The 72089-nt window shown below is 39.8% G+C and overlaps 2 pseudogenes; both read left to right on the forward strand.

The window, feature by feature from the left end:
- The first annotated feature begins 13377 nt into the window (after nt 1-13377).
- LOC112320442 (phosphatidylinositol N-acetylglucosaminyltransferase subunit P-like) lies at nt 13378-13786 on the forward strand (annotated as a pseudogene).
- An 8385-nt stretch (nt 13787-22171) lies between these two features.
- Nucleotides 22172-54080, forward strand: LOC112320443 (mitotic spindle assembly checkpoint protein MAD2A pseudogene; annotated as a pseudogene).
- Nucleotides 54081-72089: the final 18009 nt, after the last annotated feature.

Genomic DNA, 72089 nt, shown 5'->3' on the forward strand with positions numbered 1-72089 from the left:
GGCAGTGCTGATCATATCAGAATCCCGTAGAGAGATTGGTCAAATGACTTCCGCTCACGCCCACTCCCTGCACTCTGAAGTGCACTCATCCTCGCCCACCAGCACCCTTGTCAAGAACCTTTGCCGTCATAACTACAGCCTACCACGGACACCATCACAGGTGTGGTCAGCTTGCCGTTAGTTAACCTGCCCCTTTGAGTAATAGATATCAACATTTAAAATGTGCACCACCGGGTATCCAGCAAGCCCACTTGTAGGAATTGATCCTCGTGATGCTTGCACAAGACGGCAAAGGTACGCAAATGGCAATGTGAAATTTACCACTGCTTATAATAAATAATGAAAAGGAAACAAATGGAGTGAATTGTTTAAAGAAATTATGACATCAAAGCATTAAAATTCTATTAAGCTGTTAAAGATAAGTAAGTCTATATCTGTCAATATAATAGAGAAAAATAACTCACTTGCTCACTGATTTTGACTCTCTATGAACAGCCTCTTAGCCGTCATTATTACGTAGGAGCAGGGAAGTTTCTTGGTTCTTGGGGCTGGGCCCACCTAGTTAAGAACACTGGGAAGGTTTTGAGACCAGGTAAAGCTACAAGACTGGCAGGGGAATTTTCCCGCCTGCATGGCACAGTACACTGAATGATGTGCGTTTGTTACAGCTGTGCCAAGATATGGTTCCCCTCAAAGTGGCCAGGCAAGGCGCAGAGCTGCCCCGCCCCATTGCTGCCAGCAGAGGGCGGCCCTTTCTGTTCTCCAGAGTGCTGCAGCAATTTCCACAGCTGCATCTGTGCACAGGGGAGGGGCTTGGGAAGTCATGGATCTCAGTGACTGCCAAAGCTACCTGGTACTTGTATCACATTTGTCTCAAGACCGATTTCCAAAGGAAAGAAAACAAAATATTGACTGTTTACCTAGGGCACTCTATAAAGAAGAATAAAGATACTTGGGGCTCTCCGAACCCTTCCCTCATCTTTTACCTTAAGGTCACTTTGAAATGTTAAGTGAAAAAAGCCAGCCACAAAAGATCACATAATATATTATTCCATTTATGTGAAATGTCCAGAAAAGACGTCTATAGAAACAGAAAGTATGTGAGTGCTTGCCTGGGGTAGGGGTAGGAACAGATTCACAGCAATGAGTCATCTTTTGTGGACGATGGAAATGTTCTAGAACTGGACTGTGCTGATGGCGGCAAAACTCTGTACATTTACTAAAAATCATCGAATGGTGCATTTAAAATGAATACATTTCACAGTATGTAAATTATAGCTCGATATAATTAAAGTAATATTAAACAATTTATTGTTGTAGCCATATTACTTGGATTTCTAAACAACAGCAATGTTATAAAATGCAAGTTGCACATATGGATATTCTACTTTTTCATTAAATAAAGCTGCATTTTAAAGAACAAAAACTACATTTACTCCGGGTATGCACAGATATGACTAGGAGGAAATACAAGGAATGCCATTTTTTGTGAATGAGAATGCAATTTCATTGGAGTGAAATATTTACTCCTTACTTTATGCATTTTTCCACTATTAAATATTTTTATAGGCAAATATTTCCTTTATTTAAAACATATATTATCCTTAATGTCTATGTTTTGCTTTTGATTTCAAACAGTCTTGAAACCAAGGTTTTCAGTACATAAATTATTCATAATTGAATATTTCAATTCCAGAATAAAAAAAATTAAGTATTTGCTGGTTCTGAAAAAACGTGATTGAGGATTTCATGTCTCTTGACAAATGTACTATAGTGATGCTTTACAAAGTGTGCTGTGTGTTCTGTTAATGGTATGGAAGTAATTGTAGGTCAGAGGTAGGCAAACTCTTTCTTAAAGAGCCAAATTAATAAATATACTAGTCTTTGCGGGCCATTCTGTCTCTGCCTCAACTACTAAGCTGTTTTAAGTCAAAAGTAGGCACAGGTAATACATAAATGAGTAGACTTGTCTATGTTTGCTGATCCCTATGTTGGGTGGTAGAATGGATAATTTTTTATTTTACCACTTGCCTGAATATGCATTAGAAAAACAGAAATAACACATCAAGTCCATAGATTTATAAGTATTATTGCTTAGGATGAGATTAAGTTTACACAAGTCTTTTTAAAGATTAGAGAGTTAAAGAAAAATATTAAGTAAATAAGAGAACAGAAGGTACCTGGGTATGACAAAAATAACGAAAAATATTTGCAAATGGCAAACACTTGGGGAAACTGCATTTGAACACAAATAATAATTTCTTATTAACAAGAAAACGATGGGGTGAAGAAAATCTCCCCAAACTGAGTAACTCTTATCACACCCCAACCCAGTACTTGACTCAAAGCTCCTTGAAAGAAATATCAAAATGTAGACCAAAAATCCCCAAAAGCAGTGGTCCACAATATTTCCTAGATCATAGACATGATGGACGGGCTCCCTAGAATAAAGTGCATACTTAAAAACTGAGCTCCCCGAAGCACATCCACATTCAGAGACGTCAAAACAGAGAAAGAAAAGAGAACGCACAACAGCATCATTCCAAGGGTTTTTCCCAGGCACTGCCAGAAAGCCAGCAAATCAAACACGACAAAGGACAGCGCCCTTTGGGGAGCAGTGCCCTCCTCGCAGGCCACCTGCAATGACCAGGGAAAGCGCAGTGCCAGATGTGCCAGGACTGCCCCATCAACACGCTGCAGTCCAGGTCAGGAGAGAAAAAAGAAGAGTTTTAAACTCTTTGATTATTCTTCCACTTGCCTAAACACAGCCATAATTTACAAACTAAAAACTTAACAACCATCAATAGGGTAGATGGTGGGGAGAAGAAAGGAGCTAACATTTTGGAGCGCCTATGTGCTAGGTACTCCACATATGCTGTTTTCTTAGGTGGTTGCAACAAATCCGTGACATAGATATGATTACCTTCATTTTAGAGAAAAGAAAATGGAAACATTCGTCTAAATTTATCTCCTTTATCTCCTCAAGAAAAAACTGTCATGTCAGTGATAATGAACAGAAAATATCTCATTTTTTCTAATTTCTCTGTTAGCTTTGCTTAGGCTACTAGAATGTTCTTTCTATATCCATATTCCACTAAATTGGACTTGGCTTTAAGACTCAGCTGAAGTACGCCTTCCCCTGAGAGGCTTCCCTAGAGCCTTCCCCATCTCCCGCGCATGCCTGCCGTGGTTTTACATGGCTCCATGGCACACTACTGTAATTGCAGGTTTACTTGACAGTCTCTCTCTTTAGACTAAAATCTCTTAAAAATAGAGATCATTCCTATTTGATTTCTGTCCTCAGAGTTTTAATACTACGTCTGACACAAAGTAAGAACTCTGTAATCTGTTGAATGAATGAATGAATGGATGGATGGATGAACTGCATTGCCCAATGTCTAACAGCATGGAAATTATAGAACCAGGATTTGAACTGAGTCTCTCTTTCCATTATCCCAAAAAGAGCACAAAAAATCAGTTAATTACTACTTTAGCCTTCTTAGGATATTAAAGGACAATCAATCAATGGTTCAATTGTTCCTTGGAAATCTTTCAGGAAGTACCATAAACATATTTATAAAAGACAAAAAAATGTTAATATCTCGATGCAAAGAAAGTTAAAATTCTATTATGTAGAAAAACTGAGGGTTTTTTTTTTTCATAATTAAACAGCCAAAGCACTGGGGAGTGATTGTGTGGTGCTCAAAAATAGAATCATCAAAGTCAAATAAGTGTACCCCTGTTGTGCGGTCCCTCTAACTTCATAACAGGACAAGTATGACTGTTGTTCCATTTTTAACAAACGGTTAGACAGGTCCCAAGGTAGAAGCTGTCCATATCAAATGGCCTCTTTGAGATTTCCCTAGAGTAGGTCACAAGCCCTGAGTGCCCAGGAATCTATATATACCCCCTGTCAGACCAGGCAAGAAGCTGAGCTCACATTGAATACCAAGTTGTTATTCTTGCTCCTCTTAAGTTCTTTTCAGATGGTTCTGTGGTGTGAAGTGTGGTGGGAGGTAGAGGCCTTTGCTAGAATGAGTTTCCATCCTGCAGGGGCACAGGTACTCAGCTTCTGCTGTCACTACCACCACGCTAAGCTCTATGTCCCACACAAAAGTTTAGGTACTGACACTGGGCAACCAGGAACTATTACAAGGTTATTAACAAAAGAATGATTAGATTGATGTTTCAAATCCTCTAGTTCTATCGTTATTATTTTTACATCATCATTACTATTGTCGTTATTATTACCTTCATAATGTTGTATTCTCATGCTCATTTGCATATGCTTCCAGAATGGGAGAGACAGTGCCGTTACAGCTGGAATAACGAGACAACCTTGTGCAGCATGTAGAAATGTACTAGAAGATTAAAGCAACATCTATCGCATGTGTCATAAAAGGAAAGTGACTGACAAGGGTTCCTTGTATTCTATAGATCTAGCGAAATTCAAAAGTACTTGTTGCGTGTCTACTGCGCCCCAAGCATTGTGCCTGATGTCGCTGTGTTCTTGGCTTCTCAGGCAAGAACTCAGGGAAGTTTTTCAGGGATATCACCATTGTTTAAGTCAAGTCCTAAGCTTTTCTGCTTCAACTTTTGAAAACAAAATTAGCTAAAACTTGAAGGCAGCCTGAAAAACGTTAAACATGGTGAACAACAATAATAAAAGTCAAAATAACGATGATTTGTCCAAGAGAGAATGAGGACACAGTTTTGACTTGGAACAGAGTTTGTATAAGGAAGAAGTGAGAAGTAGGACCTGAAAAGTAAGCTGGTGGCAGATAACAAAAGGTCCTCAGTGCCAGCCAAACATGATGCTTTTGTTCAGTAGTTAAAATGGCCAAAGCAGTGCGATGCACAACAAATTGGGAGAGAAGTTAGACAACCCGGTCAGAATGTGATTGCAGTGGTCCTGCTGTGGGGACATACATTGGAGCAGGGATGAGAAAAAAAAGGAGACAGAGTATTTTAAAGGGTAAAGAAAAAAGACATATTTACCAACAAAGTATTGCTCACAATCCCAACCTAAAAAGTGTTGTCAGGCCACATTTTCCCGAGTACTTAAGTCTCTGAATTCAGTTGCCAGAGATATGTTGATTCTTCCAGATATTTTAGTGGCTGAGAAGGCTCCTTTGCTCACCGTGAGCATTAAATCAGTGTGGGTGCTCGTAATAATGTAAACTGTGTTTGTGCATCCATACTCCTTGCAACATTATTCACGCCAGCCAAAAGGTGGAAACAAGCCAAATGTCCACCCACAAACGAACAGATACACAAAATGTAATACATACACACAATGGAATATTTTTCAGCCTTAAAAGGAAATAAAATCCTGGTTCATGCTACAACGGAAGAGTTCTGAAGACATCGCGTTAAGTGAAACAAGCACGACACAGAAGGACGACTGTACTCTGACTGCACTCACACAAGGCACACAGGCAGGGACGTCCACAGAGATAGAAGGCAGAGTAATCGTTGCCTGGGGCTTGCAGAAAGGAAAACAGGAAGTTATTGTTTAATGGGTGTGGAGTTTCCCTTAGGAATGATAAAAAATTTCTAGAGACAGATAGTGGGGATGGTTGCACAATAATGTGAGTGTACTTAATGCCACTTCCCTGTACACTGATAATGGATAAATGTCTTATGTTATATGCGTTTTACAACCATGAAAACAATAGCATGGCTCTGATGCCCTGAGGGGAGGAAAAGGGAAAGGTCAGGCTTGCCAACCCATTTAGCCAAGCGGCTCATCCAAGAGGGAGCCCTTCCCCAGGTCACACACCATTCATTGACTTGTTCAACTGGAGAGACGAAAAGAAAAAGTGCCAACCACCATCTACATCAAAATGGTAATGGTAGCACAAGGGCACAAGCCTGTCTGCTTGTCATCTGCCCTGGCCGGACACTCACGGGAAAAGATAAGTCACTTTACTAGTCAAATCAACACCTTACCTTGGTACTTCCCCTTGATAACAAACTCCTCAAGGAAAGGAAAAGTAACTTGCCTATCTCCGTCTCCAGAAGCCCAGAGCCATGACAAATGCTTCATAGACACAGTCACTGAGCTTTAGGGAACTACAATTACTTAATATACTTCTCCCGGTTTAAATGTTCCCTGTGTTCAGCACTATGCCAGGTGGAATGCAAATATGGAAAAAGTATAAGACACGGTCCCTGCCTTTTAAGATCATATAATCTACTTGAGGGGACAAAAATCGTACAATGATACAATAATGAACATTATGAGGCAGAATATAATTAGGCGCTAAATTGTGTAGTGCAGATTATAAGTACTCTAGGAGGCCATAAAAATGTCCAACATCCTGTGGAAATGAATAATGGGTGGGGAAGTCTTTACTCAGTACCTGCTTGTAAGAGCAAGCAGAGAAAGCTATTAAATGGAATGAAGGCTTTTAAAAATATTCATTACATTTTAATTTTATGTGTTATACACCTCCTCTTCCAAACAATCCCTTTCTTAATGTTTTTTCAGATTTATTTTTTTTCCTTAGGCTATTTTACAAGTCATTAGAGAATGTCTCAAAGGAAAATAAATAAACGTGCCAACAACCATTTGAATGAATGTGTAAATCACCGTGAAACAGAGGTACTCAATGAAAAATTAGTAAATTCAGCCTTCATAAAAATAAACCTTTCATTCAAAGCTTAATTTGTTCACACAAAGCCAAGAAATAGTTATACGTTCTCCCCGCCTGCCCACATGAGTGCTAATGAGATCCAACGACAATTTTATTCATTTATCATCAGAATTCATACCATCTGCTTTAAACTGGGAATTTCACATTCCTCTGCATGGCATAGATCAAAACAGAGATTTTTGGTCCTACGAAGACTCAAACTGTGAGTGTGTATATCTTTTTCTTATGGCCAACCCCAAACATTAAAAATTGTATGGCTGTGTAGCTTAAGCAGTGAGCTGAAAAAGCAAGGCATTAAATTCTAGTTCCTGTACTCTGTCTCCATCACGTTCTTTATCCCTCTTCCCTAAGTAGCAATCAAACAGATTGTGCTCCATCAGAACTGAGTAAACACAGAGCCACCTGGTATTTCTCAGTCAACTGCTAGCCCCACTTAATACACTGCTACATAACAAAGTATCCCGATACTTCGTGACTTAAAACAAGCATTTTGTTTCACTCACAATTTTGTGGATCAGAAATTTAGGAGAGCTCAGCTTGGGCTTGGGGCTTCATCACATCCACCTGGAGCCACCTGATAGCTGAGCAGATAATCAATGTTCAAGATGGTTTCCTCCCTTAAATGTCTTGCACTTCTGTGGTACCACTCTCTCTCTCATCCTCTAGAAAGAGCCAGGACTAGGGCAAGGCAAAAAGAGGAGCTTTGGGCATAACATTTTTAAGTGAACTCACTTTCAAGTGCTGCCCTTGGACTGCCTCGGCCCTGAGACTGAGCACCTTCTTAAGAGTGAAGCTCCTGGAGTGCAGAATTTAAGGAGGTGCTGTGCTCAGTGTCAGGCAAGGGCCCCGGAGAATGAGTGCCTCCTTGAATCTTGCACCCTAGCCACCTCACTTGCCTTTCCCTAGCCCTGGCCCTGCCTCAGGGCCTCTCCACATGGCTTAGTAGTGTTGGGGCTTCTCACAGCATGGTGGGCTCAGGAACGTCACCCCTCCCACATGCTAGTTATCTCTAGCGGCTAGGTCAGGAAAGGTCTATGCATTTCACTAGTGTCACTTTGGCCCTGTTCTATTGGTCAAAGTAGTCACTAGCTCTGCCCAGATTCATGGGTAGAGAAACAAGCACCACCTGCTGAGCAGGGTCTAAGATGGTGTCACTGCAGAAAAGCAAGTGGTATGAGACCTTTGTGCAGCCATCTTTGCAAAATACCCTCTTCCACATCTTTCCTTATAAACTTCCCTTCACATTATTCCTGGAATGCTGTAACATCCTCCTAATTAATACCCTCACCCTGAACTTTGTCTTCAGTTCAGTGTACTGAAGTATGCAGCTTGCTACCACACCTCCCTGTAATAACTATCTTATTAGTTCCCTTGCTTAAGATTTCCAGTGATCCCCCAGCTTATAAATAAAACCCATACTCTTCTACCTACCATTAAAATGCTTCATGCTTTGGTGTCATCTCACTTATTATCAGTTGAATTGTATCCTCCAAAAGGATAGGTTCAAATCCTAACCTCCCAGTGCCTATAAATGTAACCTATTTGGACATAAGGTCTTTATAGGTATAAGCAAATTAAAATAAGGTTGTACTATATTAGGTTGGACCTTAATCCAATGACCAATGTCTCTATAAGAAAAAGGGGAGAGAGAGGTCTGGACAAAGAGACTCAGACAAGACTTAGGAGAGAAGGCCATGTGAAGACAGAGACAGATTGGAGTGATACATCTACCAGCCAAGAAATGCCAATGATTGCCAGGAGGTAGAAAGAGACAAGGAAGGATTCTTCCCGGGCGCCTTCAGAGGAAGCATGACCCTGCCAACACCTTGATTTCAGACTTCCGGCCTCCTGACTATGAGAGGACGAATTTCTGTTATTGTAAGCTGCAAGGGTTGTGGTAATTTGTTATGGCAGCCCTAGGAAACTAACAAGCTGCACCCCTACTGCGTCCAAACACTCCTCCTTTACTTAGGCAAAGGTCTTTTTCCTGTCCCCATATTCCAATTAATTACAGCATCTGTCTTTGTCTTCTCCTTCCACTAAAAGGAGCAAAGCAAAGCGGTACACACACCTATAAATTGTGGCTGAGTTATAACTGACATCTTCCGGCACTCTGCTAGGCAGAGCTACTTGTCCCAAATGCTGAGTCAGAGTGTACCTGATATAAAGAGAGTTATACACATTTGTCATCTTAAAAAAAAATGTTGAGAAGATACTAAGTTTTTTAGTAATTGCTTAGACTTAGCAGTAGAACAATTCTTTCCCTGTCATATTCTTTGTTCATCAAAAAGAAAAGTGTTTAAGTGAGAGAGTACAGTATAGAAACAGATGGTGCAAAGCTATAGAGGTCCTTCCTTGGCTCCTCACCTCTTCGCTGTCAGAGAGTGTATGAACTGCAGAGGCTTTAATCAACTGAACCAAAAATGACTTCCAAATGGTAATTCAACAACTTCGAGCTCTGGCAGGACTGCCCTCGTTATTGTTCCCATTTCCATTGTCAGACACAGTATATGAAAATCTCCTCAAGGAATCTGGGAGGTCATTTAGCCTTTTCCAACACTACCTGATACGGTAACATGTGCAAAACAGACACAATTCTTTTTACTAATGGTCAGGATGGGACATTTTAGAGTACATATGGATCATTTGGCTGTAAATATAAGTCAGGCCAGAGATTTGTGGGACAGTGTGTGGAAGGCAGGAAGTGATCTATTGTCCTGTTCTAGCCTATGCTGGTCGCTCTACACCTGCAGCCCGGAAGGCCCTGTGGGTGCCACACCTTTACATGGAAGTAGGCAACCTGGAAGGCATTTCAGAAAGTGAGCAAGATAGAGAAGAGGCTTCAGGATGAGCAGAATAATACAGCGATGTTTAACTTAAAAGAGTAGAAGTTTCAGGGGGAAAAATAAATTTATCTTAATATATAAGAAAGACTTTCCTAGCCCTGGCTGGTGTGGCTCAGTGGATTGAGTGCCAGCCTGAAAATCAAAGGGTCATTGGTTCAATTCCCAGTCAGGGCACATGCCTGGGTTGCAGGCCAGGTCCCCAGTAGGGGGCATGCTAGAGGCAACCATACATTGATATTTCTCTCCCTTTCTCCCTTCCCCTCTCTAAAAATAATAAAATCTTGAAAGGAAGGAAGGAAGGAAGGAAGGAAGGAAGGAAGGAAGGAAGGAAGGAAGGAAGACAGACTTTTATAGTAAAGAGTGAGACTTATTGTTTGTGTTCCAAAGAGTAAAGCTGTCACCAATAAATGGAAGTTACAGGAAGACAAATTCTGAATTCTCATAGGAGATATCCTAAAAATCAAGGTAGTAATTGTGAATTGTCCCTGAAAATGTTCATGCAAAAACTTAGAACTTCTCAACAATACCTTATTTATCTTTATAGTCCTAATGCATAGCATACTCACATATAATAACTGACTAATATGTATTTGATAAACAAAAGGAAATTCAAACGGTCCCTTCTAAACCTGGGATTCCAGTACCTTAGGCTTCCAAAAGAAACTCAATTATGAGTCACCGTGTTTTCCTGGCCATGTGTCCCGCAGTCATAGTTCCTTTCAGCGGGATGTGTACCCCTCAGGAAAATAAAAAGATCCCAAACTTATCAGTAGGGACATTTCGGGTAGTAATACATAGTAATTAAGCATAAAATGTGAAACACTTAACGAGTTCAAAGATTCGAATACACTTATTTACACATATGCTTAATCCCTCTAAAATTCCCTATTCAAGGCAAAAGTGAGCTGCAATTTAGCAGACCTTCATCACAGGCATTATGCTCAGTGCTTCCATTTCATTCAAAAGCATTTACTGAACGCTGACGGCGCGCCAGGCGTGCCTAGTACTTTCAACCAATTTAGTGAAGTAGGTATTAATATCTCCACTTGAAAACCAAAGGAGTTATGTAACCTGTCCAAGTTCAGGCTGCCACTATACAGAGCATCTGTGCAAATGTTTTGTTTTGTTTTTTTTTTTTTTAAATGCAAGGTACTTCCTCAGGATAGTGCACTTTCATTTGTCAGAAAATGTATCATAATGCACTAATTTTATTAGAACAAGAACCTTTGCTGTCTTATGCCATTAAATTGTCTCAATAAGTATTCAGACCGATAATGTCTATGATCCAAATAGCGTGCACTTTAGATGAGACTTCCGTGCGTGCACAATATCCGCCACGGTAAACGGCAGTCCTCCGAGTCTAACATGTGCAGCGCCAGGGATTTTACGCCACAGTAAACCAGTGACTCCCGCCCTAAAGGAGAATGATCAAGAGTTTCACACAAATACATAACCCTCTGGTTGTGCGTTACTGCTGTCTCTTTTCAGCACTGTTTCATACTCTATAACTCAGAATATGTATTTAAATGGGCATAACCCCACTGAATATACAGGAAAAAATAACAATAGGTGAATGAGAAGGGTTTCTCAGAAAACCCATCATCAACATGTCCCAAACAAAAATGGCTTCTCCAAAGTCTGATTTACCTACCGGAAAAAGGGGAAAATATTGTTAAGATGAGTATGAAACTGTCGTTTTTATATATGTCAACCAAATAATGAGAGCCTAAAGGTCTTAATTATTACAAAAATAACTTAGATTATTAGTCCTTCAGATCAAGTTCAAAATCAAGTCAAAGTGCTTCAGATCAGTATTAAGCCAAATTCTGGAAGAAAGGTATTTAGATAACAGGGGTCTTTATGAAAAGGTTTTGGCTTTTCCTAGGGAAGATATCCCTGAATGAGAAATGGCCTCAATACCCAATGGAAATTAAAATATCCTTATAAAGAGCAGTGTGTGCTTATGTGGTGCTTCAGGCACCCAAACCACACTTGCTGGGCCCCTCCTACGCTGCAGGTTTTGTATTAGATGCTGAGAACACAGTGATGATCACATACAGACCACCCTCCGCTCTTGCTCCAGCAGGAACGTTAACGCAAAAAAGGTAAGTGTGACAAGTGCTACAATAGAGATCTAGACGAACTGTGATTGGTCCACTTGATATTCTCCATACATAATTTCTTGGAATTTAGGTAAACAGAGCTCACAAAAATTTAAGTAAACTTTAAAATTAACTCACAAACAGGAAAAAGGACTCATGGACAATAGTGTGGTGATCACTGGGGGGAGGGGAGTATACGGGGACTAGAAGTTAATGGAAGAAAATACAATAAAGATTAAAAAACAAAAATGTCACTATCATCATACCTAACACATAGTGAATTTATAATAGATATGGCATGAATAAATACATGAATTTTCCCGCTTACAGATTAGAGTTGGGCTGTAAACAAACATCCACATAAATTATAGCAGAAGTGTTCATGAATACAAAAATTTTTAAGTAGCCAAAAGCCTAAGGCGGTTTGAGAGAAGTCATTTAAATACAAACATCATAATGAACAGTTTAAAACATACAAAATTATGTGTAATGTGTCTTAGGGCTATTTAATGATATATTTTCAGCATCTCAATAGCACATTTATTTTTATTTTCGAAGCTATGTGGACAATTTTTTCCCTAAATCTCAGCCTTATTTATCAGTCTGGCTTTGGCAAGAGTGATCAACTATGAGGAACTCTAAGAACATCCACTGTTTTCAGCCATCCACACAGCGGACGTCTGAGCTTACATGCAAAAGCGGCAGACAGCCGGGGACATAGAACCCTTGCTGGACAGAGGGGATCTGCACACACGAATTCCAGCTTTTCAGGTGGATAATTTGAGGTGAATGTCTGTACCTTCAACAGTTTTAACCATTCTGCCCTCTACTAACCAAGGATGTTTACCTGAAATATAAGCAAAATTTTGCATATCTTACTCACTTTTTGTGTTTTGTGCTTCCTTTTTACTGAATGTATTGGGGTGACATTGGTTAATAAAAATATATAGGTTTCAGGTGTCCAATTCTTTAACATCATCTGTAAATTGTACTGTGTGCTCACCACCCCAAGTCAAGTCTCTTTCAGTTGCCATTTATCCCCCCTTCACCCTTCTCTATGCACCCCCCACTCCCCTTTCCCTCCGGTAACCTCAAGACCGTTGTCTGTGTCTGAGGTTTTTTTCCTTTGCTTCTTAAGACTTGGTTTTGTTCCTCTCACATTCTATTATAAATAGCTTGAGGATGGGAGCCTGTCTGAGAAGTCCTCTCAGCAGCATCTAGCCCAGCACCACATGCAATGAAACATTTACAAAACGCTCTGTAGGCCGCCTCACATGTGAAATTCAGAAGTTGGCACTTTTTAAAAGTCATACTTTCAGGTCACATCTGATGTGGAGGAAAAGCACAAAATACTAGAATTAAAAGAGGCCTGCACTATTCAGAATAGTACAGTCAACAATTTGTTTAACCTTCCAAACTTCTTCCATCCTAATTCCTATCACCACCGCTTACCAGAAAATACTTCCAAACTTTCCATGTGGAGTCTACAGAGCTTTAGATGGGAAAGGAGGGAGACTATAAACGTAACTTCAGAGCTGGAGAGCTCCCGCAGAGCGAGGAGGTAGTTGCACCTGCACCAGGATGGGACTCGCGGTGGCGACTGGGCCTTCTCCTGAATTTGTCCTCCCTCGCCACCCCCCACACTGGTCCCTGCACAGCGCTTGCAGTTGTGCAGAGGACTCAGTGCAGAAGTGATCGAGCTGTGGACCTGTCGAGGGGGTCCCGAGTGAGTGCTTGAAGCACCCAAGATTTTCTAAAGCAACAGGGGAAATGGTGGAAAATTCACCATCGCCATTGCCAGAAAGAGCGATTTATGGTTTTGTTCTTTTTTAAAGCAACCCATCTGGCCTCATATTATATCACTTGTGGACTTTTATTTTTGAATCTTGGCTAAATTCCTTATACTTAATTTATTGACTTCAACAATATTATGCAGTGCAGGTGCATTGCGTTGCTTATCCACCTCCTCATTCCATAGTAATCACTTTTGTACTCTTATTTGGAATAAATATAAGTACCTCTTTACTTAATTCCATTAATACATTCACAGGTCACTAAGCTAGAAGTCAACAGCAGAAGAAATGCCAAGGAGAGGCCATCCTAGCAATGACATAGTACTACCAGTGAAGTAAACCAAATGTTCTTTCGTGTGGTCCAAGACCTTCACACCAAAACCTGAATTGTATGTAGACTAATACCAAGCATTCATTAAACATTTTTGGCAAAAACCTTTTTTTTTTTTTTTTTTTTTGAAAAACAGACATGGTGTTTGTTTACTCTCTTGAAAAGAAAGTACAGGTTTCCACCCTATCTTCAGTAGGGGCATGTATGCAGATCTGATAAGGATGTGCACAGGCAGAAATGTGAAGAATCCCGTATGCATTTAGCAACATAAAAACAATCATTAAAAAGAGACATTTCCTCAGGTAATTACAGGCTAAAATTTTTTGTTCTTCTATCTTTCTTTTTAATTAAAAAGGTTTCTTATTACCCCAAAGAGTTGGAATGCAAATATTCCTAATACTTTCTTCTAGGGGGAATATAAATTCCCCCTAGTTTCATTCTTCTCCTGCACTGAGATCAAAATGTACATCCTCCTGGCATAGGCGCTAGTGCTAGGCAGCCATTGAGTGGTCATACTCACTCAACAGAAGTTTGTTACAAATGTATGCAAAATTTGTGCTAAGCGCTGCAGTACTAGGGAATATGCAAAAATACATTAAGAAAGGATAGCCAACATTCCTGATTTGTAATTTAAACAAATAAAATTAATATAAATATACATAAAATGAAACAGTAAAAAGGAGAAGAAATGAAATGGCAGGGGAAGGGATGGGATGGAATAAAAAAAAATGAAGTGAAAAGAAATGGGAAAATTGCCCTGGCTGGTGTGGCTTGGTGGATTGAGGACTGGCCTGCTAACCAAAAGGTCACCAGTTTGATTCCCTATCAGAGCACATGCCTGGGTTGCAGGCCAGGTCCCCAGTAGGGGGTGCAGGAGAGGCAACCACACATTGATGTTTCTCTCCCTCTCTTTCTCCTTCCCTTCCCCTCTCTCTAAAAATAAATAAATAAAATCTTTAAAAAAAGAAGAAGAAGAAGAAGGAATGAGTTTTCTACTCTTGACTCCTTGCATGGTTATCATACTATATAGTTCTACATTTTTCTAAATTACTATGAAAAGCTTAAGGCTATAGCCTATCCAACTTTTTGCCACATCTTTAACACCTGCCATAGTGGGGAATGTAAATTTAAGTGAGTAGATAAATAAATAATAAGATTTCACACAAGAGAAACAGAAAGTGTTATGAGCACTGAAATTGACACTGTGAATATACCTCAAGCTTTAAGGAATCAGCTTGTTAATTGTTACCTGAAGGAAGTCATGTAAATGTTGTCTCAAATTCTTATTTAGTAAAATCCAACATTTGTGCCTTTGAAGTGGGAACTTCAGAAGTTTTAGAAGTGACACTCAGTGTGAAAAACTTAATCTTTAAAAAGATTTGAAAAGAAAATAAAAAACTAAGAGTAATTCAGGAGTAATTCAGTCTCGATTTCTAGGTTTATCCTAACAGGGTGTAATTTTGTAGGTAAATATGCATGTAATTTTCTAAATATTAAAAGGTTCTTCTCTAATCATGTTCCTCATGGACAAGGAGTCTGAGCAAAACCCAAAAGCTGAAGCAAGGTCCCAAGCTTGTAAATTGCTTTGATGGAGTGAGAGGAGATCCAGGCACCTTGTTACCTAATCCCTCTGGAAGCTCTGGCATGCAGGGACTAGCAGCCCGTGGGCCCTAGAGATCTGAAACCCGGAACAGTTAACATGAAACTCCCACGCTCAAACACACAGATTGCACATGGGCTCACTTCCATCCAGGAGGTAGCCCTGTCCTCTTTAGGAACTGCAGAGTAAACCAGGAAATCAACTCTGAGCATTATGTGTCTCTGCTCTGCCTCAGGACCCCAACCCACATTTTAATGGTTCTGAGAAGTTTCTATGACCAAACCCACGAGAGGCAGAGACCTGAAGGCTTACAGATGACCCATCCAGGCTTTTCCTTGGAGACAAGCCAGTTTTCCAGCCAACACCCTCTGAGAGGAATGCAGAGATCTGTTCAAGATCGAACTGCTTTTCCCTTATTGTATGTAAATTATTCACGACCCCTTCCTTCTGCACATTTTGCTCTCAGTTTTCTCTGCCTACTCCCTGCTCCCACTTTACCAATTTTTCTCTAAGTTACCTCAATTGCCTTGTACTCTTGTTGCCCTCAGAAACTGAAAAAGATAACCGGGTTCCTTAGCCTAATAACTGAGTCAAAGACTTATTTTCAACATACCAGGGAGTAGGAAAAGCTGCAGGTTTTATGATTGTTTTTTGATATTCAGCTTTTTAGAAAGCAATTCTTAAAATTACTCTGGTTTAGTTTTCATTGAACTTATTAGGATTACATTGGTCAATAAAGTTATATAGGTTTCAAGTGTAGAATTCCTCAATACATCATCTGCGCACTGCATTGTGCGCTCGCCATCCAAAGTCTGGTCTCCTTTTGTCTCTATGTATCCTCCTTTACCCTCTTCAACCTGCCCCCTCCCTCCTCTTCACTCTGGTAATCACCATACTGTTGTCTATACCCATGAATTTTTGTTGTTGCTGTTTTCTTAATCCCTTCACTCCGTTTTAAATCTTGGAACTACATCTAACTTCTCTGGTAGCACGCTAACATTGCTCTAAAAAGGAAAATTTTATGAAAACCCTTTTCTGTAGTCAGTGTTTCCACATGGCCAGCAGGGGGCAATAGTGTACCAAGAATCATGAAGACCGTCCCGGGCTCTCAGTAAGGGTTGAATTGCTGCCCCCGGGTCGGCGTGCGCCACCGCGATGATCTCAGCTCGGAGATGAAGTCTTTTGTTTTGTGTCCTGTTTTACAATGCACTGTTCAGTTTTCTATATGAGCTGTGACTTACACAGCATTTCACTGTGTCAGTTTCGCTTAAGAAAAACAAGTGAAAGAGAGAATTAAAATGCTGCCAAATGAAACACGTTAAGTCAAAGAAGAAGTAAAGGTACACACATTTAAAGTTTGTCCCTTCTCTGTTCCCATCCACTTGAATCCTGAAGTTTTTTTCTGGATTGCAGACTTAATTCATCCCCGTGCCTCCTCTCAAACGGACACCTATTTCATTCTCGTTTCTCTGCCAAACAATTTTCTGTCCTTTTTTTATTTTAGGCCTATTTTTTTGTAAAAAAGAGGCTGGGTGTAAGCCGAATACTTAACTTTAAAAGAATTAGAAATACTTCTATGTCGCGTTTTGGCCTGTAGTCAAACCTCTCAGTACAGAACTTTGATGTTTTCTACGCTTTTTGCACATTTTATTTCTATGACATGTTTCAAAACAATTCTTCCCCTGTAAACGCACACCTTCGTACAAGTAGTGAAAAGCTGTGAAGCTGCATCTGCTGTGTCTGGGGAGAATCTAGAGCAGACACTAGAACATCAGAAATGGGAAGGATCATTTACGTTGCATCGGGAAGGTGTTTTGTAATCCAACCCTCCAGATCAGCAGAGATGAAACTACTTTCATGCATAATTTGAGTTGCACCCCAAAATATAAGCCTGGTTTCCTCTCCTATCTAGGCTAGCATACCCAGAGTTGCTAATGGATTCCCTTCTAGTTATTCATTTAGGACTGTGAGATGGCAGAAGTAATGTTATTCTCAAGACCTGGCACTAAAATTCCTCCCTAACGGGTGGCCTTGTGCCCTCCCTGAGACTGAGAGGGCTCTGTCCCATCCCGTTGATCCTCCCCTCTGGCCAATTTCCACTTTTCTCCTCCCCGCGGGCCTTGGAAAACACACCAGGTAGCCTTGTGTGCCAGGGCCTTTGCTTCAGCTGTTCTCTCCCTCAGGACAAGTCCTAACCTCACTTACCCAAACAGTTCATTCGTGCACCTACTTCAACAGTCTGTGCGAACATCACCTTTTCAGGGAAGCCTTCCCTGACTACCTATTTAAATGTTCTGCCCCTCTTTTCCTATCCCCACTTTCTCCTTAACTTCCTCGATAGCACTTACCATCATCATATATGCTAAATATTACATATATAAATATAATATGAGATGAGACATCTGAAACCAAACATATCAACCAATAGAGGGCTTAACCCCACTATTAAAAGGACAAATCAAAACCCAACTCTATGCTGCTCAGAAAAGACAAAAAAACAAACTTAATAGAAAATAATTCAGAAATGCTAACAATGAAAAAAATGGAAAAAGGTATACCAACAAAATGCAAATAAGGATAACCACAGAGATTTTGAAATCCAATTAAGTAGAATTCAGACCAAAAACCATTACCAAGACAAAGGGCACCTTACAATTCTAAAGGCTACAATTCACAGTGACAATTAAATATTTATGAGAGATTTACAGGAAGTAATGTAGCTTCTTTCATGTGGCAGAAACTACAAGATTCAAATAGAACAGAAATACATACATAATAACAGGCTTTAGTACTTTTCTTAGTACACAACCAAAAAATATTGTGCAAAGAACATGTATGATAATTGACCCTATAATTTACATATAGAGACAAGTGTATCTCAATAATCACATTAAAAATACAAATAATATTCTCCATTGACCATATGATTAAAGTAGGAATCCATAACAATCAAAACATAAGAAAGCCTTATCATCCTGAAATTGTAAAATCTTTCATGATCTACTTTTTTATTATTGTTGTTCAATTGTTGTTTATTATTGTTGTCTCCAATTTCCCCTTACCACCACCACTCCGCCCCACCCATCCCCACCTCCCACCCTCCATCTTACCCTCCTCTGGCTTTGTCCATGTGTCCTTTATACATGTTCCTTGACAACCCTCCCCCTTTTTCCCATTATCCACCCCACCCCAACCCAGTTAAACATAGGTTGGCTCAAGGGGAAATACCAACTGATATTGAGAATTTCAAGAAAAGAAAATAGTAAGAAATGACATCAGAGTCAAAGACTGCTAAAAAATTGTTCAGAATAAATTCATAGATTTAAATATTTACATCATTAAAAATAAGAGAAATAAAAATAAGTTAGACATTGCACTCAAAAAGTTAGAAATATTTAAGACTTGCTTTATTTTCCCACTTTGGATTCAATTATGTTTTTTAAATTAAGCAACTGAGGTTTGAAAACAACCTAAAACAAACCTAGCTGTATGGAACTGCATTTAGCAATTTTACAATTAGGTATAATATTGGTACTGTTATTTTGAAACTGTTATACATATTATGGAAAAGCAAATAAGCGATTGTGTTTTCATATGGTATAGGAACCATGTTTTCACCAGAGAAAAAGATGTGCAATATAAAATTAAGTAAGTAAAGAATTCTTTAATCTTCCATTAAACTTGCTATATAAGCACACATTTATTATTTATCTTTATCTTTCTTTGAAAAACTACTTATTTCTTATATCTTGTATTGAAAAGTCTGAGAAGTAGCAGCAACCCGTTTAGCCATGAACACCCTCAAGTGCACAGACTGTGGTCGGCAAACACCATTTTCACTGAACGCAGTGAAGGCTCCTTTGAGAAGTGGTTGATTAAGTCTGGAGCAGTAAACGAGGCTATTCCAATATGACACTGGGGCTCTTCCATTATCCAAAAGCAAGGAAGCCATCGAGACATCCGTGGCTGTCAAATGAACATAGAAGCCCAAGATGCACAATTTGAGCTTTAAAATGAATAGTTACTGTATTTATATAAAGGTTTAAATAGAGATGCCAATAGAATTGATGGATAACTAGATGCAATAGGAGGTTCAATATGGTAGCGGGATACAAAGTAACATATAGAAATCAATACCTTCATGTATTTAAGCAATAACTCCTAAGGGAAAAAGTAGGAGAGATGACCTCATTTACATTACCAACAAAAATAAAATATAACCATAGTAATTAATAAATTTAACAAGAAATGTGTAAAACTTATGAGAGAAACTTGAAAGCTTCCCTGAAAGACACAAAACTGCGACTTGAAAAAGAGGAAAAGTAACTTGCTCTTCAGTAGATTAATGCAAAATCATAAACTGATGCCAATATTTAAGGGTTTTTTTGTGATACAAGGTTAATGAATTTTAATCAGTTTATATTTTCTTTTTTTAATTTTTATTGTTATTCAATTACAGTTGTCTGCCTTTTCTCCCCATCCCTCCACCCCACCCCAGCTGACCCCACCTCCCTCCCCCACCTCCACCCTCCCCCTTGATTTTGTCCATGTGTCCTTTATATTAGTTCCTGTAAACCCTTCTCCTCACTGTCCCCTCCCCATTCCCCCCTGACTATTGTTAGATTGTTCTTAACTTCAATGTCTCTGGTTATATTTTGTTTGCTTTTTTCTTCTGTTGCTTATGTTCCAGTTAAAGGTGAGATCATATGGTATTTGTCCCTCACCGACTGGCTTATGTCACTTAGCATAATGCTCTCCAGTTCCATCCATGCTGTTGCAAAGGGTATAAGCTCCTTCTTTCTCTCTGCTGCATAGAATTCCATTGTGTAAATATACCATAGTTTTTGGATCCACTCATTTGCTGATGGGCACTTAGGTTGCCTCCAGTATTTGGCTATTGTAAATTATGCTGCTATATGAAAAGATGCTCAGCATCGCTAGCTATCAGAGAGATGCAAATTAAAACCACAATGAGGTACCATCTCACACTGGTTAGAGTGGCCAACATAAACAAATCCACAAACAAATGTTGGAGAGGATGCGGAGAAAAGGGAACCCTAGTAGACTGTTGGTGGGAATGCAGACTAGTGAGGCCACTGTGGAAAACAGTATGGAATTTCCTCAGAAAACTAAAAATGGAACTGTCCTTTGACCCAGCAATTCCGCTGCTGGGATTATACCCTAAGAACCCTGAAATAACAATCCAAAAGAACCTATGCACCCAATATTTAAAGTATTTTTATAGAGTTAGAAACTATAGTTTATTTTAAAAAATGAATAAGCAAGAATATCCAAGAAATAGGAAAAAGCAACTGAACAAACAAAAAATAGCAATGAGGCAGGCCTAGCTCTAACAGATATTAGAGTACATTATATAGTTTCTGTAATTAAAACTGTGTAATGTTAGCATATGAGTAGACAATCAGATCAATGGAAAAAAATAGAATATATAGATATAGCCCCAAGTGCAATGTGGAAATTTATGTATGTAACAAAAGTGGTCTCTCAAATCACTGGGAGAAAATTCGAGTTTTAAAAATTAAACATTGTTAGAACAGCTAGATAGCCCCTTTAAAACAGGTAAAATTGAACATAACAACACATAGGTAAAATTCCAGCCCCCCCAAAACCAAAAATGTTCAACATAAATCTTATCATAAGAACCAATCTGAGTGTCTGAAAAAAACCACTGGCCTGAACTTCTCCAATATGTCAATACCAGAAAAAAACAACATGCAAAGAAAGGGTATGGAAGTATCCTAATTGAAAGAAACGAAAGACACCTGATAACTAGTAAATGTAACGTGTGATCCTCGTTAAATCCTGGACTTACAAACAATAGGATAAGTAAGCAAGGATTTTTTTTTATTAATTTATTTATTTTGCTGCGTGGGGGCGTGGGGAGGGGTTAATTTTGGGAATTCAAATATAGACTACATTTACTAATTTCACAGTGTGTAGTGGATTCCGACTTCCTATGTCTGAAGAGCCCAATGATGTATTTCCTGAGAATACTGTACTGGGATCCTGTAGGGCAGCAGTCCTCACTAGGGGCGATTTGTCCCCACTCTCACACACAAACGCTCGGCAATGTCTGTAAACATTTTGGGTTGTCACAACCGGGGGAGGGGAGGGTTGCTACTAGCATCTAGTGTGTAAAGGCCAGGCGTGCCACTCAACATCGCACAATGCTCAAGACCGTTCCCCTGCCCACACAACAAAGAATCATCCTGTCCAAAATGCCAGTAGCGCGGGGTTGGGGAACCCTGATTTAAGGGAACTCCAATTCTTAGCGGACAGGTACCGATCTGGTAGACTGAATTAAACGAAATTGTCGTTAGCGCAGATCACATGTTAGTAATATTTAAAAGTGAAAGGTTACGACGTGCACAACTAACTCAAAATGTTCAGCAAACACACTATCCGTGTCCTTCCGCCCTGGCTTCCCTCCAGCCTCGGGGACCAGGAGGGTCGCACTCCACCCCGGCGGGGCGAACCCCAGAGCCTGCGCGGTGAGCGGGCGCTGCGGAGGCGTCTGCGCGTGCGCCGAGCGGCAGCCGCGCCCACGCAGCGCCGCTTCAAAAGTTGCGGAGCGGCTGGCGGACCGCGCGCTGTCGCGCGGCTGCCCACCCCAGAGAGGAAGAGAGGAAGCTCCCGCTGTAGGAGGTTGGCTGCTTCGGGGTGAGGTCACTGCGTTCCCAACTCGAGCCCGGAAACCTTCTCTGTGATCTGCGGAGGGCGTCAGGGAGCATCGCTCGTCCTTTCGGAGCCCCCGCCGGGAGGAGCCGGTTGTGTGTGGGCGCGCGCTGCGGGGCCAGCCCCTTCCAGGCTGGAGCCCCCCCTTCCAGGCTGGACCCCCAGAGGTGAGTTTCTGCACTGCCGGTAGCGGAAGCCGACTTCCTGTGCCGGCCGAGCCGGGCGGGCCTGCGTCTCGGGGTACGGCTGCGGGAGAGCGCCGAGGCAGGCCCCTTCCCCGCCCGCCCCCTCGCCGGGGGCGCCTGCCCAGGTGGCGCTCCCAAATACCTCGAGGTTTCTCAGCCTGCGTCTCAATCACAGAGTTGGCTTTTTCTATAAAAAGACAGATAGCAAATATTTTAGGACTAGTCTCTGTCACCTGTTAGGCTTTTTTTCCCCCTTTTTCCTTTTTTTTAACAACCTCATAAAAATGTAAAAACAAGTCTTTGCTCCTGGCCTTGCAAAAATATGAGGGTGACAGTGATTAGACTCTGGTCATTACCTTTCCCCAGCAAGGAGGTTGGAGCTTGGGACCTAAGCAGTGTTGCAGTAGGGACTCGGGTTCCATGGGGACTGCGACCCACCCGCGCAGGTTTAGTTCACAGTCTTTGAGGTCGGTGCACCTGCACCTCCGCCCTCCTTCCTGCTGGGTTGCTGGTGCTGAGTTCCTGCCGGGCAGCCGGCCGCCAGGAAACCCCAGACCAGCGGCCACGCCGTACTTAACATGACAGTCTCTTTATCTAGGACCAAAGCCAAAGTACTCACATTATGAATAAATTAGGATAAAAGTAATACAGCTGTATTGCAAACAATTGTCTTTTTGTAGCATGTTTTCTGGTAATGAATGTCGTATATGACCGCTACGGTAATTTGGAAAATACTGAAGAATATGTAAAAGGAAATAAAAAATCTCTATAATCCCAACCCACAAAAAATAACTGTTACAGTATTTATGTATTCTTATGTCCATTTTTCCATGCATATTAATAGGACAACTTACTGAGTAACTGGATTTTTAAAAATATTTCTTAATAAACTTTTGTTGAAGTATCAATTTCAGAAGAGTGGGCCAACTATAAATATACACTTGAATGAACCTTCAAAGACTAGCACAAACATATCCTCGCAACCAGCACAGAGACCAAGAAACAGACCCCTCCTGGCTTCCTTCATCCCCTCACCCAGTCAAGGGCGCCAGGGGCTTAGCCTGGCACACATAGTATTGTCCGTTTCTCAGTCTCAAATATTCTAGTTTGTCGTTTCTTCCAACTTCATATTATATTTGAGATTCATCTGTGGTGTTCCCAGTAACAGACCTTTTGAAAAATTTTTATTTTATGCTGTATGGGATTCATTTATATGAATATACCATCATTTATTTTTCCTTTATACTATTTTTTATTAATTTCATCTTTATCAATATATAATTCACATACCATATAATTCATCCATATAAATTGTATAGTTCAATGGGGTTTTTTGACAGACAGGTGCAACAATTCCCACAGTCAATTTTAGAAAATTTTCATCACCTCAAAACAACTCCATTCTTCTTCATGCCCCCCCACCCCCAAATTCTCTCCAGCCCCAAGCAAGCACTAATCTACTTTCTGTCTCTATGTATTTGCCTATTCTGGACATTTCATTAAAATGGAATCATATAATATGGGATGTCTTGTAACTGGTCCCTTACACTGATACTAGATATTCATGTTATTTCCAGGTTTGAGATAATTAGATATGATACTACTGTGTATGATATGTATCAGTGAAAACAAATCTCTCAGAGATACATATTTCTATTGGAATATATACCTAAAAGTGGAATAGCTGGGACGTAGGTTCTGCTTATTGTTACTACAATACTAATAGTTAATAGTGCCTACTAATAGTTAATAGTGCCTAACAGTTTTTCAGGTTTATATGCCCACCAGCAGTGTATAATGAGTTCATATTGCTGCATACCCTCGCCAACATTTGGTGTTTGTGTGTTTGCAATTTACGTTTCTCTAATGAAAAAAAAAGCATCTTTTCATGTGATTATTAGTATTTTAGAGATCCTCCTTAGTAAAGTGCCTGTTGGTTCTTTACCCCATTTTTCTATTGAGTTGTCTTTTTCTACTTCATTTATATATTCTATATGTGAGTCTATTTTCATTTGAGTGCTACAAACATAGTCATTACAAATACCTTTTCATTGTCTGTGGCTTGTATTTTAACTATCTCATTGTTACATTTTACTGAATGTAAATGTTTAATGTTTAGTGAAATCTAATTTATCAGTCTTCCTTTATGGTTACTGCTGTTGCTGACTTGTTTAAGAAATCATTGCCTGCAAGGACATTCTCCTATGTTACCCTCTAAAAATATACTGTTTGCTTTTGAACATTTAGATCTGCTAACTGTGTGAATTGGTGATGTGGAGCAGGGGTAAATATTTTTCATATAGCTAGCCAATTGACTCAGGGCCTTTCCTTGAAGAGACCATCCTTTTCCCACTGCTCTGCAGTGTCACCTCTGTCATAAATCAGTACAGATACTGGGACTAATAAACAAGGACTTTAAAATACAAATGACAAATGTAGTAAAGAATCTTACTAAAAATAAGATACAATAGATGAAGAGAGAGGGAATTTTAAGAGAGATACAGATTATATTTTTAAAAAAGAACAAAATGGCAGTCCTAGAACTGGAAAATACAATATCTGAAATTACTTGATGGGAGTACCAGTAGGTTGGTCACAATAGGAGAAAGGATCATCAACTTGAAGACAGGTCTCTAGAAATCATACATCCCTGACTCACAGAATAGCATCACGTGCTCTCTAGCATACTTGAAATTGAACTCCCAGAAGGCAAAAAGAATATGGGGAAGACAAATATTTGAAAAAATATTCACAAAAACCTTCCAAATTTGATTGAATATATTTTATCCAGGATATTTGCTTTTTTTCGATGAAGAGTTGATCCCAATAACCTAGCTTGCCATGAATGGAATTTAGAAATTAGCATAAATAATATAAAGTTTTACATCTACATGAATAAGCAGCAGGACATTTTACAGTTGCACAAAATGTAGAAAAATGCTTTGTTGGGTGGGACTGTCTTGAGTATTACTGAACTTTTAACATAAATATTGCCTGCCTGGTAAAGGATATTAGCACCACCCAATCATAATAATACCAAGTGTTTTCACAGTTTTTCAAAATATGCCCGCAGCATGTAGAATGGCCCTGCATCCACTGTGAACCCCTCTCTCACACGATCTGGTACTGCCTCCTTTCTCCAAGCCCTTTCTAACCTCAGCTTCTAATGCCCACATCTCTCAAACAATACTGGCTTCTTTCCATCTCAGAGCACTTAGGGTTTCTCTTTGGTCTTCCCGAGTGCTCCTCCCACAAATACCCATATGACTGACTCTTTTCTCCTCCTCAGGCCTTTGTTCAAATGTCATTTTCTCAGTGAGATTTACAGATTAAATGAAACAAAACCAAACAAAAAATCTTGTTCATTCTTTTCCCCATCCCTAGTTGATTTTTTCAGATATAATTGATATGTGACATTACATTAATAGCAGTTATAAACATGATTCTATATTTGTATATATTGTGAAATGATCACCACACATAGTTATAAAATGTTTTTATTTGTGATGAGAACTTTTCAGATCTACTCTCTGCAACTTTGTAATATAGAATACAATACTGTTAACTTTGGTCACTATGCTGTACATTATATCTCCAGGGGTTATATATTTTATAACTGAAGTTTGTACCTTTTGCCAACCTTCACCCATTTATTTTTATATCTTTTATTTGAAATGCTATGTATTTTAATTATTTAATTTGCTTATTATCTCACTTTCCACAGCACTAGAATATTAAGTTCTGGTGAGAGAGGTGGGGAATTCACCAATTTTGTTCTCTTTGGTTTCTTCAGTACCTAGAATTTGTAAAAACTTATAATTGTTAACATTTTTCTCAGGGCTGGCTTATGGACAACCTTAATTTCTTCCTAATAACCCTTATATCTTTCAGGGTATTTTTTCAGTTTTTCATGTATAAGAAAGCCCTGATAGTATTCTAATAATTTTTACATTTTTAAGGTATGTTTGAGTTTCTCAGCATAAAGGATTATAGTAGTAAAAGCTCCAGGTGTTTACCAAGGAGAATAAGAAACGTGATATGGTTGTTTCCAAAGCAACAAAAAGCTCCCCCTGATTAAGTACACTGACTGAGGGCTTCTCCTCATTAGATTGGAGTATCCAACCAAACCACTTAGCACTATCATCACAAAGAAGTTTGCCTTTTCAATTAGAGAGTAATTCGTACCAACTATTTTTCTTTAGGTGGTCAGGCTTCAGGATGGATGATGAACTTTCAAAAAGGAAAAAGATGGAAAATCATCGAATTACCATAAACTGTGCTGCCAACCAAATAAGTGTTTCTAAAGACTCAAGAAAAATTCTATTCCTGCATTATATAAACCACCACAACCTACTTGCCTACTGCATTAATCTAGTTTATTCTTGAAAGCAGAGCCTGAGACAAAGGCAGACATGTTCTCTTTGGGAATGTGATCCTAGGGAGCAGGAGTGAGAGAGAGAGGAGTGAAGGGGTGGGGCGAGGCGGGGAGGGAAAGAAAATACAAGCAAAACCAGATAGTGTTATCAAGTGTCCACCTCTGTTAATGGTTACTTAGGGAAGAACCTTCTCAGGAGTCTTACTCAACTTTGTCTCAGACTGTCTGCCTGAGAGTTCAAAGGGAGAAGCAGTTATCTCTGCTACACGGAGGACTCCTCCCATTGGTGTTAATCCCCCCACCCCTGTGCAGAGCCAGGGGAGCCTCACTGGTACTGGAGCATCACACATTGCCACATCAGAGAAGCCTTGGGACAGGAAGCTAGCTTCTTGGTGCGTGCTGGAAGTGCGGCACTGCCAGCACGGAGCCCGGTGAAACCGGCCCAGAACTGGTCACTGGAGCTGTGGCTGGAACTGGAGGTTGAAGAGAGGTGAGACAGTGCCACACGAGTGTCAGAACGTGCTGTTAGCTTTGTCCAAATCTATTTCCTCCTCTTTCTGTAATTAAAATTTCAGTGTCCAGAACAGGAATGGCAGAAGGGTTATATTTATTAGAGAGATGTTTATAAGAAATAGAACATGAACGTGACAAATAGAACATGAGACTTGGAAAAAAATTTTAAATATTCTATTTGAAAAATTGGATTATTGGGTAAAGATGTTGGATATCTTCTAAACTCTTGTAATCTCTGAAAATAACGAATTGTTTGGAGAAATAAAATTAACCTTTTGTTATATCTGTGAGCTTTGTAAATCAGTGCCATTTACTTTTCCTAAAATACTATTTTTTACTGTCACATAGCACTAGTGTTATAGAGCTTAAAACCAATGAAAGGACTATTGGTAAAAACAGAGGAAGGGAAAATATTGGGATAATTTTTATCACATAAAGGGTTGGCATTAACACTGGTTGGAATTGGGGGGGGAAACTGCAGGCTTGGATCCAGCCTTCCTCTAGGAGGCTCCACCTTACCGAAAATAGTCCTCTCTGTGCCTACACCCTGTGATGTCATCATCCTTTCTTAGTTGATCTGGAATTGCTACCAATAGGATAGAACCTTTGAGTTACTCAATTCAATACGTGTTGAGTTACTCTTTGCTAAGTACAGGTACTGTACACTTGAGTAAGACATAATATTAAACATGATATCCAAAAGTTTCAGAATACATATTCTTTTAGGGTTTGCCATTCAACATTAACCAAAACTGACCATTTGATCACAAATCAAGTCTCAACAAATTTCCAAAGACTGAGATAATATTGAGTATAAATTAAACCAGAAATCAATTATAGAAAGACAAAAAATTTCCAAGTGCTTATAATTTAAGGAACATACCCTGAATGATCCATAAGTCAAACTAAATCACAGAATTTTAGAAAATATATTGAAATAAATTCTAATGGAAATACAACATATTAAAACTTGTAGAATTCTGTGAAAGCAAACACTTATGGGAAGTTTATAGTTCTAAATACAGTAAAAATATCACAGAAAATTTGGCTATTGGTATTCCCAGAAGCCGGAGGGGGTGGGTGGGGGGATGTTGAAGCAGCTTTTCAAACACTAGACAACTGACAGCAAAGGCCTGGTCAGGGAGGGAAGGAAACAAGGTGGGTGAGTGTTCAGTTGCCCGGCGTCCCTAGGTTTAAGCATTGGATCACATTGCAGGAGGAGCTTGAGCAGAGCGACTCTTGCTGCGTGGAGACAAAGATTGGAGTTGAGTGAGACAGATAACTTGAATTTTCAGGACAGAGTATCAGTAAAGAGAGAACTATGAAGATAAAAACAAATCAGTGTACAGATGCTGGACACTGAGCTTAACAATTCCCGAAACTCGCCCAAGAATGGGAAGCATTTAACCTCCCTCCAGCCGACGTAGAGAGTCCTCACTCAGAACTGCAGACATTCACTGGGATCCCAGGAAGGTCACACCTTGTGTAAGTCTGACAGTAAAATCTACTAGACATGCCACACCCACAGAAAAACCCACAAACAAGCTTCAATATTATGAAGCTGATACACAACTAAGGTAACTGCCTGTCAGAACAAGTCCAAGTATGTTATTTCGGATCCTCCAAGATGCGCATGCAAAAATAGATTTACAAGGGGTCTATCTGGGGAAATACCTCCAAGGGTTGAAATAGAAAGAGGCAGAGGAGGAAGTTTTCAGACTGTTGCGTGTCTAACCCCTTTGAAGGAAAGAGGGAAAGAAGGAGGGTAGAGTAGCCAGGGTCTCAGACTGCAACACAATTCCAAGAAGAGTTTAAGGTCAGGCTGATGAAACTTGCCCCCAGAGCAGTCCCCTTGCACACTGGAAAGGGCCTGCATTTGTGTACTGGCTCTGCTCACCATTCCCATGGAGAAAACTCATGGGAACTGTAGCCTTGGCATGGAAATATCAATGGATTCAGAGAGCAGCCAACGGGGCCCTCAGGTCAGCTCCCCTCAGCAAGAGATCGGAGTGGTGCACTTTCATCTCTACCAGAGTCCACTCCTTGTGCTATTCAGCACTATTCAGGGAGGGAGACCTCCACGATTGTGGCAAGAGGGCCTATCTTCTTGAGGGGAAACTTAGCAGAGGGAAGTTAGTTCATTAGAAGGATGAAACTACATCCACTATCACTGATGTCAGGGCTGCCAGTGGGCCTCTTCCTCTCCTTCTTCCACTATCCCATTTTGGAATCCCCTCACACTTACAATCACCTCAGGAGTTCTTGGTGGTTTGCTTGATGTGGTGCAAACTTTCATTCCTGAGAGTTCTGAACCCTTAGTAATCACCCCCTTCTTGGACTGAGTTTGCTGTGTGTATGTCTGTTCAGTGACAGTGGGACAGAGGAGCAACAAGAGGCGCCAGGTGGCTCGCCTGGGATCCACACATACCCCCCTGCCCCTGTCCCGGTGTGGAGAAGCAGCCCAACCCACTGTTCGTGGCGCTCAATTACTCTGAATATGGTGACTCCTCACCTGCACACTCCTGGGCACAAGAAGTACAAAGTGTTCTAGTGACAACCATTCCTCGTAGTCCAGTGGGACCCACTGTAGCCCCTGGCAGGAGTACACCCTCTTTGGGAACCAAGGCCTCTAAGTTTGCAAAGGGCACAGTTGCAGGGCAGAACACACAAATACTTCCGATAAAAAAGTCATTAGGAGTGTTTTAGCGATGCCACTCCTTGTGCCACCACATTTGACTCTCAATCCTTCTGGGCACAGAGCACCATAGAGTTCCTGGGTTTAATGCATACACTGTATTCTGAAAGATGGCAGCCCATCCTTTCAGAAGGTTGCCTCAAAGCTCATACTTGAGCTGCGCTTTTGGAAGACTATTGCAGCATTCCATGAGTGGCTGCATGTATAAGGCTGCAGGGTGGTGCAGTATGTGGTGAGAACAAGGGATCCCATGGTCATGGGCCCACTCTTGCACCTTCATCACGATGAAGTTGTCGGATATTGTGTAAGGCCCTTATAGTGGTGCTGGCTGAAGCTCTGCAGGTAGAAACAGCAAACCCAGACCTGGACTAGGTTCTGTCCTCGTAAGAACAAACAACTGGCCCTTCCAGAATGGAAGAGACCCACTATAGTTGACTTGCCGCCAGAGACCATTTAGTCTACTTGATGAACAGTGCCCTGTTGAGGGTTGGTGACGGCCTCTGTGGCTGACAGCTTGGGCTTTCAGAGGCCACGGCAGCTAGATCAGCCATGATAAGTGGGAGTCCATGGGGTGGGCCCATTTATAACATCTACCTCTGCCACTATGTCCTCGCCATGCCACTTCAGGGTCTGACAACGAAGTCTGCCTAATCTCTGCTGGCCAAGGGCTAAGTGCCCTGTCCATGACGGCTGCTTTCTGGTGGGTGCTAACACGTGAAGCAAAAACATTCAAACTCTATGTCCACTCCCACATTCTGTCCACCCACATCTACATCAGACTTCCTTGTACTTTCCCAATCTTTTTCCATCCACACCCCTGAGCAAATGGCCACGCCACTAGCCACTGCCCAGAACACTGCACACACTCTCGTCTAGAACCAGTTCTCCACACAAAGTAGATGGTGGAGTATACCATTCACAGCTCTGTTTATTAGAAATATTTGCCCTTTCCATTGTCCTTCAAGGCCACTTCTGGACATAGCTGTAATGTACCCAATTGTGTCTGATCCTCTTTCCTATTTGGAATTGAAAAGAACACCTTCTGCAGATCATTGGCTACATACCATGGACCTGAGCTCTTTTTTATTGAATTTATTGGGGTGATAATGGTTCACAAAACCAAGCCCTTCTTAATTTCTAGTAATGAACAATACCACATCTGCACAGCAGGTGCAATCAGGGCTAATGCTAGGTTATACAGTCATTCTAAACACTTCCTTCAAAGCCCAGACTGCGAAATGAGGACAAATGATGAGGACAACCAGTAAGCTCCACCTCCACCATCCCAGCCAAATGTTTTTGATTTCCTTTATTGGCTGGATAAGGAGGATTTTCAGAGATTTCCATGTGGCTTTCCACACTGCGGTAAACTTACCTCAAAGGCCAGAGGCCTTATGTCTGTTACAGTCATTCCAATTACACACTGAGACACTAGACATGAACAGCTGTGGGGCCACAGACTCGGTGTGTGTATTGTGAGCCTGGTCCCCATGAACCCCCACTTTAATGGGGTGTCACTCTGCTACTTTGGGTTTTCAGATATCAGTGTCAACACAGACCCTATGTCTGGTAGTCCCTGAAGTGTCTGGATATTTGCCTCTCTCAGTGTACCATCATCCTAGCATTTGGCCACATGTCCATTTAGAGAAGAACTTGGAGATTCATCAGAGTACATTCCCGCCACTGCACAGCAGGGTCTTTCCTCTGAAGGACCCAGCCTCTATTTCCATCTGTGGGTTCTGAAAACTGCCTCAGGTCTGGGAACTGAACAAAGGACTGTGACATTTCATTGGGACCAATGCCCTCACGCTCTTCCTTTCCCATGTTTACCTTACTGGTTACAAATGTTAAGCAGCATTTTTGTTACTTGCCCATCTGTTTTGGCTATAGCAGAGGTACAATCAGTCACTTCCAAAACATCCTGGGATTCAAGCCCCCTTCGTTGTCCCTCCAACTTCACCAGTCATTACAGTAATCGTGGCCTCTCAGCTTTGGGTAGTTAAGCACCAGTCCCCTATTTCTTCAGGGCCCATCACCCCAGAATGATGTTTACAAGCCCAGCTCTGTGAGCACCTCACCCACGATCAGTCCCGATCTAGACAGGACAGCCACCACTGAACTGATGATGCTCATGCCTTCTCACAGGCACATTCTGGTGGCCTTAGTGAATCATGTGCCTTCTGGGCCCTGGTTTGGACAAAACCATGTGGTGGGTTTTCTAGCCTCATGATATATCCAATTCAGCATGACCATGTCTCTCAGCTTCTTTATTACTTCTCCTACAAGTTACCAGGACAACTGGGCATTTCCACTTCACTCAGTGTTGGCCATAATGATATCAGGCTTCATATCCCATCAGTAAATTTGTCCCATCCCTTGGGGTTCTTGCTAAGATGATAAATCCTGTGTCCCGATAAAGTACCCCTAAATAAATAAGTTCTTGTTTCTATAGTCTTATATTCTGGTCCTCTAAATAAAGCACCCTCAAAATCCAATCCCAGGAATACTCCTCTGGCTCCTAGTGGTACAGGCTACTTCTTGTAGCTCCTTCAATGTGTAATCTTTTTCTTCCTCTGTCAGGTCCAGCACTTTCCAACTGCAGTTATGCTGGATTTAATTCAACTGGTCTACCTAGCAACCAGGAAAGAGGATAAGACATGTCATGAGGGGGCACCCACCCATTGCCTTGTTACGGAGGGAGGGCCCTTTGAGGCACCTTCCACCATAGGGCAGGCCACAGGTTTCCATAAAGTGTACGTGGGCCCATATGACTACATTGGTAAATTCTTCCAAATTTTTAAGAAGAAAAAAAATAAGCTTACACAATTTTTCTACTGAATAGGAAAACACAACTACTTCCCAACTTCTTTTATGAGACAAACATAACTTTGATATCAAACCCTTGACAAAGATATCACAAAAAAGGAAAATTTTATAAATGCAGCCAACATAAAGACAGGATCTTTTAATCAGATTCAAAGACTGACAGAAATATGAGATTTTATCCATTATGAGGTTTTTCTAATAATGTCAAGAACACAAGCACTCAAGAGGTCAGGCAAAGCAGCGAGAAGTCCTGGACGGTGCGTATGGCTTTCCGGGTCCTTCCTTCGTTCCTCGGATGAGCTTTGAGGCCACGCTGGAAAGTGTGTCCTCTAAGTGAGGCCACCTCACACAACATGGAATATTTCAGGTCATGACACTTCTCTATTTTATACCCAGGTAATTGTGTATTTTCCTGGAAGCCAAGCTCAGTAGATTAATAAATTCTGGATTTGTTTACCATAGTCAATTCTGAATGAGGGACATCCTGCTAAAAGGACTCACCTCCTAATAATTAATATCACTTTATTTACATGAAGTTTGTTATCAATATGTTTACAGTGAGAGTAGCCTGGGTTGCTTGCCTTCTTTCTTTCCTGGTAACATCCCCCAAAATGTTTCTAGAAGAGAAATTAATTGGAGGCTAACCACTTAACTCTTTCCTACTCAGAAGCCAATAAATCTCACAAAAATAGATGCTAAAATATTTTTAAATATTATTAAATAGAATTTATAATATGTAAAAAGGCAATACATCATAATATTTAACATTTAAAATTAATGTAATTTATCATGTAACAGATTAAATGAAAAAACATATGGTAAATTCAATGAATGCAGAATAAGCAATTGATAAATCAATACCCATTAACATTATAAATTATCAGCAAACGAGAAATAGAAGTGAATTTTCATAACCTGATAAGGGTACCTACTAAAAAAGAAAAAAAAAATTTACTTCATGATTTTGTATGTAGAAAATCTGAAGGAATTCATCAATAAACTGTGAGAATGATTATGTGAATTTAGCATGGTCAAAATATGATATAGGATCACTATCAAAATCAATTGCACTACACATCCTTGTACTGTATCAATTGGACAAATAAATTTTTAAAGTATACAATAGTAGTAACACCAAATATGTAAAATAAAGCAGTTATAACATTTAAATTTTTCTACATGGAAAACTATAAAATATTGTGAAAAGAAACTTTTAAAGATTTAAATAAATGGAAATGTAAACAATGTTAATGGAAGGAAAAGCCAATATTTTCAATTTGCTCTAAATTTACGTATAGAATGAATGCAAAAACTAATTAAAATGCTAGCAGGGTTTTTTTCTTTTTTTGAAAAACATAAATAAACTGAATCTAAAATGTATATGGAAATAGAAAGGACTAAGAATAGCCAATAGTCTTGAAAAAGAAATAGCTGGAAGGCTTATACTGCCATATATCAAGACACACCATAAAGCTACAGCAATGAAGACAATAGTGTTTGCACAAAGATAACTAATAGGACAATGGAACGGAATACAGGAGTGAAACTGGGTATTTTTCTCCAGAGGCAAATGCTTTGTTCCTACCCCAGCACCTACCCCCCATTCAAACTCATACTCCCACTCTAACTAGACTGTAAGCTTCATGCCCTGAGGAAAAGAGGCCATAGAAAATGCACCAAAGTGAACTTGCAAAGTCTTGACCAGTGTAGCTCGGTTGGTTGGACACCATCCCACAAAGCAAAAGGTCGCTAGTTCGATTCCTGGTCAGGGCACAGGCCTGGGTTGCAGGCCAGGTCCCAGTCAGGGTGTGTGCAAGAGGTGACTGATTGATGTTTCTCTCCCTCACTTTATCCCTCCCTTCCCCTCTGTCTAAGAATAAATAAATAAATAATTTTTTAAAGAAAAAATAAATATACAAAAAATAAAAAGGTTAGTTATTGCCTTTTAAGTTTTCCAATAATCAAAATCATGGCTATCAATACTAAATCATAAAATTTAGTATTGGAGTGATACTTGTCTAACTAAACTCCTCCATGCAAGATCCTCTCCAAGCTCACTCAAAGAAAGAAAAAAAATCAGCACTACGTGAGAAGAAAATAAGTCACATTTGGAGGGAAAGCAAAAGAATTAACTGCTGCCCTGGCTGATGTGGCTCGGTGTGGAGCAAGCACTGGCCTGTGAGCCGAAAGACTGCTGGTTTGATTCCTGGCCTGGGGGGTGCGTGCCTGGGTTGCAGGCCAGGTCCCCAGTTGAGGGCCTGTGTGAGGCAGCCAATCAACGTTTCTACCACATGTCAAAGTTTCTCTCCCTCTCTTTCTCCCTCCCTTCCCTCTCTCTAAAAATAAATACATAAAATCTGTAAAAAAAATTTCTATTTAAAAATAAAAGAGTTAACTGCTGCTGAGGGTCTCCGAAGACACAGTAAAAGTTCTAAATTAGGGTATGATAGAAGCCCCAGAAAAAAATGTACATGATCGAAGATGAAAGCAGTGCCCTACCTCCTGTCTAGTTATCTTACGTTCTGAGGTGTTGTTTTGACACTGTGGCATTAGAAATCAGGACAGAAATGTCTGCACCGAGTGGGCAGATGGACCCTGAACTACGTCACAGACATTGTGGGGCCACAGGATTGAGCTAACGTTTGTCTGATGTGATTGAAAACATTTGGAAAATGATCCCAAGAGCTGACAGACCTCCTTAGCCTGAGAGGCAGTGTGAATTCATTGAAGAGGTACTGGAGGGAGATGTAGACATCTCATCAGATGTCAGCGAGGAGGGCGATGCAGGAAAGACCGGAAAAGGACAGTATTAATCTCAGTTCATACCAGTTGTGGACAGATGCCAGTCAAGAATTAGATGTATCCCCCAAGGCTATGACATGATTTAAGTCCCTTGGAGCTTAGCTGCAATCCTGAGTAGAAGAGGAAAAACATGTTGCATTAAATCATTTTAAAACATAATGTCTGTATACCTAAAAAATGACTAAAGTTAAGGATTTTGGGGTGGGGGAATGTGCACACACAACCCATCAGAATGAGAGCCTAAGACATAGATTAATTCAGTTATGGAAAAGTAAAGCCATTTCCCCACACCTCTGAGTGTGTAAGTTGCAAGCCCATAGCTAATATGGCAACAACAAAGTTTTCAAGCAGGACTTGCTGGGCAGAGGAACCTGGAGCAAACTCTCTGCATTCAGTTCTTTTAACAGAAACTGCAAGGCCCTGTAAGATGAGGGAGACACTTAGCAAATTATGTTCTGTGGAACACTAGCTCCATAGAATATGAATTGATGGTAGGAGATAAACAAAGTTGGAATGTTTCTTTAGTACCAGATGCTCAAAGCCATTCCTATGTGAATGCTTAGTGCAGCTCCCCAAGAGACAGAAATCGATCTGGCCCGTGTGGCAGCGTTGTGATGTACAGCCCAGATCCCCCTTCAAGGAAGAACTTGCTCCTCGTTTGTCCGGAGTGCTGTCAGCAGGTGCCCCGAAGCTGTAGCCCTCTGCGGGGATTCCCTCAGCTGCATGGAACCGCCTCAACCACGCACACCTCTTCATGGGGTTGCCCATATCCAGTGGTCTGTCCCTGCAAGGCCCAGAGTTGTTCTCCTGCCCATCTCGGGACCACTCTGAAGGTTATTCCAGCTCCAGAGCTCACCATGGTGTTGGCCACGGCTGCTTGTTGGACCTGCATTACAAATCAGCTTCTCCCTTTATCTAATCAAGTGTTGGTCCCAAGAGCTCTACTTAATAAACTCCTTGCAGGTTTAATTACATCTCAGAGTCCCAGAGAACCTGGTCTGAGATGTCTCTTTTCCCAACTCTATTTGCCCACCAAAGCCTTTCTTTGCAGAATCCCTACCAAGCATGTTTAAGAAACACATGTTTGGATGCAGGTGTGAGAACTGGGTGAGTACTTGCGTGGGGAGTGGGAAGAGGTGCCTGAGACTTGAACACCAGCCTATGAATTCCTGTGAAACTTGAAACCAACCCAATTTTGAGAGATAATTTTTGAGGTCTAATTCTTAAAATACAACAGAATCCATTATCTATTGAGGTAGATAGAGAAACTCTAAATATGATTTGATCTACACAAATAAATTTTTCCTCTAAAAATGCTTAAATCTCTAAGGTATGGTCAATGGTGTAAAAAATGAAATCATTTCTGTCTGACAAAGGCAAATATTTTGCCTTCACAGTTGTCTTTGGATGTTTAGTGAAAGAAGAAAAGGAAAAAGCATAAGGAAGACCTTTGAAAACCAGTTTCTAAGAAATAAAAACTAGGCAGTAGAATATTTACAAAACTGAAAAATTTCAGAACTAGAAAACACCCCCCAAAAGTCTAATGAGTTATAATACACTTAACTTACTAAAATATTTATGTTTGGGAAGCCAGTGACAAATATCATTTCAAGGTATAACTGTATTACCAAAAATCATGAAATAAATCCTTTTTACAAATGTTTGAAATAAGCATTTTTATATTTTAATACTACTTGGAACCAAGGAGCTGGCTTGACAGAATAACACCTAAATGACCAGAGACAGGGAACTCAGGCTGCAGGATCAGAACAGAGCAATTTCCAAATAACATGAGATTTGTGCAGCCTCTACTGATGCGGCCTGGGAGGAGCTCGCTTCAGCTCACTTGAATAAGCCACTGTCTATGGCTCACAAGGGTCCCGTTCTTAATGAGGTGGTGCATAGCAGCAGCACACTGTGAATCCGAATAGCAGATGGCGACACTGTTGAGGAGGCTGGCAGGCTGATGTCTAGCCACCAACTGGCAGCAATCATTATTAAACTGATTCATGCGCCCAGGGAAAATCTTCCTGAGAGTCTTAGCACATGTGAGCAGCGAGAAGCAAACGGTCTGCTCTTGCTGTCTTCTGTAGATACTACCTGTGTTTTTAAAAATATTATTCCCCAAAGCAATCCACATAAAGAAGCAGCACATTGTGCGAACTAGAGGCCTTACTCCTTTCCTATCTACTCATAGACTTTTAAACATGATAGCTATGATTTCTCTGTTTGATGAACAGCTTTTATTCGAAGGAAATAGCTTCACAGCATTCACCCTATGGACTCATGGCAAATACTCAATGACAGGCAAGCACTTACAGATGCTCTAAATAAAGGTTCTGTGAAAATGGTATTAGGAATCTAATAACATATTCTGTCTCGCATAATGAAGCGATGGCCTAAATTGCTTATGGTCCATCTACCTGGGGCAGGTAACTCAACCCTGGGCGAAAAGCTTGTTATCATCACACTTGGCTAGGAAAGCAGATAAAGACAGCCGCTAGCTTTATAAACTGTTCTCATCTAAGGGCCTTTCACAAGGGAAAAAATCTTGGTGAAATTCATGTTTTACAAGTCTCTTTACAAATCAAAATGATAAGCAAGTAGCATTTTTTTCTATTCAAATGTGGAAAAGATTTGTTTTTGTAACCAATAAAACCAATTTTCTATCTCTGTATATTAATAAAGAAGATTTAAGATAAGGCTTTAATGGAAAAATAAATCCTTGCTTCATTCACTTACAAAATACTTGCACTTAAATTAAAAACAAAGCAAAACAATCCTGGCTGTTCCCTAAATCTTCATTAAATTTGTTTTCTAAAATTAAGCTATGAGATTTCTTTTATGTCATGTACTTATAACAACACAGAGAAATCACTACAGTCAAATGCAAGGTATTCCCCATACTACAATCACAGATTTTATTACATATTATTTTTGGCAATTATTTAATAGAAGCAAAATTTTAAACTTTTTAAAAAGAAGTGCCACAATTTCTCTGAATGTATTATCTTTGACTCTAGCAATTTGAAAAACCAATTTAGGCTAGAATATCATGTATAACCCCCTCCAGAGAGAGTTCCTGTGTCTTGTGTCAAACAGAATGGTGATTCTCTTGCAAGTTAGATACCTGAGCCCTGACCATAAAGCTCTCAAATCTTTCAATATTCAGCCCTGGCAGAGAAGCTCAGTTAGTTAGAGTATCATCCTGATACACCAAGGTTATGGGTTCGATCCCCTGTCAGGGCACATACAATAATCAACCAATGAGTGCCTGAATGTTTGGACCGCAAATCAATCAATCTCTCTCTCTCTCTCTCTCTCTCTCTCTCTCTCTCTATTCCTTCCTTTCTCTCTAAAATCAATTTTTAAAAACAAACTCTCAACATTCTCCCCAAACAAGAAATCAAATGCCAGAAGTCATTGTGTACTTTAATATTTAAGGTAAGAAAACCCAATTCACTTAGTGGTTTACTCACATGTACTGGTCTGCTGGTTATTTTACAAGAAATCAAAATCAATGTCACATATTAAAAGATGCCTTAAAATGGTAGCACATGAGTTCCTTGAAACAGCTGGAAACACTCAAAATATTGAACAACTTATCAGACCAACATTGTGTTTTTTATTCAAACATGAAATGCTGGATATTAAGAAAATAGGATGATAAATTTTTGTCCTTGAATATTAGGCCATACTCAATGTTAAGTATATATATAAAAAAAAAAAAAAGCCAGTAATGGATAGGCTAGTTCAAAGATATATTCCCAGGCATTTTGACGTAGTGGTAAACACTAGAAGGTGCCTAAGTACATCGATGTCAGTACTACAGATGCTCAATTTAAGTACGTCAGCCACTTTATCAAAAGATGAATAGTCTCTTTCAGGACATAAGAATTCTAGCAATCATGATCTAAAAGTACATGTACCAAGTAGTAATTTTCTGTTCTCCTGCCTTTCACTAAAGCTGCCTTTTTCAAAGACCCCAATGATACCCATTTTGCCAAAATTACAGTTTCATTTTCCAGATCTCTCTAACTCCCGCAGGCATTTAATGCCATTGATCACTGCCACCACCTTAAAACACTTCCTTGGCGTGGCTTAAAGGCAGCAGGGCACATGCCTGGCGGTCCCTCTCCCTTACTGCGGCCCCGTGTCTCTTCAGCTCCTCACCAAAATCCTGGCCTCCTAACACCAGAATATTCTTAGATACTCTCTCGTGGATGTACATTCTGATGTCCCAATGAACTTGGGCATTCTGCTACGTACACCCTGCTGAGGGCAAGGACTGCGTGTGTCTGATTTACTGCCCAACGCTTAGTGCATCTTGAACACACACATTTGTTGAAGGAATGAATGAATACTGGAAAAACATACCTAGTTGGAATAGATAACTGTAAATACAGTAACCATGGCCTGGAAATTTAAAAGTTTTTAACTATTATTTCACTGAAATAGGTATAAATATCATCATAATCCTCATCTTTCTACGATAGGAACTTGAAGCTCAGATCAGTCACGTAACTTGCCCAACAACATGCAGCTACTACGTGTCAGAGTTAAGACTGCGTTCTTGCTGTCCTAGCCCAAACACCACGCTACTCACTCAGTGCTGTACTTATGGATGAGCGCAAGAGAAAACAAAGAACAGGAACCTGAGTTCAGCTTGCTCACTGCTGGCCCTCTGCTACAACGGCACGGTCTTGAAGTTGATGGCTCTGATGGCGGCAGGCCTACCAATGCTCTTTTTCTCACATGCAAGAGGGAGAGGACCTGTTTCCTCATCTATAGAGGGGAGATAAAAATACCTTCTGTAGATCGTTACTTTTGGGCTAAAATAAGATAATGGATATGTAAAATATAAGTCACTATACAAAAAATAGATAATTTCCATTCAGTAATTATTATTACTGGGAGGTACTAAAAGAAGAGCTAAAATGGAGAGGCAGAAAATCTCCTTACCAACAGGAACCGAGTAGAAGAGCAGGAAGAAGAGTCACGAAAGAGCTAGAAGGTCCCTTAGTTTCCTGGGTCTGTCAGTTAGGGACAAGAATGGAAAGAAAGGTAATGCTCTCCCGTTCCCAGGTAAAACGTAATGAACACCCACTACATGATTACAAAATTAAAATTTCATTAACGTAGCCATACTATATATTTTTTAACAAAAAAGAAAATCATTAGGACATAAGTCTGCTAATGCTGTGAAATAAAACCTGCAATTTTGCACTTAATTCGTTTTGTACCTGTATGGTTTTACCTTCCATGGATGCTAGAGACATTACAATTAGCCAATCGCAGGGATGGCTGGACATAAAGTAGGCAAGGGATGTCAGGTTAATGAGGCAGCACAGAGGAAGGCAATCCTGTGACCTGCTGGGCCTCAGAATACTCGTATACAGGTCTTTAAACTGTAATCAGGTAGCACAGTTAGGAATACTCCCCCAAATCTCTTTCACCACCGGTTTCCAGATTGTAATATTCAATTATTATATAAAAGGGTGACCAGGGTGAACTTAAACTCTGGGACTTTGCTTAAAAGTTTTAGTAAGGGTCCCTTTTTCCTTTGTTAGCAATACAGTCATCTGAGCCCCGTGACGGACGCTAAGGCCTGTCACTGCAGACACCTAGGTTTCTTGGTCACATTTCTGTGGCCACTGTGGACACCACACAGCACATCTAACTTACTTAACCAGAAGTATTTCTGAACCCAGAGAGTGAAAGAGGGATGGCCTAGAGCTTTGGAGTCAGTCAGCTCAACCTTTAAACCTCAGTTCACAAACTTAGCAAGAATAAAACTCAGCCTCAGCCGAAATTTGCACATTAGTTAAATAGATATGGTCCCTCACAGGGCAGTTTTGGAGATTCATGAAAACATACTTAAAAGTGATTACATTTCCTGGCACAGAGTCAGTTTTTGTGAAGCATGGCTATTTTTTATTATCATCATCATCATCATCATCATCATCATTAAAGTTGTTAATCATTGAAATGACAATTGCAAACTTGGCTATAACTTTATTTTCACTGATTTTTTAAATAAAAAAGATACATATATATGTTTGCATAAAACCCATACTAGGGATTTAAGAATCTGTGCAATGACCACTTCCTAGTTCTCTTTTAACTTTAATTATGAATTATTAAAGGTCATTAGTCAAAGAACATTAAGTGCATACTATGTGCTAAGTCTAGGGTAGCATGAGTCTAAGGTCTAGGGAAATATAGTATAAGTATATAAGTATACTTATATACTAATAAGTATAATATAGTTTAAGTATAATAAGTATAATATAGACTTCATTCTAGAGACTATGTAAAGAATTTTAAAAAGTACCACAAAAGAGGCATAAATAAAATATGAGAATTCAGAATATATAGTTTTCTATGTGACGGGATCTGTGTTACCTCGGAAAAGTGTTACTTGAACGGAGCCTTAAAGTAAGCACAGAATTTAGATACACAGAGATTGAGGAGGAGGTAAGCAAATTAATGGATGACTCGTGAATGATTCATTCATTTCAAAATCTTCCCATTGCTGTAATTCCTGGAAATCAGCCCCCGTGGTGCCTACACTCTAGTCATAGACAGCCAGCCCACAGGGAAATGAAAGGGCATGAGCAAGACACATGGAGTGGTCCGTGATGGGTGGAGGGAGGAGTGGCTGATAATAAATTTGCAACCAGGTCATGGAAAACTTGAAATGCCAAGGTATTTGGACTTTTTCAAGCCTTTTGGAAACAAATTTCAAAAACATTATCCCATATTAAAGTTAAAAACAAAAGATAGATGTCTGATCAAAGTACAAACTGACCCAAAGAATGTTGTTAAAAGATAGTGAGTTATATTTAAAAATGTAAGAGTTTATTTGAACATTTATCAACTGGAAACAGGTAGCATCAAACCGGAAGTGCTCAGGAGCACACCGCTGACAGGGGCCTGGGAAGACTTATATAGAGGGCGCAAGCAAAGAAAGGAAACTACTGGATTAGCTGTAGTTTAAAGCCTAGGGGACTGGTTGTGATAGGTTGTCCTTAGCATTTGATTTCATAACCTCGAGGCTATTACAGGCTTAGATTTCGGTGCTTACATAGGCCACCATCGGGCATTAGAGCCACCTCAGTCTAATGGCCTCCTTGTTTAATGTAACGAGATGCCTATTGTTAAGGCTGGTTGAATGGCATCTAAAGTTCTTTCTAGCAGAATTTGAAATGTATCTCACTGAAGGAAGCCTAGAGACCGGGATGTGATTTAATCTGAGGCAGAAAGAGAGAAATGGGAGACACTGAGATAATGCTTCACGACTCCATAACACTGTTCTACCTCCTACCGAGACGGGGGACTTGGTTAAATAAAATAATTCAGATCCATGTGTCTCTCAACATTTGTGCTTACAACGGTGTGAACATTTCCATTTTAAAATTACACATAAAATAAGTAACAAGGTGATTGAAAAGTCAGTTAATTTGCCAGACTCTCATGGAAGCCAGAACTGTGGCAGAGAGCAGCCTCCCAAACTTTTCCATTCTGACACTGTCTGCTGCCTTTCTCCCGTCTGTCTGTCTGCCTGCATGCTGCCGGTGTGTTCCTCGAGGATTTTCAGTCAACTCCCCTTGAAGTCTAAATCAGGTGACAAGTACTGAACCCATTATTGGCTACAACCAGCAAGGCGTATCCTGCTAACTTTCAATCTGGCCTACATTTGTGTGATGACATTTTCTTGAAGCGACTAATATTATCTGTATGAGAAAAAGCCTTATGTGTGACTTTTTATCATAAACATATCCACTGGGTACATAACATTATTCAAGAAAACATGAAAGCTTGCAGAACAAGTAAACATCTGAAAGGGCAGCAAGACAAGATAAATGTTTCTTAATAAAAGCATGGGAATACATTTCATTATCTGTGAAAAGTAAAGAGGTTATCCTAAGAGACATATAAGGTTAAAAAATACCATGAGAGATACACTCACTCACAATTATAGATAAATATGTTAACAGAGATATATAAATATCAAATTCATCATATTGACATTCCCCAATGCCTGCTCATTTCCACTCCCTCCTATTCCACTCTAATTATTCAGCTAGTTATCAAACCAGAGGCCTGGGAAGCATATTTCACCTGTCCTTTTTCCTAATCATTCATACCTAATTGTTTTAAATGTTTTGGTTATATTCTACTAAACAAATTTCTTGCCTATACCTAATTTCAACCAATGGTTACTTTCTCTTTCTGGTATAAAGTACAAACTCCATTTCATGGCAAAAAGGCCTAAGATAGAGCCCTTCACTGTGGGTGAGCTCCAGAAGGCTTGAGGATCATTTCTTCAGTGAAGCCCATGGTGCTCCCTGCTGCTCAAGCATAGCTTCTTAAAGCACTTATTATTTATCCTAAATATTTTCTACAGCTTACTTATCTCTGTCACTAGACATCATGAAATTTTTGAAATCAGAATTGTTGTCACATCTATGGCAGTGAGCATGAAAACCATGGAACACACACACATACACACACACACACAGAGTGTACTGTTAATGTCATTAGCATTGCTTTACTTTTCCAGGAGATTTCTGCCCGGGAAGATAACATTTCAAATAGCTATGTTGTCTATCCCTGGAATTTCTCTAAAATCCACCAACTCAACAAGAAAATATAAATAAATAGCTTACACACTGTGGACATAAGAAACATCCAAACCTGTAGGGAATTTTTATAAGAGTTTGAGCACAAACTGATAACAATTGCCTGGAAACTAGATCTCAGATTCTCCAGAGAATGACAATTTCAAAGTTTCTTTTAGGCATTTGAAATTAAGAAGGAAAAAGAAGGAAGAGCACAGAAAGGTGGGAGAAAGCAAGGCAGGAAAATGTGACTGGATTGCAGTCTAGTTAACAAGATTATGCATTCCTTTGAGGGTGGTTACACCTAGAAGGGGTCTGCAAAAGAATCATCCTGGCATTTCAAAGGTGTGTTAACCTAGATAAACAAGAATGATGGGCAGGGCTTGCTTTTGGCAAAAACAAACCCTTCATAGGCCCGGGCTCTGACTATACCCCATGACCTGCCCAATTGGAAATTTATGATCAGATCATCCTGTGACGTTAGTGTTGATAAGAGCGCCATTATTGCTCACAAGTGTTGACAATTCTTCCCACTATTCAAAGGGAATCACTTTACGAGGATAATTAAAAGGAGGAAATATTCACATATACTGAGCTCTGTAGAAAAATATCTTCCAGATAAATCTTTGATCAAAACAAAGGCACAGCCAACAAATACCCTCAAGCAATCAAGTCCTGTACTTGAGTCTATGCAACCACTGACGAAAAGCATCTTGTTTGATGGTGGTTTTTAATAGAGTAAAGTTTTTCAGGTCAAAAAATAAGCACACATTTATTAAGTGGCTTAACATACAACACACATCAGTATTCACAGGCTTCTATTCTCCATGTCCTTTCCTCCTTTCACATACTGGGTTTACCCAATCGCTTATATTTTTCCTGCCTCTAACAATCTTTCTCTGTGTCCTCCAGAAATCATGCATTGTCATCAGCAATATCACCTCTATCTTCAACTTCTCCTCTGGTTCGCTTCTTCGCCTCCTTCCTTTAACTGAAGCTTGGCAGTGAGTGCCAGGAGAACACAACCTACCCTTGACTGTCTGCTCATGGGTTCCGTCCCTCCAGGAGGGAAAAATATGCTAGGTGATCCTGGAATAGCTTATCATACATATTACAAGGAAGGTCTCAAAGACCACCAGGGTCAGGTTAAAAGGACTCAGGAGCTAACTTAAAGAGGCTCCCAACAGTCAAAACTGGGAAAATTTGGGCATCACTAAGAATAATGTCTATAATGGATTGATCACAGTAAATATATCTAAATCCATGAGGTCATGATTATATCAAAAAATAATAATTCTTCAACATCAGAGGGTTCTAGGGAATCATTTCATTTTTTGAAAACATAAATAAAAGGAAATGATCTTGTATCTGCATGAATACTACCACTGGTATATCAGCTATTACACGAGGAGAAATTCTGCTTGTAAAAATGTTCTAAGGGATTTCCAGTCTCAACCATGCATGATAAAGAACCTGGTATTGAAGTACCCTTCTGCCAAAAACAACAATAAAATCTGGATGACTTACATAAATCAACTGTTTGATGGCATTGGCCAGAAACCAGCCCATGCGGGACTCTCCGAGGCCCTCAGAGCAGGGAAGCTCATATGGTGGGCTCTACATTCGTGCCATGGCTTTTTTTCCGAGGGCACTTTTCAAATTGCAAGGCAGGGAATAGAGCTCAGACAGGAAGGGATAGTCTGATAGGACTGAAGGGAAAGGGTCTGAGTTCACAAATGGCCAGAGCGGCTTGGAACTGAGCATCGAAGTTCCAGACAGGAAAGGAATTGAGAAAAAGATCCAAAAACCTGCAAATTCCCCTCAACTCATGTTCATGTCTCATGGTGCTAATATATACAGTAACACTAGCCCAAATAGTGGCAGGTAGGTAAATGGAATTAAGCTGTTGAAGTGTTCTTACACTGGTCAGTCACTGGTAAAGTCACTACTTTAAAGCAGACAATAAGATATGAATATATATTGTATTTACATGGAAAACACCAAAAGACAATTTTTAAAATATATAACTAAAAATCCTGTAGAGAGAAAATGGAATAAACAGCACCTGATTGATCTAAAATGATTCAAGAGCCCTGGCTGGTGTGAATCCATGGATTGAGTGCTGGCCTGCAAAGCAAAAGGTTGCGGGTTCCATTCCCAGGCAGGGCACGTGCCTGGGTTGCCAGCCAGGTCCCAGTGAGGGACACACGAGGGGAAACCACACATTGATGTTTCTCTCCCTCTCTCTCTCCATCCCTTCCCTCTCTAAAATTAAATAACTAAAATCTTTTAAAAACAAAAATAAAATAATTCAAGGAAAAAAACAAAAGACCAAAGAACAGATGGAAATAAATGATATGTTGGTGGACGTAAACCCAACTGTTTTAGTTAGTTTGGGCTGCTATAACAAAATACCTTAAACCGGATGGCTCATAAACAACAGAAATTTATTTCTTACAGTTCTAGAGACTGCAAGTCCAAGACCAGAGTGCTAGCACAGCTGAGTTCTGGTGAGCGCCCTTCGACAGGCTGCAGAATATTGATTTCTTATTGGATCACTACAGGACAGAGAGCAGAGGGGAAGGCAAGCTCCCACTTGAAGGGCATTGATCCCATTCAAGAGGGCTCCACGGTCAGGACCTTGTCTAGTTCTAGTCACCTCTCACATACTGCCACACTGGGGGTAGGGCTTCAACATAGGAGTTTTGGAGGACACACACATTGAGTCTGTAACACCAGCTATGTCAGTAGTTACATGGACATGGACCAGACGTCAATGAAAAGGCAAAGACTGAATCTTTAAAAACACAAAACAAATAAGATCCAGCTATATGCTATTTATAAGAGAAATACATTAAATATAAGGACACAGAAAAACTAAAAAATAAAAATAACAAAAAAAATTATACCAGGTGAAATCTAAACAAAAGCTAGCATAGCTTTATTAATGCCAAGCAAAGTAGACTTGAAGTACAGACAAACTTCATTTTATTGCTCTTTGCTTTATTACACATCTTAGATATTGTGTTTTTTACAGATTGAAAAATTGTGTCATTTTCAACCAAGGCTAGGCACGCCACCACCAAAAAGATTCCTCCCTGAAGGCTTACATGATGGTTAGCATGTTTTAGCAATAAGTTATCTTTTAGTTAAGGGATGTACACTTTTTTTAGACACAATTCTATTGCACACTTAACAGAGTACAGTACAGTATAAACATAACTTTTATATGCACTAGGAAACCAAACAATTCATGTGACTCACTTTATTGCAACGTTAATTTTATTTCAGAGGTCTGGAGCCGAGCGTGCAACATCTTTGAGGTACTCCTGTATTACTAGACAATAGAGTGATATCTCACAGTGATAAGGGAGTCCATTAAATAGGAAGATAAAACATTCCTAAACCTGTACCACCTAACACATAAAGACTAAACAGACAAATCCACAATCATTTTTGGAAATGTTACAATTACTAACAGAATAAGCAGACAAAAAATCAGTAAGAATATAGAAGATTTATACAATGTAATGAACCACCTTAACCTAATTGACAGCCCTACAATCAACAACTGCCGAATACAACATTTTTCGAATGCACTTAGACATTTTCCAAAATACACCAAACCAAATCTTTAAACATTTCAAACTTGAAATTATAGAGTATGTTCCCTGAGCAGAGTAAAATTAAACTAAACAATAGTGACATAAAGATAACTAGAAAAAATCCTAAATGTTTGGAAATAAAGAAATACACTTCTAAATAGCCTATGAGTAACAGAAAAAAAATTGCAAAGGAAAAGAAATAACACAAGTTCTTACAAAATCACTCTCATAAGCTAGTGCTTTTGAATTACTCATTTCATAAAACAGCTTTTTTGGAAAACTTTAGAGGAAGTTTATGGGCTTACTTCATTTCCCCAATCTATAATAGACTCTTTTTTCCTACTACAATTCCAGCAATTATGAGACATATTTGTTAAGAACTCTGAAGGGTCTGATATTTTACTGAACTGGGTACCTAGCAAGTTCGCCTACCACAGTTTTAACAGTGCCCATCAAAGATTCCTGAGTCAGAATCAAAGGACTTTATCCCAATATGGTGGCAGCATGAGCTTCAAGTTCATGATGGTTCTCTGTCTGCTAAATTTGACAGGGGTGACACAGCTCACTGGGATGACCAACTCCCTGATGTGCCCAAAGCAGAAGGGTTCTGGCATCCAGGACTTTATGCTGTCTATCATCAGGCAAATGAAGACAAACTCATCACCTGGCGCACACGGAATTCGTATCACAGCCGAAATGCCCTGAGCTTAGGAAAGAGAGTTTCTAAAAGAAGACTGCCAGCAAATCTGCCCAAACTTTGCTCCAGAAAGAGACATTATCTTTGTAATCCTGGATGGCAAATAAATCTGCTCTTTGCTTCAGAGAGAGATGCTATCTTTACCTTCCAAAGCTGTTTGCCATACAAATATACTTGAAAATATATTTTAGAACAGAAGCTGCCAGTGTATCTGCTCAGAAGACATGCAGAAATGCAAGATACCTATAGATAATTGTCTCCAAATAACATCTTTATAAAATTACAATGCAATTATACTACATGTCTAACACTAATCTTCATCTTAGCTTTGAAAATGAAAAGTCCACACCCTCTATTTTGATCAAACTTCCTTTGCAGTAGTATTAGTAGTGCTCTGTCCTGCTTTTTGGAGTTACCCAAAAAACACCAATAAAAGATGTTTGCTCTCGGTATTTTTTAAAGTTTTTGAGAAAGGCACCTAAGTATACTGGAAAAGATTACCTATCTCTCAAGAATGAGTTGCTATTTTATCTCAGTAGCAAAGACTTAATGAAAAAATATAATAATAAAACAAGATATTTTTTGTTTTTATTATCCAAGGGGATATTTACTAAGTCCATCTCTTGTCATGTACTATGAGAGATCAGGGCACAAGAAAAGCAAGAAAATTTAGGAGTGGGAGAGTAAATCAGAAAACAAAACCAAAACCAACTGTATCCATTTTGGTAAATGAAGTGTGTGCTGGAGACTGAACATACCCGGACTTTTTGGAGATTTGTACAAGCGATTGCCCCGGGCTTCGTTAGCATGTAAGTTCTAGTGGCTCATTAACAATCCCAATATTACTGGTTGTTTCCCCCACCCAGGAAAACTTCTGGGAGCTCCTACCGGACGTTCCACAAGCACTCACCAAGTCCTTCCGTGTTCCACTATTCACCACGGACCTCCACTGTGTTCCACCAGCTCTACGGGGCCTTGGGCCTCCCACCACACCCAGGCCGGTTCCATGAAATACGAGCCTCATCGTACTCTGTCACTGCATTAGTTTTCTATTGCTGCACAGCAAACTACCATAAAGGTAGTGACTTAAAACAATACAAATTATTCATCTCAAACATCTGTAGCTCCCAAATCTGGCATGGCTCAACCGGGTTCTCTATTTAGGGTCGCACAGGCTGAAAACAAGGTGTACCCTAGACTGGGCTTTTATCTGGAAGACCCAGGAAAGAATCTGTTTCCAAATTCACTCAGGTCGTTGGCCAAATATGGACTGAGGTCCAAGTTTCTTTGTTAGCTTTCAACAAGGGGCCACTTAGATCCTCCACTCCCCGGCACAAGGTCCTCTCCCTCTTCAATCCAGCAATGGTGCGTCAATACCCGCCCTTGTGCTCTGAATCTCTGATTTCCTCCTCTGCTCCTGCCTACAGAAACTCTCTGCCTTAAGAGGGCTCACCTCATACGACCAGGCCCACCTGGGTAATATCCCCACTTTAAGTTCAACTGACTTGGGACTTCAATCTTATCTGCAAAACCCCTTCAAAGAAGTAGCTAGATTAGTGCTTGAATAAGTAATCATGGGTGAGAAGTCTTGAGGGTGTGGACGAGGTTGAGGGAGGCATTTTTAGAATCTTGTCTATCACAGTTACCACAGGGCAAGGCAGAGCTCTCACCTCTGCCACCCCCTGGTTTACAGAGCCCCGATGCAGCACAGTTTGTGTGCCTATACTTGAGTTTTTAGAAAAATCAGGTTTTTTAAAGTACAAACCTATTGCTTTCACAGGATTTAAACCTGAATCCAATGGGATTTTGGCTACAAGTTTAATGAAAGTAAAACTTTTAAAAAATATACATACGTTTATTTTTTTAGAGAGAGGCAGAGGGAGAGAGAGGGAGAAAAACAGTTGCCTCTCTAATGTGCTCTGACCGTGGGACCAAACCCACAACCTGGGTATTTGCCTTAAGTGGGCAAATCAGTTAAGGGGATTGAACCAGTGACCTTTCACTCTGTCAGACAACACCCAACTAACTGAGCCACACTGGGCAGGGCTGAAAGTGAAACTTTTGGATGCTGTTCAGAATCGCCCATCCACCTAAACAACGAAAGCTTTGTTTATGGGATCAAAATACTCTCTTAGGACAAAGCTTTCTCAAAAATCTCCTTAGCCCATCAGAAAAGCAAGTCTATTGTGGAGATGGCCTTACCAGTACATCAGGCTTGTCCAGACATGTCTGAATTCTAGTCGCGTCCACAGCCTGTTCTGCTGCTGCATTTACTTCTTATTGACATGGAATCTCTCAGCTCTGCGCCCGTCAGAACGTGGGGCACCCTGAGCTGCTGCTCTCTGCGGAACAGAGAGACCATGTTTCTTGTTGAGCAGCTAAATGTATGACTTGCAGCATGAGACAAACGGGGATTTATGATTCTCTAGTTTAGATGCTTCTTCAAGGGGTAAGCCTCAGAGTCTTTGCGCTTGGAAGGGCTGAGGGCAAACTAACAATTAATCGAACATATTTCCTGGAAAGATAAGGAAAGAAAGAAATAGGGTTTTCCTGCAAGAAGGCCAGAATCAAGTAAAAAATTAGGCCTCATTTTTCTAAGTATACAATAGAGACTAACAGAATCAAACGAAGAACAGAGTTAGCATTGTAGGAAGGAATAATTTTGTCCTCTCTTTTCACTGTTTCCATCCAGTTTGCTCTAAACACGCAGACTGCCCTACTGTGAGCCCCAGCTGAATGGTAAAGGAGGTAGACAGAAAAGTAAGGGAAAGAGCAAGAGGCCACCAACCAATCTTTGATTTTTCCAACTTTACTTGTAAACGGGTGTCAGGTAAGATCATCCCTGGCAAAATGTAACTCCGAAAAGCACAGCAGACTACTACTTTGCAAGTTATGTAATATGTGTCCTGTTATGTTTTTATTTTCAAAGTCTAAGATCCACAAAATTCTATTCATTGTCTGACCAAAAAAAAAAAAAAAAAAAAAATCTGTTACAGGCCTTGACTTCTGAAGAGAAAATGGGAAAACAGCAAAGTGGATTGGTACATTCATTGTGAAAGCCTTTGTTGTCCAGGAAGATGGAAGATTCTGAACAGCATCAAAAATTTTCACTTTTATTTGACTTGTAGCCAAAACCCCAGTGGTCAATTGGTCAATTTTTTTTTAATGGAGCTGTTCTATTAAACCAACCAGTCAACAGTTGGTAAAATAAACCAGCAAAGACAACAAGTAATTTGACTTCAGAATTTTATTTTCCTTCTATGAGCCTTAATATTATTTATGTGTATAGTATACTCACCCCAGAAATTAATGAAAAGCTCTGAGTAAGAACCAGGTTATGTATTTCTGCTCAAGACAAAGAATTGATAAAATCTCCTGTATTTTATTTCTAACTCCATGTCTCAAGTCAAAAAATAAAATAAAATAAAATAAAATAAAATAAAATAAAATAGATGGATACATAATGAGAAGGAAAGGCTATTTTCTGTCTGTGTATAATTAAGGTAAAAAATGGGCTTTTACAACAAGGAAATTCAAATCAAATCTAAATTATTGGCAGACAAGTATATAAATATATATAAATTCTTTCTATATATAAATCCTTTCAATAAGTATGTTTAGTCATGGGTTCCAAATAACATATGCTAGTATTATAACTCAGGTAAAATGAGAAGTACCTCAATCACTTAAATCTTGGCTTCTTTCGATCATAAAGAAGGATATAAACAGTGCTATAAAGTGTGATTTCTGGAAACTACAGAGAGATTTTGGATGTGACGGTGTGGTGCAGGAAGAAACTGTCCTCTAGCTCAAAGTTCTTTCAACTAGTCTAATAATTAAATCTACATGAAAAGATTAAGAAGGGAAAATAACCAAATTTAATTACATATGTACATCTAGAAGCCCCGGATACATGAGTGAGTCCGGCGCCACATACCTGAGAGGTTCAGGGAAGGAGAGTTGACATGAAGTGTATACAGCATTCTGAGCTAAGGATGAGGTAAGGCACCTCGGAGCTTCAGAGGAGAGGACAGGACGATTAAGAAAAGCAGATGTTCAGTAATTAATAGTTGTCCTGCCTACCACACAGACAGGTCAAAAATGTTATCTCTGATCATCTCTAATTATGGGAAGGTCCCTAATTTAAGTTCTTTTACATAGTTAACGGGGTGGGAGGCAGAAGTTTCTCTTAAGTCCGAAGGGTCTCAGTTGCCTTTAGCTAAAAATAATCCACATACCCCACAGGAAAATGTTGGGGTGACTCATTCTGGGCCTCTACAATGGTAAATGCTGAGATTTGAAGTCAAGTAGGCTCAAGTTTGATGTTTAATTCTGCCCCTTTTTGTCGGGGTGACCATAAGGAATTTTTGTTCTAAAACAATGTGACAGAGGGGAGCCTTGCGGTCGCCAGTGCTAGGGCCATGCTTGGGCCTGGCCATGGCATGGGGGCTCTCCTGGGAGCAGGGCATCACCCTGCTCGGGAGTGCCGAAATCGTGGCCGAGTTCTTCTCATTTGGCATCAACAGCATTTTATATCAGTGTGGCATTTATCCCTCTGAAACCTTTACTCGAGTGCAGAAAATATGGACTCACCTTGCTTGTAACTACTGATCCTGAGCTCATGAAATACCTAAATAATGTGGTGGAACAACTAAAAGATTGGTTGTACAAGTGTTCAGTTCAGAAACTGGTGGTAGTCATCTCGAGTATTGAAAGTGGTGAGGTCCTTGAAAGATGGCAGTTTGATACTGAATGTGACAAAACTGCCAAAGACAAAGACGACAGCACACCCAGAGGGAAGTCTCAGAAAGCGATCCAAGATGAGATCCGCTCAGTGATCAGACAGATCGCAGCCACCAGGACGTTTCTGCCACTGCTGGAAGTTCCCCGTTCCTTTGATCTGCTGATCTATACAAAGATCTGGTTGGGCCTGAAAAGTGGGAAGAGTTCGGACCACAGTTCATCACCCATTCCGAGCAAGTAGGTCTGCGTTCCTTCACTACTTCCATCCGCAGAGTGACCAGCTCGGTGGCCTACAGAATCCCCGTCCCCCACTGAAGGTGGGCGGAGGACAAGAACGGGATTCTCAGACGTGTTTCCTTGAAACCAAGCCAGCTATAGTTTGTGGTGTATTTCATTGATTGGTTTTTAGATGAGAAAAACTTACCATTTTACTGAACTGTGCATAATTGTTCCATTTTTTGGTACCTGTTTGACTTCCCAGAGTAGACATAATTTTTTGCATATTGTTCAAAAGGGAGCCACTGATGATATCGGCTCTGCCAGGTCCTTTCCTTTGAAGGTGGTGACTAGACGGGAAGACTTTTGCTGTGAAGCTGAATGCCTTTTTAATCATACCTTCTGGTTAAGTAGCTTGGGTCAGAATAAAGGTTAACATCAATCAAACACAGCAGAAGAAGTCCGATGATTCAGAATTTCTATTTAGGTCCTAAAGTAACTGATAAGCCCCAACAACAAAATACTGCTATTAGGTCCTTTTGCCATTTATTTCATTTGTACAGTTTCCATATTGAAAAAAACCTGTAATTATTTGATTTAGTGTATATAATTTACACTTACAAAGCCATTGCTATTTCTCTTGTTTAAATTTTGGTGATAGAGAATTCTTAAAAATGTCTTTTTGTGTTTTATAAAACCCAGCTTTAAATGACAATGATAAAGTTAAATGTGTGTGTTTAAAAAATAAATAAAATAAAATAAAATAAAATAATGTGACAGAGACTGAGTAGATGTTTCCTAAACCAACTTCCCATTTCTGGGCCAATGGCTAAACTACGCCTCCCAGCAGCTGTGCATCTTGAGGACCGTGTGACCTGTCTCTCCAATGGAATGTAAGTAAAAGCGATGTGTTCCATTCAGTCCAAGGCAGTTTCTTTCTGTTACAATTCACGTACTACAACCAGTTTCTTTGCTTCCAATGTCATGTCACAATTATTTTCCTAAAGAATGTACTATTCAATGTAATATTTAAATCTTTAAAAATTTAAAATGGCCTCCAGTGTTCTTATAGTTACACTGCGAGACTAATGAGATTGAAATGGTTAAAATTTCCACTGGGCAAAAAAGTGAAAAAGGAATAAATCCTAAACCAAATGGGGCACAGGGACAGCAGTGTAAACCAGGACTTCTCTGGGCAAACCAGAACAATACGTACAACCTAACTGGAAAACCAGCAAGAGAGAGAAACAGATACTGGTTTCCTGCACTGATGTCGACCCTCCTCAGAACTGGAAGATTCCACGTTTCTAGTGATGAAACATTAGGAGCAAAAGGCAGGGGGCATAAATTATGAGAAAGCAAATGATAAGTTCACATCAAACCACTGTTGATATGGGATGTACGCTGTCTCCCATCTGCGGGCCACCCTTATTTTACACCTTAAGAAATGAGTAAATTTCCTGTTTCTAGCATTGTGCATCCATTTATCTCCTGAGGAAGACAAAGCTGCTAAATAAGATTCCATCCAAATAGGGGGAAAACATGCATCTGAGAAGTGCATTTCCACCCGCCCCACAAAATAACAAGAGATGTGTTTTGGAGGAGACTTGTCCTAGCACTGAATTCACTCCTTTTGACTCAAAGCTTCCCCGGGAGGAAACATATGGCCACATTCGGGAACCAGTTGCAAGTTAAAGAAAAAGACATTTAGTGACAAGTACCATTTCTTTAACCTTTCTGGGGGGAAAAAAATCCAAGTGGAATGCGGTTCTTCCAGTTGAGGTTCAAGAGTCATCTCATCTGTCACAGGCTCAGTCCCTCCCTGACGTTAGCAGGACACGCTCACCAGTGCTCTGGAGATGGACACCCACACTGCCTACAGTGGCTGCTTAGCTTCACGGAGCCAAGTCAGAGAGAAAAGGGTAGGTTCCAATTATCCACTGAAGTGATCTTAAAGATTTCCTATTTTACAGAATTTCCATTTTCTCAATATGCAATCAGAGCTGAGATGATTTTTCTCAATAACCACAAGAGGGAGTATTCTTACTTCTTTGTCACAGTCCGTCTCTGACACAGAACAGATACCATCCTTCTGCTCGTCTAAAAACGATGAGGCATATTATTAAACACTAGGCAAGCTTCTTTTTTCCTCATCTACCATCCAAGTGATTATCTGCTGTCTTTCATTGATTTGTGTTCATTATGCCCTGGATATTTTCTTGTCCCCTCATGATAAAGGAGAAAGCAGGCAGTTTTTCATGCTGGTTCTTTCTCTTGTGTTTATTATCTTAGGATTGTGAAAAAAAAATTTCTCCCTCAAATTGTGTTCAGCAAGTATAAGATAGCAGTGGGCAATTCTCCCTAACTATGAATAAACCAATCAGTTATCTAAAAATAATGATACCTCTGCTTTGAGCTCCCCTCTTCCCCAGTCCCTAAAAGGATAAAAGCAAACCACAAACATGATTCTGCTAATTACAATATCATCACACATCTGCCTATAACATAAAGAGATGATAACTAATACTTTCTTCAATGACCCTAGTGTAGTGAAAATCAAAAAGTATAGGTCTCATGTAAGAAATTAACACCAACTGCTAAAATCAGCAACCCAACACACACACACACATGCACACACACTTACACACACACACACACCCCCCGCTTATTTCTCACTCAAGTCGCTGTTTGATAGGAGTTAGATGACTGGCCTGGGCTGCTCTCTTCCAAGCAACAATTCAAGGATTCAAGTTCTTTCCATTGCATGACTCCCATCATCTTTCCACTGAGTTCTCTTTTGGCTGATGAGCAAAGAGTGGGGTAATTTTAGGGGTCAGAGCTGAAAGTTATATACTTTACCTCTGTCCCCTAGCCACTGTCTCAAGCTCAGTCATACAGCCAATTAAACTGCAATGGAATTTGGAAAGTGAGCCTTCCTTATGCCTGGAAAGAGGATACAGGTTTACTGAACCTCTAGATCAGGGTTTTTGTTGTTGTTGATGTTTTAACATGGGGCTCATGGTGAGACAGGACCGTTAGAAGCTGGGAAAATTCCTGGGCAAGTGGAATAGGGAAACTGAGAAGACAGCTGGACGCAATGGCTGAGTAATCTACAACCAGGTGCAGATAGATGGTCACGGGGGCTGGAAGGCTCCCAGTGCCTGGCAGGGGCAAAACTGGGAAAACAAGGACCTCGCCCCCAGGATACCTTCTTCTCCCCTAGCCTTTCCTCCCTGATGATAACATCTAAGATATAACATAGAGGCCACAGTTATATTTCAGCTCCAGGCCCAGAAAAGCAGCAAAACCAGGTGGGCAATGGCCAGAACCAACTGCAATGACTAAAAATCCCTCTGCCCTATTACTGACCAATCACAGCTGGAGAACTGATGAATATTCTACTGAAACCCTCCCCTGAGACTTCCCCTAAGATTCCCGCCTGCAAGAGAGAGAAGAGAGCCTCAAGAAAAAGGGCCCAGTGCACATGCTCTCCTTCTGGGGAGTAGCCCTCACCATTCCCTTCGTCTTCCCCCACTTCTTTCTTCACAGGCACATGTCTCCTAAACTCTCAGGCAATGTGCAGCTTGTCCCAGGCTAATCCCCGGAACCTGTCCCCAAAGCCCCCTTTTCTGTGACTTTCCCGTGACATAAGGCAGCCCAGCCTAGGCTCTCCTGTTGCTTCTTCTGTGCTAAGCCCTTCCTTGTTTCACCATCCCCAGCTATAATAAATGGATCCTCATAGGTACCTGGACTCTTGTTGTGAAATCTTTCCTACACGTAGTCACGAACCCACACGCTACAGCTGTCCCTAGGCAGACCCACTCAGGGCCAGGCCCCTGTCTGGTAACAGTGGGTTGCCAAAAACAGTGGGTTAGCCTGGATGAAAAATGAATTCCATCCTATCCAACAAGTGAAACATAGCACATCCTTCAATTATAAATGTAGGTGTAACAGATGTTTGTGATGTCCAAAGCCACATCCCACTCAGTCCGTCCATCTTATTGCAGTTCAGCTGAGGTAAATAATTCCACGCATGTTGTCAGTGCCTCTCCCCAAATATGGCATCTCTCTGCTTTTCTGCCTCAGGGCTTTTTCTGAAGTCTTGGAAGTCGATCAGGAGATGCTTAGTAAACATAAAAAGTATTAACAACCAAGGGCACAACCTTCAGACAGTGTTGTACAGTCGTTTTTATGTAAATCGACTAGCCTCATATTCTTCAGCAAAACGATTCTAAATATTCTACAAGATTCTTTCAGAATGCACGAGTGGAATTAAGTACCAATTGTTCTCAGCAACAGCCTGCAAAATAATATACCATTTGTTGGCTTTTCTTCCTTTCCTGTCTCATTCTCTCCACTCTCACTTCTGTTTCCTAGGATTATCTCCTAAATAAACAACCTGCACTGAGTCATTGTCTCAGGCTCTGCTTTCATGAAAACCTAATTTAAGAGTTGGAATGGGTAGAGGTTCTAGAAAACAGCCCCTCAGGATAGGAGTTTGAAACTGGATTACCCAGCAAATAGCAACCACTGCCTGGGGCTGTGTGGGAAGGAGGTCAGCTCCTACCTTGCTGGGGCACTACAGTAACTAATACTCCCATCAAAGGCACATTGGAACGAGTGCAGGTAACAAGCAAAATGCCAGTGTATGCCATATCTCTAGTACTCAAATGGTATTGAGGCAAATGTAATTAAAAGAATGGAAAGAATTGTTGGATGAATTTTTTTAATGCCTTAGAAACCTTGAAGAAGAGCTCTTTTTTTATTTACAGTCTCTTCAAGGTGTTGGGCTTTCGTTAGCACTTTACTTGAGATTCCAAAGCTATTGCTACAGGTTTTAGGTTTTATGTTAACAGCAGCATCCTCCAGGGGCACTTCCTGATACCAAATCCCAAAATCTATTTCACTTAATCTATTTCTCAATAAATATGATCCTAAATATAAAGGCTTAAACAACAACACAGGACTTTTGGCCAAGATGGAGGTGTAGGTAGATATACTTTGCCTCCTCGTACAACCAAAGGAAGGACAACAACAAATTTAAAAACAAAAATTAACAGAATTGCCAGAAAATTCAACAGTATGGAAATGTGACAATCAAGAGGTTAAAGAAGAAACATTCATTCAGACTGGTAGGAGGGGTGGAGATGGGCAGCCGGGGCAGAGAGGACCAGGTGGTGACAGGAAGACCAAGTGGTCCCACATTTGTGTGCAGATAAATCGGGAGAAACAGCTGGGGAGCAAGATAGACCCCACAACCCAGGTTTCCAGCATGAGGAAATAAAGCCTCAAAACCTCTGACTGTAAAAATCTGTGGGGGTTGTGGCCGCAGAAGATACTCCCAGCCTCACAGAAGAGTTCCTTGGAGACACCCACAGGGTCATAGAATGTACACAAACCCACCAACCCAGAAATCAGCACCAGAAGGGCCAAATTTGTTCGTGGGGAGTGGCGGAAGTGACTGAAAGCCTGCCAAGGGCTAAACACACAGCATTGTTCCCTCTCAGACCTCTCCCCCTCATACAGTGCCAAAAGGTATCCACAGTGGGTTGCCCCACCCTGACAAATACCTAAGGCTCTGCCCCTTACAATGTAATAGGTGTGCCAAGACCAAAAAAATATATGGCCCAAATGAAAGAACACATCAAAGCTCCAAAAATAGAACTAAGCAATGAAGAGATAGCCAACCTATCATATGCACAGTTCAAAACACTGGTAATCAGGATGCTCACAGAAACAGTTGAGTATGGTGTCAAAATAGAGGAAAAAGTGAAGGCTATGCAAAGTAAAATAAAGAAAAATATACAGGGAACCAACAGTGAAGGGAAGGAAATAAGGATTCAAATCAATGATTTAGAATAAAAGAAAGAAAGAAACATTCAACCAGAAAAGAATGAAGAAACAAGAATTGAAAAAAATGAGGAGAGGCTTAGGAACCTTTGGGACAACTCTAAATGTTCTAACATTCAAATAATGGGGGTGCCAAAAGGAGAAGAGGAAGAGCAAGAAATTGAAAACTTATTTGAACAAATAATGAAGGAGAACATCCCCAATCTGGCAAAGGAAATAGACTTCCAGGAAATCCAGGAAGCTCAGAGAGCCCCAAATAAGTTGGACCCAAGGAAGCACACACCAAGGCACATCATAATTACATTACCCAAGATTAAACAGAAGGAGAGAATCTTAAAAGCAGCATGAGAAAAGGAGACAGTTACCTACCAAGGAGTTCACATAAGACTGTCAGCTGATTTCTGAAAAGAAACCTTGCAGGTAAAAAGGGTCTGGAAAGAAGAATTAGAAGTCACGAAAGGCAAGGACCTACATCCAATATTACTGTATCCAGCAAAGCTATCATTTGGAATGGAAAGGCAGACAAAGTGCTCCTCAGATAAGGTCAAGTTAAAGGAGGTCATCATCACCAAGCCCTTATTATATGAAATGTTAAAGGGAATTATCTAAGAAAAAGAAGATCAAAAACTATGAGCTGTAAAATGACAACAAACTCACAACTGTCAACAACTGAACCTAAAAAAACAAAACAAAACAAAACAAAAAAAACACTAAGCAAACAACTAGAACAGGAACAGAATCACAGAACTGGAGATCACATGGAGGGTTATCAGCTGGACGGGGGTGGGGGAAGTGGAGAGAATGGGGAAAAAGGTACAGGGAATAAGAAGCATAAATGGTAGGTATAAAACAGACACGGGAGGTTAAGAATAGTATGGGAAATGGAGAAGCCACAGAATTTATATGTATGACCCATGGACATGAACTAAGTGGGGGAATGCTGGTGAGAGTAGGGGTAAAAAGCAGAGAGGAATAAAGGGAAGAAAAAAAATGGGACAACTCCAACAGCATAATCAAATAAATATACTTTTTTTAAATAAGAAAGAACAACAGCAACATATATGTTGCTTAAAAATCAATTCTTTGGGCAGGGCTCAGTTGGAGCAGTTCATCTGTGCTCCACTCAGCTTTGACTGGGGCAACTCGAAGGCCAGCAACTGGAATCATCTGAAGTCTTGCTGTCTCAGGTGTGTGGTGGCCACTGCTGGAGATCTCCTGGAGCCTTGGATGTGGATATCAGTTAAAACAGTGCTCTCTCCACGTGGCTGATTTCCACAAGGGAGTTTTTCAAGAGAAAGAGAATCATAAGGACGCTGAATTGCTTTTCCTAGAACAATCTTGGCAGTGACCCAGCATCACTTTTCAATGTATTCTGTTTGACTGATGCAAATCACTAATATAGCACTAGACACTATTCAAGGGGATGGTGATTAAAGTGAGACTTTTGATGGGAAGAACATTACAAAATTGTGGGTAGGTTTAAAAACTACAACATTCACCACATAGTTCACATAAAACTAACTTATAATTTCTCCTATTTCCATTAATCTGACTACCAGCTTACATTAATTCAACTCTTAATAATAATACTTTGTTGACAATATAAAATTTGGGGCAAATACAAGACTCAGCAAGATATAAGGGATTTTCCATGAATCTTTTGACCAGCATTATGTTTTAGAAACTTTAAATGTCTTTTAAAAAAACCCTTCCTGGACAAACTCAATAGGAGAATGCACATGACAGAAAAAAAGACCTTTTGGAGAATGCTAAAAGGCCTAATATTTGTGTAATCAGAGTTCCAGAAGGAAAGGGAACAAAAGGGTGGTGAAGAAAAAGTAATACCTGAAGTATCTTGCTTTCAATGAAAGTCATAAATTTATAAATTAAAAATAAAGTTAAGTAAACCCCAACAAAATAAACATGAGGGAGTTCATGCCAAGACACATAATAATGAAATTTTTGAAAATGAAAGACAAAAAAAATATTAAAAATTGAGAGAGAATTATATATTAACTAAAGGGAAACAATGATTCAAATGGTGTTTCTCATCTGAAATCCAGGAGACCAGAAGGAATCAGTTCAATATTTTCAAGAGCAAAAATTTTCTTAAGATATACAGATAAAATAAATGCTTTATCAAAGAAACTTATTGCCAGAAAACTTTCTTTAAAACAATTGTTAAAGGATATTTTTTGAACTAAAGGGAAATGATACCAAAGGAATACTTCTAATATCAGGATTGAAGGGGAAGCCACAGAAATGGCTCAAATACATTTAATAGATAAAAACAGAAATTATTATAGTTTCAAATAATTTTTCATGTACATTGATGTAATATGTGGGGCTACTGCAACATAAATAGGGGAGAATAAAAGGACCTATAGGGAGGTAAGTTTTCTACAGTCTAATTGATGTGGTAAAATATTGATTTGAAATAAACTTTGAAAAATTAAGTATGTGTATTAAAACTCTTAAGTTCCACATACACTACTAAAAAAGAGAGTCAAACACAATAGATAATTAAAATTAAATACTAAAAATGTTCACATAATCCAAAGGAAGATTATTAGTAAGAGGGGAAGGTCAGTAAAGGGGAAACAGAAAGACAAAAATGGAGGGGAGAAAACAGAAAACAAATAATAAAATGGTAGACTTAAATCCAAAACTATGAAAAATTATATTAAACGTGAATGGTCTAAACACAGAAGTTAGAAGACATGGGTTGTCAGAAAGAATTTAAAAAGAAAAATTGGGTAGGTTAAAGGTAAAATGATGGGAAAAGATACACCAAACAAACATTAATCAAAGGAAAGTTAAAGTGATAAAGAGGGCTATTACATCTTAATCAAAGGGTCAATCCAACAAGGGATCAAAACAATCCTAAATGAACAATAAATCATTCAAAATACATGAAGTAAATTGAAAAATGGAAAGAGAAATAAATTCACAATTACATTTGGCAACCTCGATGTCTCTCAGTATTTAACAGAACAAGCCAACAAAAATTATGAAGTATATAGAAGAACTAAACAATGAAGAAATAACATCAATTCTACAGTCTTTTCGTAAAAATAGAAGAGCTGAAAACAGTACACAAATCTGTTTTGGAAACCAACATTCCTCAAATAACAAAACCATACAGAGAGGTATCATACTACCTGATGTCAAACTGTACTACAAGGCTTCATAATCAAAACAGCATGGTACTGGCATAAAAATAGGCATACAGATCAACAGAACAGAATAGAAAGCCCTGAAATAAACCCACACCTATATAGGCAATTAATATTTCACAAAAGAGGCAAGAACATACAATAGGGTAAACACAGTCTATTCAATAAGTGATGTTGGGAAAATTAAACAGATACATGCAGAAATAAAACTAGATCACTATGTTACGCCATATACAAAAATAAAGTAAAAAATGTAAGGCTCGAAATCATAAACATCCTAGAAGAAAACTTAGGCAGTAAAATCTCTGACATTTCTTTTAGCAATATTTTTTTTCTGATATAGTTCCTTGGGTAAGAGAAAGAAGAAAAGCATAAAAATGGGTCTACATCAAACTAAAAATATTTTGCATAGCTAAGGAAACCATCAATAAAGTAAAAACACAACCTACAGAATGGAAGAAGATACGTACCAATGGTACACCCAATTAAAGATTAATATCCAAAATTTATAAAGAATTCATACAACTCAACACCAAAAAACCAAACAATCCAATTGAAAAATGGGCAGAGGACCCAAATAGACATTTCTCCAAAGTGGACATAGAGATGGCCAATCGTCAAATGAAAAGATGCTCAATGTCACTAATCATCAGAGAAATGCAAATTAAAACCACAATGGGATATCACCTCACACCTGTCAGAATAGCTATCATCAATAAAACAACAAACAGCAAGTGTTGAGGAGGATGTGGATAAAAGAAAACCCTTGTGCAGTGTTGGTTGGAATGCAGATTGGTGCAACCGCTGTGGGAAAAAGATAGTATGGAGGTTCCTCAAAAAATTAAAAATGGAACTGCCTTATGACGCAGCAATTTCGCTTCTGGGTGTATATCCAAAGAAACACAATACACTAATTAAAAATATATATACACACACACACACACATACACACACACATATATACATACACATACCTGTATGTTCCTTGCAGCATTATTTACAATAGCCCAGCTATGGAATCAACACAAGTGACCGTCAATAGATGAATGGATAAAAAAGTGGTGGTACGTATTTACAATACAATATACAATACAAATACAGCCATAAAAAAGAATAAAATCTTACCTTTTGGAACAGCATGAATGGACCTAGAGAGTATTATGCTAAGTGAAATAAGTCAATCAGAAAAAGTCAAATACCATGATTTCACTTATATGTGGAATCTAAAGAACAAAGAATAATGAATGAAATTGAAAGACACAGATACAGAGAACAGACTGATGGGAGCCAGGGGTGGGGGATTAGGTGAAAAAGGTGAAGGAATTAAGGAGTACAAAGCGGTAGTTACAGAATAGTCACGAGGATGTGAAGTGCTGCAGAGAGAAGGAGCGTAGTCAGTACTATTGCAAGAACTATGTATGGTATCAGGTGGGTATGGGCGTGAGAGGCAACCACACATTGATGGTTCCCTCCCTCTTTCTTTTTCCCTTCCCCCTCTCTAAAATTAAATAAATAAAGTCTTTAAAAAAATACACCTGATACATTATATACAAATTAACTGAAAATGAGTCCTGGATCTAAATGTAAAACATAAAACCTTTGAGGAACACATAGAGACACTTTTTCATGATATAAGGTTAGACAAAGAGTTCTCAGACATGACACTGAAGGAACAACTCATAAAAGAAATATTGATAAGTTGGACTTTATCAAACTTTAAAACCTTTATTTTATAAAAGACTGTTAAGAGAATGAAAAGACCAGTCACAAACTAAGAGAAAATATTTGCAAGTCATATACCAGAGTGTACGAAGAGTATTTGCATCCAGAATGTACAAAGGATACTCAAAGAACTCTCAACAACTCACCAATAGGAAATCAACCCAAATGAACAAAGTATTTGTACAGACACTGCACCAAAGAAAATACATGGTTTTCAAATAAGCATAGGAAAATGAGCTCAACATAACCATTAAAGCCACAATGAGGTAAAACTTCACACCTATCAGAACTGCTAAAATTAAACAAAATTTGATAATACCAAGTGTTAGGATGCAGAAATGCTGGAACTTTAACACATTCTTGGAATGCAAAATGGTTAAGGCACTCTTGAAAACAGCCTGAAAGTTTCTTATAAAGTTAAATACATCTTGTCATATGAGCTAAAGTCCCACTCTTAGATAGATATTTACCCTAGAAAACTGAAAACATATGTTCATACAGTATATGTTCACAAGTAGCTCTATTCAAAATTGCAGAAAACTAGAACAGGCCAAAAGTCCTTCAGTGGGTGGAAGGATAAACAAACGGTGATGCATCTGTCCAATGGAATACTGTACAATAAGGGGAGCAAACCACTGAAACACGAAAACTTGAATGACTCCCAGATGCATTATGCTGGATGAAGAAATTGGTTTCAAAAGATTACATCATATGATTCCATTTACATAACATTCTAGACCGGGAAAATTCCAGTGATGGAAAATAGATCAGAGGGTGTCACAGGGCAAGGCGGCAGGGGACGGGGAATATGGCTTCAAATGGGCAGCAAGAGGAATTTGGGGGGCTGATGACACCGCCCGGCATCCCAACTGTGACAATGGGTATATGAATCTATACATATGTTAAAACTCATAAAACTACATCAAAAAAGTGCATTTTACTGTATGTTAATTTAAAAAATAAAAATTAAATGATCTATAATAATCTGAACTATAAAGAGAAAATAACCTGTCACCCGGCTAGCTCAGTCGGTAGAGCATGAGACTCTTAGAGAGGAAAGTAATTACCATTTTCAAATCTCTAATTATGTGACAGAAAATTGCTAGTTAAAGACATTATATTCATTAACTTATCAATCCTTACATTAAATAACCCTGTTATTTAAGTATCCTTATTCCATAGATGAGGAACTTCAAACATAGAGAGACTGAATAACTTGTCCATGGCGACAAAAATAATAAACAGCGGAGTCAGGACGTAAATTCATCTCCCCATTCAGGTCCATCACAATCATCCCCTCGAACGTCTGAGACAGAAAACCAATTTTGGAAAAAAGATTGATATTACAGTATTTGCTTCTGAATGGCCAGATGACTAAAAACTAATATTTATTACTAGCATCACAACTGAAAAGTACTTTAGAAGCTTGCCAACTCTCAAGATATTTAAAAACTATAAAACGTCCCTCTATCTGCAATGGGAATAGTTAAGAAACTAAAATAACTGAAGTGGGTTTTTTTTTTTCCAGCTGCAATGAACTTTTATGTGAAAAGTACAAATGACAAGTAAACAAGCTGATATCAGGAATTTTTCTGAAGCACTTTCCAAAATATACCACAAGATCACCATATTTTCAGCCCAATTTCTTGAACTGTCTACGTTAGGGAACAGAGTACAAATCAATGAGTATTTGATCGCCTACTAGTTATGCTCATTATGATAACTGAGTTACTTCAAGATCCTGAAGTGCCTTCTGAATCTTTAAAGCAAATTTAAAATTTGTCCAAATGATTTTATGACTGTTCATCATTTTCCCCCTAAAAATTGAAAACCCATTACTATAATCAAACAGACTATTAAATTAACTGTAATATCCCATTTCCTCAATCATTTCAATGAATGTTATTCATAGTGTTTAACTATTTTAAAAGAAAAATTAAAATCAAAGGAAAAAACAAATGTTCGTCTTCTTTAAATATATTTCCAGGTTACTCATTTTGAGCTGTATATAGGCTTTTAATTCCTGATCTTCTTCCCTATAACCTGAGGGTTAGAGTCATGTTAAATTATTTTTTAAATAATTTGAACTGCTGTGAGGGAGAATGAATTCTCTGCCTCTCCTTTGTACCCGTCATAAATGCTTCTATTGAGATATTTTAGGGTGCTGAAAAATTCTGCCCAATTTAATTCAATTGCTTAAAAATGTTAGCATTATGTCAAGTATTGTATTCGATTTTGAGAATAAAAAATTGTCATGCATGAATATTACTCTTAAGTAACTCAATATCAAATAAGAAAGACAAGCATTTAAACAAAAAGACTGCAAAAATAGACATCTCTCTAGGGTCTAGGGAGATGCAAAGGAAGGAAGAAGCAACTTTGCTTGGCCGGGTAAACAAAGGCAACACAGTATATAAAAACTATTGAGTGGATGGATCTTAGCCTAGGTGTACCCACGTTACTTTTCTGTCTCCCTCAGGACCCATTATGCAAACAAACCTAAGAAAACCCATGAGGTTTTTACAAAGTTTTATGAAAATATGTATTAATTCGCAGATCAGAAAACTTTCTCTGTAAAGAACCAGATAGCAACTGTTTTACACTCTGCACATGTCGGAGGAGAGGAGAGTAAGGATGTTCCTCTCCTTACTCTCAAAACTCTGTTTTGAACAAAGGCTTTGTGAATTTGATCCAATGGAAATGTGTGTGTACTGTGTGTGGAAGTGCTTCTACGTTGCACTCGGCCTGATCCAGTTTATCCCTTAGCAACTAACACCTTTATAGCACAGGCCTGCAGAGAGCTTTTCAGCAGGGCCTTAACTGAGCCAAGCCCACTGCATGGGTAAATGCTTTGAGTTTGACCCTTTTGATTTTGGTGGAGACAAGAGCTGCCTGTTGACACATAATCTCAGACTTCTTTCATCACCGTGACTGAAGAATAATAAGAACCGGAACTGAGGCTGTCCTAACTAGGCAATAACAAGGGGGTGTCAGAGAAGTGTATTCACGCGCCATGACCAGAGTACCCTAATCTGTGGCTAAATCTGGAATGTTACTTTCGAAAAACAACAGCCTGACATCATCCAGACGCACTAAAATTCAGGTGAGTCAGCAGGTCAGTAATAAGTAATACAAGCTTTTCTCCAAACTGCTGTTTTTAAAAACAGTAATTACCATTGAACACAAGCGCACCCTGCTCTAAAAAATATTCTGATGCTTTAGCAAAGGTAATGCTTTTATTTTATTATGAGCTGCCCACATGCACTTTTTAGACTGTGATTCATCTGAATGGTTTTTCAGCTAAAGAACATTTTATTCTAGAATTTAAAAAAAATACTCAATGTCCTACAGCGGCGTGGGATTAGCATAAACATGGAATGACAGGCCATTAAATCTAAAACCAGAATCATGACATAATCTTACAGTGCATCAAAGCGGCTATAGGATTTCTCATTATAGTATTTTGATTTTCATGACCGTACTGTCAGGGTCCGTCTAATGATGAGTCACGGTCTTGTTTATGGTGCTAACGTTTTGTTCTCCCTTGTAACGCTGATGGGACTCCGAAGAGATTTTCAGCTCATTCTAATTTTCCTCCCTGAAGCTGCTACTTAATGTCTGTGGCTGATGCTCTTTGCAGAAAGTATCATGAGTAGCTCTGGGTTTCAGAATCTTAAGGGTATCTCCTAACCAGAGTGTAGGGATCTAAAAGCCCTTAATTAAGTTTCTAATCACAAGCAAGATGGTCTTGCATTAAGGGCCCTTTGAGAGTAGCAGCAATCATGTCATCATGTCTTCGTCACCATTTCAAAGAGGATTCTTATTTTAGCACCAAAGGCAATTTTTTCCTTGTAGAGAGTGAAGAGAAACACTCAACAGTCAGTTTGAACAGAACACAGTGAAACAAAACGCATTTCCTTTCCTCTCCCACATGGCTTTGAAGCTGATTTTTATTTTATTTAACAATTACATAGCGAATACTATTTCACAATGTTGGGTCATTTAATCCTCATAGCAAGCTTATGACATAGTTACTATTGTTACCTCCGATTTACAAAGGAGAAAATGAGACTGCGGAAAACAGGAACTTGCTGGAGGCCAGCAGGTAGCAAGCCCAGATTCAAATGCAAGTTCCTCAGCACCACCACTGGGGGGCAGTTGGCTACTTCCTTCCCTTCTTGAAGGTCTTCAAAGCCTCCAGCCTCCAATGGGGCTGGAGGAACACTTCTGATGAGTAAAGCACCAAACAAATAACACTTGAGTGGCCATGTTTTAGACATACTTAAAACACCCCATGAATTTGCTCTTTGAATTGCTTCCGCCTATGTAGAATGTATGCGTAAATAAAAGAGAAGACAACTGTGCATGTCTGAGATCTTCAGGGCTGCTTTGCCAGAGACAGTCCCCTTGTACACTCTGTTGTACAGTTGGCCTGTTCAGTTTAGCATCTGCCCTGGGTTTTTTCATTTTAACCAAGAACCGTTAGTAACAGTTGCATTAAAATGTTAAGATGGGTCTGGCAGACTTCCACTTTGCCAGCTTCAGCTCAGACTCAGGAGCAACTGAGATTTTGTGCAGTGAGCACAGTTCCTGTTTTAGCACATGGCTAAATCTGAGAGATGCCCAGACCTCTCTAGGAATCAGTCACCCAAGGGCATCAGGCAGGACACTCGGTAAGGAAAGGAAATGCATGTGAATGCCATCTTGGTGATTGCTGCCCTGCCAGCTTAGTGGTGGTTCAGCCAGTAGGGTACAGCTGTGAGCCTGCCAGTCAATGGAGTCTTTAGGAAATAGGGGGATTATAGGGCTGATATATGTAAATATATGCAGGGGAAATAAAGGCAAGGATGTCCTAACCTGTAGGTTACTGATTATTCAAATAAATACAAAGAAGGTTTTTTTTAAGTATTCAATAAAATTTTAAAAAGTGCTGGTAGAATTTTACTGTACAGATAAGCCATGTAGGTTCTTTTATATGTTACTTTAATATACATAGATACAGGGTGGAACAAAAGGTTATTTACTGTGGTTTGTATGGGAAATAATAAAATAATTAAATAATAAGAAGAATAAACTGTTTTGCATACTAACAAGTATAAACCTACTTATGCCACACCTTCTATATCTTATTTATTAAGAATTTTATTTTTAGGTCTTTGAAGATGGCTGCAGAGTAGCTGGAAGCTCCCTCCACTTGCTACCAGACCTGGACTGGTCTTGCAGCTAAACCACAGAGCAACCAACTCGAAAATCCAGTGGAAAGTAAGTGAGAGCGTGTGTGAGTGAGTGCATACACAGACGAGAGTGCAAGGAGTGTGCTTGAGAGGGCAAGACACTAGCTGCCTGCAGGTCACTCAGGAGCGGGTGGCCTGGGCTCTCCTAGCAGAGCAACTGCCACCGCCGCTGCCCAAACCAGCACTTCTGGCTGCGCAGATTCAGGAATGCTGCAGATCAGCTCAGGAGCTGCGAGCACCAAGCTCTGGGGACAGAGAGAGGTGGCCGGGGAGGTGCTGGCTGCAGAAAACAGCATAGTGGGAGCAGGCCCACCGGAGGCTGAGAATTTCTGGAAGGAGTGGGGACAACACCCCGCCACTACCCTGTGTTATGGTATTGCTGTGGGACTCTTTTCTAGAGCCACCCAGAGGGGATCCAGAGAGGAACTTTATCCAAAACTGTTGGAGGTTCTAGCAGGTGGTGGCCATCCCTGACCAAAAGAGACTCTGATATTTGGGGAAGGGGAGCACATGGAGAACAGGCCCTACACGGCTTAGTGCTGCATCCTGGGGAACACACAGATTCTCTTTTAAAGGAGGAGCTGAGGCGAGAATCGGAACTTGGCAGGGACCTGGTGCTCACGTGCACGCAAGTGTATGCATAGAGGCTCTGCTAACAAAGCATTCAGAGGGATAGAGTCACACTGAAGGGACTGTGGGACCCAACCCAGCACAGTTGATGAGCAGAGGATGGGACAGAGTGCAGAGTTGGGACTTGAACCTCCAATGAGAGAATGGCAGGCGAGGGACTGGATGGCCAGGAGCCGAATGCCTCAGATTTGCTGAAGCCAGGCAGGGCCCCTCACAGACAGGTGAGCCCATCCCCACGTATGGGATTACAGGCCCTACGGATAAGTAAGGCATGGCTCAGGAGCTCCTTGCTGGGTGTATTTCCACAGGGAGAAAAAAGCTCTGAAAAGTTCCTTTACAAAACACTACAAGCTATACTGTTCCTAAGGCCCTGATCCACTAAAACCAGCAAAGCAGAGATATTACAACAGGTGCAACAAGGGGGGTTCAGGGCCCCACACAGCCTTGGCTCCTGGACAGATTCACTATCATATCAAGCAGGGAAAAGCTGCCCCTTTTACACACACTGCTCCCTCACAGGAAACAGACAGCTAATTCACCAGAAACCATACATTATTGGAAAGACTATGCAACAGAGCAAGACATGTGGTGAGGTGGTAGGGAAACACTCCCACCATCTTCCCCAAAGACTGAACAGTGCCCTCTGGGGATGACCCAGGGTTACCACCCACCTAATCACACCAGAGGTCCCCTCTGGGGGCAGGTGGAGAAGGTACTGCCAGTCCTCTCAGGTCATTAAAGGTCATTATCCACTCCTGGGCCCTGAGCTTATGGAAAGCCAGCAGTGCATAACAGTGGGGACCAACCAAATCTGCAGGAAACAGCCATAGACTGCAGATCACTAGTAGTCTTGAACAGTCTGCCTCGAGCCAGACTAGGACAACATCTGACATCACCAGGAGCAGATCCTGAAAAAGAAGACAGTGGAAAACACTGGATTCTACTGAGATAAATTCCACCATGGTCTTCTTTATGATTTGTATTATTTTCTCTCCTGCATAGCTTTTTAACATTCATTTATTTTCCTTCAAATTTGTGCCTATTATTTCACTAGTTTTTATATTTAGTTTATTTCAAATCTCATATGTAGCTCTTCCCTTCTCTTACTCCATTTTAGGTTCTTCCTTCCATTTCTTATCTTTGTTTTAAATTTTATTTTTTCTCTTACTATGACTTGTTTCTATTCTACACTCTTACTATTTCTCACCACCCAGACTCTCAAAACCATTTTTCTTCTCATTAGTCATCCCACATTCTTTTTCCTGGTCTTAAAAGGTTTTTATTCTCTCTCCACCTTTATCAGTCTTTGTTCATTGGTTGTTGATATGGTGGTTGTTGTTGCATTTCTTCAATTTTATTTCTAGATCTTCACTATTTTTGTATTTCAGATCTCAAATTCTACTGTTCCCCTCTCCTACTCCATTTTGCCTTTGGCCTGCCCTTTGTCTTTTGTGTTTTAAATGTTAATTTTTCATTGTCTTAGACTGGTTTTCATTCTTCACTCAGTATTCTTTACCCTCTATCCTCTCAAAATCACGTTTCTTTCCTCTAGATATCTCATAAGCTTTTCTTTCTTTCTCTTTGTTCCTTCTAATTCCCATCCCACCTATATTAATCTTTGCCTATTTGTTGTTGATATTGCTGTGGTGGATATTTTTCTACAATTTGGTTCTTTTTTTCCCCTCTATATTTAAAAACATTTTTTGTTTAAACCTAATGCTATATGCTTCCCTTCTCAACTCCATTCTGCCTTCTTCTCTTGCTTTTTTATTTATGATGTAAATTTTCTTTTCTTTCTTTCTTAACCTTGTTTCTATTCTCTACTCTTATATCTCCTCTGTCTCCATTCTTAAAATCATTTTTCTTTCAGTTAGTCATCTCATATTCATTTTTCCTATCTTATAATGGCCTTAATCTGTTTACACCTTTATTAATATTTGTTCATTTGTGTTGATAGTGTGTTTGTGGGTGAGGGTCATTTTTGCAAGTGTGAGTTTGTTTCCTGGGTTGTTTGGTTTTGTTTTGCCAGCACCTGTATAACAGCATACAAGACGAGGCGGGTGGTGTGACTGTCAGCCAGCTGGAGGGAAGAACCCGCAAAAGAATGACCTCAAAACAACCAAAACCCAATTACAACAAGAGAACACACATAAATGGCATAAAGGGTAT

The sequence above is a fragment of the Desmodus rotundus genome, chromosome 2, assembly GCF_022682495.2.
Source record: "Desmodus rotundus isolate HL8 chromosome 2, HLdesRot8A.1, whole genome shotgun sequence".
In the NCBI taxonomy this organism is placed as follows: Eukaryota; Metazoa; Chordata; class Mammalia; order Chiroptera; family Phyllostomidae; genus Desmodus; species Desmodus rotundus.